The sequence below is a fragment of the Carassius carassius genome, chromosome 37 (assembly GCF_963082965.1).
Source record: "Carassius carassius chromosome 37, fCarCar2.1, whole genome shotgun sequence".
Taxonomy (NCBI): Eukaryota; Metazoa; Chordata; class Actinopteri; order Cypriniformes; family Cyprinidae; genus Carassius; species Carassius carassius.
The window spans coordinates 22,156,210-22,228,298 of NC_081791.1; the positions used below are offsets into that span (position 1 = coordinate 22,156,210).

General features: G+C 35.7%; 5 protein-coding genes across 9 annotated transcripts in view; 3 read left to right on the forward strand and 2 right to left on the reverse strand.

The window, feature by feature from the left end:
- The first annotated feature begins 1,089 nt into the window (after positions 1–1,089).
- On the forward strand, positions 1,090–5,430 carry LOC132118385 (DAZ-associated protein 2-like). Its single transcript, XM_059528202.1, has 4 exons — positions 1,090–1,280; positions 2,063–2,178; positions 2,586–2,837; positions 4,002–5,430. Exons 1-4 carry the CDS (start codon positions 1,268–1,270, stop codon positions 4,128–4,130), a joined length of 510 nt encoding a protein of 169 aa, XP_059384185.1. The 5' UTR covers positions 1,090–1,267; the 3' UTR covers positions 4,131–5,430.
- Positions 5,431–13,988: 8,558 nt separating this feature from the next.
- On the reverse strand, positions 13,989–21,196 carry bin2a (bridging integrator 2a). Of its 2 annotated transcripts, XM_059528205.1 has the most exons (14): positions 20,950–21,191; positions 18,875–19,029; positions 18,150–18,230; positions 18,015–18,069; positions 17,811–17,905; positions 17,020–17,115; positions 16,807–16,914; positions 16,559–16,644; positions 16,406–16,481; positions 16,216–16,298; positions 16,017–16,121; positions 15,266–15,737; positions 14,463–14,541; positions 13,989–14,342 (listed from the first exon to the last, which is right to left on the reverse strand). In XM_059528205.1, exons 2-13 carry the CDS (start codon positions 18,965–18,967, stop codon positions 14,473–14,475), a joined length of 1,419 nt encoding a protein of 472 aa, XP_059384188.1. In that variant the 5' UTR covers positions 18,968–19,029; positions 20,950–21,191; the 3' UTR covers positions 13,989–14,342; positions 14,463–14,472. The 2 variants fall into 2 exon arrangements, with proteins under 2 accessions (XP_059384188.1, XP_059384187.1); XM_059528204.1 differs by having other exon boundaries at positions 16,807–17,115; positions 20,950–21,196.
- si:ch211-210c8.6 (uncharacterized) lies at positions 19,835–24,231 on the forward strand. Its single transcript, XM_059528206.1, has 6 exons — positions 19,835–20,029; positions 21,252–21,357; positions 21,604–21,710; positions 22,095–22,267; positions 22,798–23,406; positions 23,471–24,231. The coding sequence occupies exons 1-5, from the start codon at positions 19,891–19,893 to the stop codon at positions 23,083–23,085; spliced, it is 813 nt and encodes a 270-aa protein (XP_059384189.1). The 5' UTR covers positions 19,835–19,890; the 3' UTR covers positions 23,086–23,406; positions 23,471–24,231.
- A 345-nt stretch (positions 24,232–24,576) lies between these two features.
- Positions 24,577–32,413, reverse strand: LOC132118386 (rac GTPase-activating protein 1-like). Its single transcript, XM_059528203.1, has 17 exons — positions 32,257–32,413; positions 31,629–31,719; positions 31,343–31,545; positions 31,114–31,256; positions 30,447–30,516; positions 30,204–30,257; positions 30,042–30,119; positions 29,651–29,768; positions 29,067–29,218; positions 28,441–28,605; positions 28,229–28,324; positions 27,929–28,127; positions 26,774–26,879; positions 25,889–26,021; positions 25,656–25,785; positions 25,452–25,563; positions 24,577–25,373 (listed from the first exon to the last, which is right to left on the reverse strand). The coding sequence occupies exons 2-17, from the start codon at positions 31,711–31,713 to the stop codon at positions 25,298–25,300; spliced, it is 1,920 nt and encodes a 639-aa protein (XP_059384186.1). The 5' UTR covers positions 31,714–31,719; positions 32,257–32,413; the 3' UTR covers positions 24,577–25,297.
- A 6,935-nt stretch (positions 32,414–39,348) lies between these two features.
- The window catches only part of LOC132118390 (inactive dipeptidyl peptidase 10), a 42,949-nt gene continuing 10,208 nt past the window's right edge, over positions 39,349–72,089 (forward strand). The window contains exons 1-11 of one of the 4 annotated variants that reach the window (XM_059528207.1): positions 39,349–39,521; positions 57,669–57,786; positions 58,927–59,022; positions 59,802–59,896; positions 61,061–61,132; positions 67,352–67,404; positions 67,981–68,062; positions 68,791–68,911; positions 69,184–69,338; positions 69,503–69,600; positions 71,229–71,352. In XM_059528207.1, the coding sequence (XP_059384190.1) occupies positions 39,483–39,521; positions 57,669–57,786; positions 58,927–59,022; positions 59,802–59,896; positions 61,061–61,132; positions 67,352–67,404; positions 67,981–68,062; positions 68,791–68,911; positions 69,184–69,338; positions 69,503–69,600; positions 71,229–71,352 (1,053 nt within the window). In that variant the 5' untranslated portion in view covers positions 39,349–39,482. Of the gene's footprint in view, positions 39,522–57,668; positions 57,787–58,926; positions 59,023–59,801; positions 59,897–61,060; positions 61,133–67,351; positions 67,405–67,512; positions 67,545–67,980; positions 68,063–68,790; positions 68,912–69,183; positions 69,339–69,502; positions 69,601–71,228; positions 71,353–72,089 lie in introns of those variants that run through there. The other 3 variants (XM_059528208.1, XM_059528211.1, XM_059528209.1) reach the window with 3 other exon arrangements.

Here is a 72,089-nt window from a genome sequence, read left to right on the forward strand (position 1 = left end):
ATATTGCCATGGAGCTCAAAGGAGTACTGGGATTGCTGAATACAGACAAATCTGTAATTAGGTTCACATCCAGTATAAAGGCCCCAACTAATACAGAGAAGTTCTATTTTAGATGTACTAAATGCATCCTTATACTGCCTAAGAAGTCTGTGGGGCTATCCATTAAAATGCTTAAATTACGTTTTATTTAGTCACACAAGTGCAAAACAAAATTTGGATCATCATTCAAGATCTGATACGTAATATATTGGGTTGAATATTGCAATTAAATTAAACAATCTTAATGAAACCTCTGCTCTGCTTGGCATACTTCCCAGGGCCTAATTATACAATATTACATTAGGTTCATCAAATGAGCATAATCGTTCCATACTATCTAACCCTTTGAGTAGAAGGAATTCATCTTACACGCTGATATCAATAATAATGTTACTGGGAAAGTAAAATATACAAATATTCACATCAGATATTTAAGTCAATAGACAATTATTCAGCATATAAACAACATACCAAACTGTCAACACTTTTAATTAATAGAAGGGCATGTTGTCACGCTACAGTTTTTTGGGTAAGATGTCTCAATGAAGCTGCCTGCAATTGATGGAATATTCAATTGTGATATATGAAAACGGCATATGAAACCTTGCACTGATCTGACATTTTTTAGAACTGCTCAGTCCAAAATGTTTGGTAAAATCTACCTTGTCTGCATGTTTGCTAGTGCAGTTTTATTACAGAAATATTAAGAGCTTTTGGCATTTGAAACCGACATAAAAACCATTTAATAAAAATACATAATTGTGTAACTGGACTTTTGACTCAAACTCCTATAATTACAGCGATAAAGTAGCCTATGGCCTTTGTGCCAGATTCCATCCGTGACACCTGCCCTATGTAGCTAAACACAAATATTTTACACATAAATAGGCCTACGTCCACATCAATATATATTCTATAATTTTATGATCTATCCAATAAAGTTTATTTTCACAGTATAAAGTGGTCTTACAGAGACTTTCGTTTTTTGCAATAATATGAGTCATGAGTTTCTCTTTAACAGGGAGTGGAGTCCAAAAACTGACGCGTGCGTGACGTAGCTCCGCCCAACACAAATATACTCAAAGCGTAGCCCGACGAAAACAAGGAAGTAACGAGTACAAAAAGACGAGGAACTTTGAGTAAACCTTATATTTATAGTCATATAAACGCAGAATTCGGTCTGTTTAAATTCTCGTCCCCTAGAATATATTATCTACAGTGAAGAACAATGAACAACAAAGGTAAATACACGATCATCTCCGCTCTTCTGCTATTTTGCTTAGCCGCTTCCTAGCAACTACCAAAGGAGTTAGCCAGCATAACTGACTTACATAACAAACGACTTCACGTACTGAACTCTTATTTATCATGTGCCAAAAACCTCTCTCATCGACGTTCTCCTGACGGACACTGTAATATTTAACGCGGTGCTGTCTTTTTAGCGGACTGGGTAATGTTTTGGATTGAAAACGGGTAAAGGGTAACTAGCTTGGCTGCTACAGTGCGGTGACGTGATCGGAAAGGTGACCTCATTAAGAAATCTCACGGCATCAATTTAATCAGTTAATTAATATAATTTAAACGTGTTTCATCAATATACTGTTTGTTATTTATTAAAGAACCGTTTGTCTTAATTTTTCTATTGTAATTTAGCTGTCAGTGCAGACTAGCCATTTTGTTTCTTGTTTGTGGCTTAATGTCATTTATTGTAACACGTTTCCACATCCAATACCAATCAATCAATACCAATTTCTGTTTTGATCAATATCACAACACCTTTTAAAAACATGTCTGGGTCACTTCAAAATTATTTTTATTCTTTTGGCAATGTTTTTTTTTTAATCCATATTTCAAGCCTGGCTACTCTTAAGGAAGGCCGCTGAATGGTTTAGTACAAAACCAAAATATTGCTGGCTACTTTACAGTAAATCAACTTAAGATTCTGTTGTGATTCATTTTAAGCCATTAACCAAACATGAATCGTTTTAACCATTTTCTTTATTTTTTTCTCCTTCTCCATCAGGTTCATATCCACAATCTGTTTACCCTCAGCAGAGCACAGCACCCGTTTATCCGCCTGCTATGCAAGTCCCTCCTCAGGTGTCTCCATATCCAGATGCCCCTCCTCCATACTCTGAGGTAACCAGTACTACTTACTTTCTCTCTGGTTATGTCAATGTAGAATATCTCATTAAAGCATTCAATTGTGTCTTTTTACAATGTCACATTTTAATCTAGTACAATATACAAAAAAACAAACAAAATACAATTTGTTTTGGAAGCACTTCAGAAGGATTTTTGAAAATGTATGTTTCATTACTCAAGAATGAATGATAAAGATTCCCGCTGAAGATTCTTTTGAGAACATTAATCATTTTTGGAAAATGCGCTTGGTGAATCATTTGTTGTAATTTAGCACCACTTAGACAGACAGATTAAATTAAATTAAAATGATAAATAATTTAAATAAATTCTTTATTTATTCCATACAAAAAAATGGTTGCAGTAATTTACGGTTTCAAATTTTGAAATGTTCCCTCTTGCAGGTTTATCAGGCCAGGTATATGGCTCCTCCCCCAGCCCCTGGACAGATGCCCCCAATGACCTCCGCTTACCATGGTACTCAGATGTACATGCCCATGCATGCTCAGACTGTGCCAATGGGGGCCATGGGCCATAGTGTCCCAATGGCATATTATCAGATGGGGCCCGTCTACCCCACTGGTTCCACCGTCATGGTGGAAGGCGGATTTGATGCTGGAGCTCGCTTTGGGCCTGGCACTAGTACTTCCATTCCTGTGAGTATTACCAATAAACATCCAGGAAGTACTATGCATTTAGCAGCCTACAGTTAAGGGAATAGTTCACCTAAAAATGGAAATTTATTGCCGAAAATTGGGTGCCGTCAGAATGAGGGTGATAAAAACACTACAATAATCCACATGAGTCCAGTCCATCAATTAACATCTTTTGAAGTGAAAAGCTGTGTTTGTAAGAAACAAATCCATCATTAAGATATTTTAACTTCTAATCTTTGCTTTCAGCTAAATACAAGTCCATAATTATTAATGCCTCCAGTGAAAAAGTTATCTTGTCTGAATCAGGAGAGAAATATGCACAGATCAAGCACAGTTTACAAGCAAAAATAGTTCTGTGGATTTTGCAGTAATAGGACAACAAGAGATGGACTTTTTCACTGGAGGAAATATTTTTATCATATTTTTGTCAGACACAATGGTTAAGCTAAAACATCTTAATGGATTTGTTTCTACAAACATGCAGCTTTTCACAAGATGTTAATTGACAGACTGTGGATCTTTTATCAATATTTTGAACTCTCATTCTGAGATGAGGTGAAATTCTAACATTCTCCAATTATTTTTCAATGAAGAAACTATCTATAAATCTTGGATGGCCTGATAGTTAAAACATTTACACCAAATTTTTATTTAAAGGAAATTATTTCCTTTAAGCAAATCCAGTGGATGTTGCAGGACGTATTCTGATTTTGATTTATTGAGATGTGGTACAAACATTTTATGTATATGTTTATTAGGTATTTTAGATGTATTTAACCATGTCATCATAATATATTAAGAAATGATTTAGGACTTTTAGATTATTTCATAATTCATAATTTAGAGAATTATGTGATATGGGGGGAAAAAAAGTGTTTTCAACAAAGTCTGCTTTCAACCTGTAAGAATTTTTTAAGAATTCTTTTAAGAAAATAGGAGGTTGCACTAAGCATGCTTACACATAAAAAAAAAGAACAACATGTCATGATGCTTCTGTGGCCTGTTTTGTCCCTTAACTCAACAGTCAGTTCACAAAACTCCTTTCAGGTTCAGTCTGTTCTGAAATATAAGTTATGAATTCACATTTTCTCTTGGCATAGATGTGCCTGAAAATGTAGCTGATGAAATATGTATTTGATTTGCATATTTGTCTTCACATTCAAGCCTCCACCTCCTGGACACCTCCCTAACGCGGCTCAGATGGCAGCCATGCAAGGTGCAAATGTGATGATGACACAACGAAAGGGCAACTTTTTTATGGGTGGCTCCAGTGGCGGTTACACCATCTGGTAACAGTGAGCACCCCCCTGGGCCTGGACCGAAGCCCTCCTTCCTTCTCCCTTGTTCCCTTTACCTGTTCTCCCACCCCTGCCTCCTTTGGGGCTGCTTGGCTAAGCCACAATACTGATTTAATCTAATGGAATGTAATATTTTAGAGCCCCTTACTCAAGGTACAATACGCCGCTGTTGAAATAATTGTGTAATATCGCAATTAAAAAATGTATAACACAATTATTGCGTATTCACAATTAAAAAGCGCATTATAATTGTAAGTTGGAACTTCTAGTGATCATATGTCATCTACCATAATTATCGGTTGGCTAATTTAGAGAGTAAACAACTTTGAAGGTGAAGACCAGGTCATTTTTACCTTTACTGACTCTTACAACTTCATTTTTACAGTACATTTTCTAGTTTTTGGTTGTCTTCTTGAGCCAGAGATCATGCCAAGAGAACTGCCAAGAGTCAGTTTGATCATCTGTGTAAAGTAGCTATGCACTTGAAACTTTCTTTTTGAATAGTATGCTTAACTATACGCCTTTCATTCATATTATTAAGGTCTTGCCAGATAGGTAAAATGCAGATTTAAGCACTCCTAATCAAAGAGAAAGATGTGTTTACAACGTCAAACAACGGCGGTGTATCGTACCTTTGGGCAATATAAATATTATCAGGTGCCAAAACTGCACCATTATTTAAAAGCAAAGGAATTTACATATGAATGAACCTAAATGCAGTAAAAGAGAAGAGAGAGAACAAGATTAACTTTCAGAAAAGTAGGACCCCCCCCTATATTTTCCCTCCAATGTCGGATACCCAGAGCTGTACATATAGCAGTTTCACTTAGTTTAGCGTGTTATGTGTGTTCCAGCTATATGTGCTTCTACACAAAACTCTTAGCGTTTTCCACAATGGTGAAGTTGTTTACAGAGGTCAGGGCTTAATCAAGAGACAACTTAATTTCAGTATTTTAAACGATTTGGCACATCAAGGATTTTCTTTTTTGTGTGTGTGTTTGTGGGGAGCTGCTTGTACCAAAGATCTGGACTAGAATGCACTAAAAGCTTTTTGCTTTTTTTGTAAGTCTTCTGTCATAGTACATCTGCACACAGATTCATACTGAAATTAATAAACATATCATACTTAGATGATGGTGATTGCTTTCCGGGCAGAGCACACCACTGCTGTGACTGCATTTTCTAGGGGCTGTGTTTTAAAAATATATAAATGTTTCCTAGTTGCATCTTGATGTTTCTGCATGTACTTTTCAGTAGTTTTGTTCTTAATAAAGACTTTTCATTGTTACATTTTTTAGGAGTACTACCGGATTAATTTATGTGCACGGTCAACCAATTCTGAAATGTTTTTGCAGATTTCTTTTGTACATATGCGTTTAAATACGAATAGCGTCAGTTATAATTGGTGCTGCATTGATGATTTTCAAAGCAGTGCGGTAGTACGTAGCAGCAAATACAATGGCTGAGAAATTGTGGTGTTTATTTGTAAATGTTTCTTAAGGGATTAAAGTTTTGCTCTCTCTCGTCTCTAAAGTGATTTAGAAAAATACCTATCTAAAAAGGAAAACCTCACAGAATGCACTGAGTTACACCAGCAGTTGTCTCCACTGCTTTCTTCTCTTCTAATTTATTTAATTGCTAAATCTTCATTTCTACTCCCAACAGTGATAGAATGGTCTTTAAAAGCAGCTGTTTCCTCTTCGACACTACATGCTTGGTTCTGCAGCAGTTATCAATTTTAGATGTGACTGTAAATCTAAAATGCTGCTTATTTTGCTAGATATCACAGAGGTGAAATGCTTATAAATGCTTACTTAGGTTTATTCTCCGTACATTCACTGCTACCAAATTATTTTTGGTCACTATACCATATATATTTTCTGATTGAATTTTTAAATATAGGAAATTTTATGCTAGCTTGGCAAATGGGGCTCATTTTTAGGCTTTACATGTATAAGGTGCATCACTGGGTATCCGACACTACAATACCGTTCTAAAGGTTTTGCCCATTTGAATAAAAAAAGACCATTCAGGTAGATTTTCTCTCTGCAAATAAAGGAAAGAAATGTTTCTGATGTAAAAACAAAAATAAAAACATGCCAAGTATGCTGGCATTGCCTTAGCACCATTTCTATAATTTTCTGTTACGTAGTCTTCTGACCTGGTAGTTTCCTAAATGGACTTTATGCCATTCCTTATTTAATCCCATTTCATTTATTCTTACTTTGCTATAAAAATAACAGAAGGCAAAAAAACATGAGGGCAAAGCCTTCAGAACTCAATATCCATTTCTACTTAGCACAGCATTTTATCATGGCATGTGGCACCTTGTGTTTGTGTATGCAATGTAGCAGATACACTGCTTATCTTGAGCCTCAAAACCATGACAGTCATGGATGGTATATGTCTATGTGGGCACTACAGTTCAGGGAACCCTTTTGATTTATATATATATATATATATATATATATAGATTGTGAAGGGTTAGAATGGATGCACACTGCAGCATCAAGGAACCGAGGTCCTTCTTAGTTTGCTACATGACAAAATGGTCTCCAATGAAAATGTGGTGCACTTAACTTTTTTTATACTAAACCTTAAGTATAAAACAAAATTTAGAATAAAAACTATTTTGAATTTTGACATCTGTGTTGTAATATGTCTTTCAATGTTTCATGTTTATATTTTTGTCTGCTGAGTTGTATATTTGGAGGTTTATCTCAAGGTTATTATAAATATTGGTCAAAAGTCACCCATTCACATTCAATGCAATGACTCTAGATCTTAGAGAGGATACGTTATATTTTTGGAAGTTAAATATCTTGCAATATACAATTTTTGCACTGACAAAACTATTAGCACAGAATTCATTTCATTTGGTTTTACTAGCGATTTTAAATTAGCTAGACACTTGTTTTTGACATTGTATTATAATCAATATCTGCAGTATCATATTGATAGCACAATTTTAAAAAATATTACACCGAATACGATATATAAATTACATTCATTTTCATAACAAGTAACATATGATTGTAACCCTGCACAAAAAATATCAAGTATCATTTATGCATCTGATATTATGATCAGCATGTGTTTGTTTTACAAATAATGACAGAGGTATTATATTTGGCACTGTTACATCATGCCTGTGTAACAAAAATACATTTTGAATTATAAAAAAATAAATAAAAAAAGTAAAATACATGCAAATGTTTTACAAGGCACTCGGTAACAGTTGACCCACCAACTATCCATAATCTAAGAGTTCCGCCAATAAAAAAAAAAATAGTAATAAAAAGCCATAAAAAAAGGTTTAGGGGAAAGGCAGATTGAAAAGCCTCGAATTAACACTATATTGACTTATGACCAAATAAAATCAAATTTATACAGTGCCTCCAATGTTTGCAGTTTGAGTAAGGTGCAGTACCACTTATGCTACCTGAACGCTAGTAATAGCTGATAAAAAATTCCATAATTACTGATAAATAATTTGTTGATAACTAAGTCTTGTAATTTCTGCCGGATGCAGTGAGTTTAGAGTTTGTTTTTTTGAGTGAACTATAAACTGTATACAAAGGTATAAGAATTTGACAACAAAAAAAATAATCGTCTCAGTAACTTTACCATACGGAAACTGATGGTGAGCTTATTAACCTCATGAATAAACAACTTTTTACTTCTACTCGACCTGTATCCCTTCAACTAAACATTCTTTCATACAGCACAGACTAGTGGTTTATGTCCCATATGTCTTGCACATATACCGCTCTACACAGACTATTCAGATGTCTTCAGAAGTCCATGCGTATTGATCATCATGGGTTAAATCCCTCTGATGCTAAGCAGTTCAGATGAAGTATTCCTTCTTGTTTTCAGTAACGGTGTCATTGTAGACCTGGTCAGGGTCCACTCCAGGAGCAGGCTCACCTGCGGTTCTGTAAACACCCTTACTGTGACACAGGTATCTGTACAGCAGGATCCCACAGACAACAAGAGTCAGCAGGATCAGGGCAATTACCACTAAAAGAGAAAAGAAAAATCAGCCAGAAATATGCAATAAATCAAATATATAATATAATATAAACTATGATTTACACAATCCAACCTGACCGATAATGCCAAAACAAGTCAGAATAAAAATCAGCAAAATAAACTGAATTATTGTTATATAATAGACGAAAACAAAGTTTTTACCTTTTTAGAGGAAATTAATGTTAATTCAACAAGCATGCAATAAATTGATCAAAAGTAACAGTAAAGTCATCAAATGTTATTTTTATTTCAAATAATGCTGTTTTTTCGGAACTTTCTTTTTATATATTAATAAAAAAAATTCAGCAAAATCAGCATATTAATTATTTCTGAAGGATTATGTGACACTGAAGACTGGAGTAATGGGTGTTGAATATTCAGCTTTGTAATGACAAAAATAAATTACTTTTTAAAAATATATATTAAAATAGAAAACAGTTATTTTAATAATAATGGTAACAATATTTCACAATATTACTGGTTTAACTGTATTTCTGATCAAATGAATGCAGCCTTGGTAAGCATAAGAAACATCTTTCAAAAGAAAATCTTACATTACTAATATATAAAATTGATCACAAACCCAAATCTGGATGCAATCAGGAAGTTGTACATGATGAATGACCCAAACTAGAGCCAAAGGCTTGAAGCTGGAGTCAGGTGGCAAACCTCTAATATGTAACATTATCATGACACCTGCTGGCAAACACTGTGTATACTGTATGTTCCTTTACAATCCTCAAAGAGCTTTCTAGGATTTTCCGACACAATATATAATTCCTAGTCATTAGTGTAATACACTAGACGTCAATTACCTCCAATGACAGTCGTGTCTGTTTCTGGAGGAGCTGCAGTTGTTGATGCAACATCTATACAGGAGGAAAAAAAACAACACTGAAGATGACACACAAAACCTGTATGTCAACATTACATGAACCAAATGTGGAATTACAACCATTTCCAACTAGAGGAACTGCTCAGCATTGTTGAAGAGTAATTAGATTAAGAGAAATGCAACATGGCAAGGTGTTAAAGGGATAGTTCACCCATGAAAATTATGTCATTAATAACTCATCCTCATGTTGTTCCAAATCAGTAAGACCTCCATTTATCTTTGGAACACAGTTTAAGATATTTTAGATTTAGTCCGAGAGCTCTCAGTGCCTCCATTGAAGCTGTGTGTACGGTATACTGTCCATGTCCAGAAAGGTAAGAAAAACATCATCAAAGTAGTCCATGTGACATCAGAGGATCAGTTAGAATTTTTTGAAACATCGAAAATACATTTTGGTCCAAAAATAGCAAAAACTACGACTTTATTCAGCATTGTCTTCTCTTCCGTGTCTGTTGTAAGACAGTTCAAAACAAAGCAGTTTATCATATCCGGTTCGCGAACGAATCAATCGATGTAACCGGATCTTTTTGAAACAGTTCACCAAATCGAACTGAATCATTTTAAACGGTTCGCGTCTCCAACGTCTTGAACTCAGAGGAAGTGTCAGCCACATTAAAAAAGTTAACAGCTTAAGTCATTTGCGGATGAATGCGTATTGGAGACGCAAACCGTTTAAAACGATTCAGTTCGATTTGGTGAACTGTTTCAAAAAGATCCGGTTACATCGAATGATTCGTTCGTGAACCGGATATGACAAACTGCTTTGTTTTGAACTGTCTTACAACAGACACGGAAGAGAAGACAATGCTGAATAAAGTCGTAGTTTTTGCTATTTTTGGACCAAAATGTATTTTCGATGCTTTAAAAAATTCTAACCGACCCTCTGATGTCACATGGACTACTTTGATGATGTTTTTCTTACCTTTCTGGACATGGACAGTATACCATACACAAAGCTTCAATGGAGGGACTGAGAGCTCTCGGACTAAATCTAAAATATCTTAAACTGTGTTCCAAAAATAAACGGAGGTCTTACGGGTTTGGAACAACATGAGTGTAAGTTATTAATGACATAATTTAGTAAATTGGGCGAACTAACCCTTTAAGCATCGCCTCCAATGAAACATTTCTAGACCCAAATGAGGTCAGATTAGACTAGTGTACAAGTATTAAGTAAAATAAATAGTGCTAGTGCCAAGTTTTTGTTAAACCAGCCTTTTACACTGTTCAGATTCATTGTTCGATATGAGTGACACACCCAAAGCCTGTGAGGGAAACCTTTAATGCTCTTCAAGCAGTTTGCTTTTTATATTAGAAGACAAAGTGCAGAACTTACCAGTAGGTGCTATGCTAGTCATGGTGAAATTCATATTTGTATTGAAACGGACACCTATATGAAGGAAAATAAACAGTGTTGACATGTTTCAACATGAAAATTATAGTTCCAACTGTTACTTTTTACAAATATGTGCTTTCTGTAACAGACGATGACTTAAGTAAACATCCGTTTAAGCATTAACTAAAAGTGGACAAACATCACTGGGATGTGAGACAGATGTACTGCATCACTCAACCTGTACACTTTATGTCCCATTGAGGCCTACTGGTGTTGTTTGAAGAGAGGGTCATTTATATGTGGGTGGAGGAATAGGAAATTGTGTATTAAATGTTCAGGGACTTAAATATTATGACTTTTTGAAAGAGAAGTACTTTTCAAAGACTCATGTAAACCTGCCTTTTAAAAAAAGTCTACAGCTATACATCATAAGGTCATGCTATAATAAGGGTGCTTCTTTTAGTTTGATGTGGTTATTTTTTTTAAACACTGATACATTGCATAATTATAAATTGTACAATATTAATTGCACATAATTGCTGTTTCAAGCTAAATTAAAGGTATGGTTCACTCTCCTGAGAGTTTGCTCACCCTCAGGCCATCCAAGTTTTTTTGACGTAAAAAACATCTTGATGAATTAGTTTCTTACAAACAAGCAGTCTTTTGATTTACAAGACTTTAATTGGAGTCTTGTGGATTACTTGTGGATTATGGTGACGTTTTTATCAGCTGTTTGGACTCTCATTCTGACGGCACCCATTAACTGCAACAACCCCATCAACAACTTGGATGGCCTGGGGCCTGTTTCAATAAGGAGGTTCAACAAACTCAGATTTAAAACTTGAACTTTGAGTTGACTTAGTCTGAGATGGGAAACTCAAAAGAGTTTTCGGGTTCAGAACAGCTGAATTGTGGAAGTTCAGTTGACTCTGAGTTTAGCTCACAAACCAAGACTAAGAAAAGCCATGATCAATGGAGCTCCGATATTACGAATCACCTTGGCAACAGCTCCCACCAAAAAGACGCCTGCATACTTCTCAATAACTTCTCAAAAAAAGTTTAATTCTTATCACTATTATAATATCACAGGTGAAAATTGGCAGAACAGTAGGTTATTGAACTAATAGTCTATTAATTTTCATGGTATCTCACAGGCACTTATATATATATTTATATTTATATTATATATATATATATATATAAGTGCATATTTCTTATTTTACAAATGATCTGCCAATAAGAAAAATACGGCAGCGGCTATTTACACTTAATGGAATTAACATACTTTCTTAGCGATAGATCCTATTTACAGTAGGCTAAGTGCAAAAAGCTCTATATGCTGTTTACATTTAGTGAAAATCGTGATATATTCTAATTACCATGTATAAGTAGCAGTTCTTTGCAATAGGCTAAGTGTTATAATCATTTGATGCTATTTATATACTTTATACTGGCAGATACATAGGACTTAGTTACACCTCAGTATTGTTGTACATTAACAGGATGCAATAATAACAGATTGTAAATGATTACATTTATAAATACTTTTATAATGTTAAACACTCGTTAGGCACTTTACTTCCACATTTAGAAAATTTTCTTCATTTTTATTGAAAAAAAACAACAACATTCTAATGTGATATGTGATGGGAAAAGTGAGAAGAACGAGCTAGTTCTCTGTGCCCAACGCGTTACTGCCTACATCCCTGATGCTTTATATTTACTTTAAAAATGTTCTTCAAATTCATTATACTACAAAATTCATAGTAAAAAAAGAATGTAATGCTGATTTGGGCTTATTATGCAAAATCAGAGTAATGTGTTTGACAAGCGTACAACAACAACAAAAAAAAAACACTTGGAAATCCACTTGAAAGGATGACAATGTCATTATGACAAACTATTGTATTTATTGAATTACTATTACAATTCATGGGGACACAACTTTAAATATTTTTAATAATACATCAATTTAAATCTTAAAATATATAAAGATATCATTATTATATAATTACGTCTATATATAATAGGATAAAATGCTAGTGTTAAAGAAGAAGTCAGTGTGAAGTTCACACAAGGGTGGAGACCAGTCAGATAAGGCATGATTAAAGGGAGAAAATTTTCTTTTCTTTTTTTATGCTGTGTTAAGGGGAATAATGTCAATATTAATATACATTAAATGTTTGCATTAGCTTTTCATTTTTTAACTATATTTACCCACTTGAATATAATGTACACAAACGCACCCGTTTTGTCTGTTGACCCTTAAAGTTAAAAATAAAATGCTGCGGGAGCAGTCACAAGTCTCACTTCCTAAATTGAATCCATTTTCCTTTTTACAAATCTCGTAGGGTTAAAACACAAAGCTCATTTTTAACCGGTTCTCATTGTGATGTACACAAAGACAGAGGTGCGAACCGGCGAGATGGTTTGTTTGTTTGTTTGTAGTAGAGACCATCTAAAACTGTAATCCTCACGATTCTGTTTATTTGATTTGATCGACAGTAGTCGGAAATCCCCTCTCACACGGTGAACGATCACTTTAAAGAGCTGTAAAACTCATCTTCAGCTGTTTAGCCATTTGAAACCGTCAGATCTAACGTTACTTCCAGCCCAACAGGAACAAAAAAAACTTACCTGCTTGAGTGTCAAAATCGCGGATAAACTACTTTAAGTTGAAGATTCAGATAACTTTTATCAAAGTTACACTTTAGCCCGAGAAATCATGGAAAGTAAGCAGCGTTCAAGGCAAGCCAACGCAGAACGGTATGAATCCACCACAAGCTCATCCACAAAACTGTGTGAGTGCGTGATGTCCGATTTGTAAAGGAATCGTTTACTTGATTTGAATCTTTTAAGTGAATCATTTGAACGAACTGGTTCACAATTTCAACCTGAACGATCCGTTCACGAATAGGACTGAATGTTTTCGAGTCAAAAACCCTAAAAGTAGGTTTACAGCTTGAATGTATGACAGTTTTATCAACGCACGTATTATAGCTTACATACAGAGTTCCTTAATGTAAAATAACTGTAATTGTTTTCATTTATTTGTACTATTTTATTAAAACGTACATTTTGTGACTAAATAAGTAGCCTACCTGTTTAGGCCTAATCTAGCCTAAATACAAAAAAAGTTTAATTATTAATTGATTTTATGTTTTTATGACCAATATCATAGCTGCAACAAACTAAACTGGTGCACATAAAATATAAATTCAATAAAACGTAATAGAAAGAAAAAAAAACTAATAAACTACATTTGCTTTTATCAGGACGTTTCATTGCGTCCAGGTGACGTATTTGCGTCATGACGCAAATAATCATTTAATCTTTCTTTGGAACAAAGAACAGTTCGAAAGAGTCGATTCTCTGAAACGAGTGACTTCCCTTTGCGGAGTGTAGGCGCGTTCACGAGCGTTTCTTCCTGCCCGCTCGCTCCCACGAAGAATCAAACAATGGTCGAAAAAAAGCAAAAATCAAAATCAAAAAGCATGCTAGACTAACCTCTAAAAAAAGAAATGTGATTTGGATCATTAGTTTAATTGCTTAAGTGCGTGACGGAACAAAAACAATAAGCAACTGAGTGACAATTTTTATTAATTTATTTAATGATGGATGATTGTCAAGTAGCTTACGTTATAAACATTTGTTCCTTTAATCAATTAGATACATGCATGTCACATAGGCTATTGAGTTATGTATCTAAAAACATTAAAATCCTTAAGGAAGACCACCACATAAAGTAGGATAAAAGACAGTCCATGAAAGTGATTATTTTCTAAAAGAAGCTGTTCTTGAATTATAACTCAAAATTTAAATATTTATCTGAAAAGACATATCTCAAAAGATCAAGGATGAAAAAAAATAGGAGTACAGCATTTTACATCCTCTTACATCCTAGGTCCGATTCCGTATTGCCAATATTCAGTGTGCCTTCTCTGTAAACAGATATGAAATTTAAATAAGAAACGCATTAAGCCATTTGCTCATAGTGGATGAAATGAAACACATCAGCACAACATGAGTGTGAGCTGGAAGTGCTCTCAAATTATGCTGACCTTTTGTCTGCTATTTAGGGGTCTCTGTTGTAGCTCCCTCCTTCACCTCTCCTGACGGATGGTCACTCTTGGTAAGAGCCTTGAAACAGGTCAAACAAAAATGACACCTTGTTCTGATTTATATTTAGGTTTCTTTAAGAATGAACATAATGGTTATTTTCAGAATGAAATACAACACTAAAGTATACTGTATACTATCTAATATGTTTTTCAAACCGTACATAAAAGTAGGAATTATGGAAGGAATTATTTGGAATTGTTAAATGCATGGCTATAAATACATGTGGACTGCACATGAAAAGTTATTAATAATAATCTCAAATAAATTATGTTTTTTTTTACTTTCTATTCATCAAAGAATGCTAAAACAATAAAATAATGAAATACTGTTTCTACACAAATATTAAGCAGTACAAACGATTTCAACATTGATTATAATAAGAAATTTTTCTTAAACACCAAATCAGCATATTATAATAATGTCCGAAGGATCATGTGACACTGAAGACTGGATAAATGATGCTGAAAATTCAGCTTTACATCACGTGAATAAATTAGATTTTAAAATATATGAAATGTATATGCTAGTGTTTTTACTGTTTTTTCATCAAATAAATGCAACCTTGTTGCGTATAGAACACTAAAAAACATTTAAAAAAAATCATAATTATTCCAAACTTTAAAGTGTAATAACAAACAGTAGTGAATGTTTTTAAAAAAAGTCTCTCTTTCTCTCTCTCTCTCTCTCTCTATAATATGCACTTATGTATTTTATAATGTGTTTACACCTTTACAGAACTCACATTGTTTGAAGCATCAGCTTGTTGCACATCTGATTTATTGTCATGAGCTATTCCATTCTCCACACCTGAAGGCCCATCACTCCTTGCCTTCTCAGGTGGTTTTTGATCTTCGATCTTGGAGCTTTCAGCGATATCTGAGTTTGGTTTCAGTTCTCTCTCACCACTGTCCTCCTCGGAAGACTCCTCCTCGTTTGACGTCTCTTGATCTGAGGCTTGCGAGGACTCCTCCTTTTTGGCTTTCTTTTCTTCCTCCACTGATTTATCTTCAGAGTAGCTGGTGTTATCCAGTCGTGCCTCATGGGGCGAGGTACCTTCCTCTGTAGGATAATCTAATCTTGCAGGGCTGCCTTTTGCATCCTTGGCACCAAATACGTTCTCATAAAGGGGTTGAGGGCTGGTGGGGCTTGTCTGCTTAGGGCTATATGACCCATATGTTGGTCTGTCAGACCTAAAACTGGATGAGTTGTCTTTCCTGTAACAGAAAGTGTGCAGAGAAATATGTTTGAAGAAATATCCTAACAAAGATACCACATTATTCTTATATGGGCCATAACTGACTGTATTTAATAAATAAAAATACAACCACTAGTAAACAAGCACTTTTGAATTTTAAAGTAAATCATTGCTTGAACCATAAATGACAACACTTTTTTATGTCTTTATATTATTAATCATGCACATTCACCAGCAGATGGCGTTAGTTCTTTTAAATCTACAAGGCATCCAGAGAAACTGAAATTATGCTTTTTACCTGAGAGATCCCCTGGGGTTGTAACTCATGTGGAAATCATAAAAGCTTTTAAGTGATCTTGGGGACAACGTGTCTCTAAATGACCTTCTCTTCAAGGAACCAGCACTTAAAAGGAAAACAAAAAGAGTAATGTGGTAAAATAAAGTATTATGCTACTGATATTTAAATATATAGACTTAGAGACTATAAAGCCTTATACCAGTTGACGTTCTTCATGACAAAGCTCTTGTCTGGATGCTGGGTGCTCAGCTCTTTCATTACAGTCTGTAGAACCTCATTGTTCTTGAGGCCAAAACAGAAAGAAAAAAAATCTCAGGTAGTTGCAGAACACAAGCAATCACTTTTGTTTCCGTCTGATCCGAGTATTTTATTTGAAATCATTTGTTTACATTGGTAAGTTCCTTGTAGAAGATGTCTCTGAGGTTGCAGATGGCTTGGAAGACTGTGACATAGCATCCAATGCGACTACAGAATGCAGAACAAACAGAAATTAGGGTAATGGACATTAAGATTTAAACCAGATCTACTATAAAAATAATAACCTGTCAAACAGAAGAGGCAGTTCCATCTTCAGCTCCCTGTTCATGTCCTCAAAAATGACCTTTGCTGCATTCATCTCATCCTCTGCCTATAAAAACAAAGTCCTATACATTTGGTCTTCATTAAATCTGAATCATGCCTATATGTTGCTAGTAATGTCATGTTTGGCAGAAAAGAACATGTGACTTATCAGTAAGCCTATGAACAAACTTACTGAGTGAGTGTTTCTCTATGTCAGGCAGAATAATACCTTTCCAATTTTGACATCATCCTTCTTTTTGGCATTCTGCAGCCCTGTCAGGTGATGGCGAGCAGAGTCATAGTCTACGAGTTTCCTGTTTCGCTTGGCCACCTTTTCCTGAATCACAAAGGAAAATGGTTTACAAACTGCATGTAAAAATGATTGAAAGCTTTGTTTTGAAAGCAAGGTGCATTTGCCAGTATGTGAGGCGGCCGTCGTTACCCTGACATCTGGAAACTGGATCATGTAAGACTCCATTGTGATTAATGCCTGATTACGCAGCTTGTCCTCATAATCGTTCCACAGATGCTCTTCTCCCTTTGGAACACAGAGAGCCACATTTGTATTAATATAGGTAATTATAGTGTGTGTGTGTGTGTGTTTGTTTATGCTACATTGTTGGGACCAAATGTCCCCACAAGGATAGTAAAACCTGAAATTTCTGACATTGTGGGGACTATTTTTGTAATTAATAGTAAATGTTTTCTGTAAGGGGTAGGTTTAGGGGTAGGGTTGGGTTTAGTGATAGACTCAAAATATCAGTATAAAAGTAATATAAGTCTATGGAAAGTCCCCACAATTTACAGAAACAAGTGATCAGGACCCCGACGCGAAGCAGATGTAACATTTATTATTATTTTTTACCAGTTGTTATCTCGGAATGTCGCGATTAACCAATCAGAATCAAGTATTCCACAGAGCCCTGTAATATATATAAAATATCTACTGACAAATGCACAATGAACATATACTTTGTGTGTGAAATTTTGCTGATGTCCACGCATTTGGATTTTAAAATATCTTTCATCAAAGTCTGTTCTAGACTCTAAAGTCTTTAAAATAGGCCCAAAGTACTTTTATCATTAAAAAAAGTCTGTTAAGATATTTACAAATGTTTTACACATATTGTGTTGTGTTTTAGGGTTAAATGAAATGTAAACGGATAATGTCCTGGCATAACATTACCTTTTCTGTTTTTTCTATGTATTCTTGCAGTGGGTTCTGAGACTAACCTCCACAACTGCCCGAATATCCTCTGCGCCGTCCCACTTATCATCGTAGGCATCAAACAAGGACTGAAACAGTCGACCTGAGGCATCCCTCATTACTGATAAACATTCAAGAAAAATAATAAGGCATGTCGTTAATCCTGTTCATAAGAAGCTGATCTCCTATATGAGTCTGATAAAAGAGTAAAAAGTAGTAAAAGAGTCAACCTGTGACAGCGTTGAGGTACGCTTTAACGTCCTTGTATATTTTATATCCATCACTCTGCAAAGGAGATCACAAAGACGTATTAGGCAATCTTTTGACCTTCAAAACAGTTACTTTGTTTACCACAGCAGATGTACCTGCTGGCGTTGGAGGTCCATCACACGCTGCTCAAAGTGCTCATCTTTGGTCTCCTCAGATTTGCCAAGCCTCTGCAACACCTGCAAAGGCATTACATATTAAATACCTGACAGCCACAACAAGGGGATTCTCAAACTATACTGACAGCACTGCAAATGAATGTTCCACCTGAACCTTAAAATATTGATAAGTGAACACTGGCAAAGAAAAAGCTTCCTTACTATTCAGCTGACTTCTCCAATAGACAGTTTGAGATTACAAGATATGAAGGGCTTAAACCAGGGGTGTCAAGCCCTGTTCCTGGAGATCTTCAGATCTACCTGCAGAGTCCAGCTCTAACCCTGCCCTAAACATACTTACAGTGCTCCTGGTTCAGTTGTGTTTGATCAGGGTTGGAGCTGAAGTTTCCAGGAACAGGACTGGACATCCCTGGTTTAAACCGTCTCAGTAGGTGAAGATAGAAAAGTAAATGGTGACTTAGTAAGCCTTGGTATTTAAATAAAATACAATAACGGAGTCTGTTAAGCAGAGGAGGAAGCTGCTTGTTTACATTGGCTCTTGTTAATGGAGTAGATAAAGCAACTTGTGCCAGCTACTCCCATGTCATGTGACTTGGATTGATCAGTGGATGAAAATAACACTAGTTTCTGTGCTCTCAAACAGGAAACCTTGGGAAATCTCATTGGTGCTCTTGACATTGTGTTTTATGATTCTAGCCATGTACCTTCTCCTGTGCTCTGTTCAATTGTTTCTGCACCCGTTTAGCTAGAACATTGGCCCCTCCTTTCGAGCTGATGCTGGCCTTGCTCTCTGCCATGTTCTCCACTTGTTTTCTTCTCAAATAATATTTTGTTAGACCCTCAAATTACTTGGCCAGCCCTGGAAAGTAAAAGGACATTTTTAGAGCAAACGACAGTGGACTTGGTGTCTTTACATATGTCTGTATTCTGTCCAAACACACCTTCTTCCATAAGTCATAAAGTTCTTATCTTTCCAGGTCATGACCTGAGCACTGTGGCCGCCCCTGAGACATATTTTAGGCTTGTGGAGAACGTTGAAATTATATTATTTTAGGTGTATATAAAAGTGCACTGTTCATCCATTTTTCAAACCATTTATCCTATAGTCAAAGTGTTGCTAGAGTCATATTATATTATATTATATTATATTATATTATATTATATTATATTATATTATATTATATTATATTATATTATATTATATTATATTATATTATGAAGCAACACTGAACTGAATTGAGCTTAATAATGACAATATTGCTGCTCTTCAGCTGAAGTTGAAAAATATTTATGAATTTTGCAACATTAACACTATTAATAACTATTTATTTCTGAGAAGCTGCTTTCAAACAATATATATTGAACGAAAGTGCTATATAAATAAATGTATTGTAAGAAATAGAAGCTGAACTTTGCACCTGTTCTCTATTCTTCTATTCTATCACATAGCTAATGAATATTCTGTTCCATTTCCCTTTGCTTTTCTATTCTATTATGAATCAAAAAAGTAGAAGTAAAATTTTGCATTTGTTCTATTATTTTATTTTCTATTATGAGTCACATATGCTTTTTCTTTTCTCTATAAGCAGACATAAAAAGCGTTACACAGATTTCCAAACTACATTTCCCATAAGCCAAAGATTGGCCACGCCTCTTCCTCACAAATGTGAATATTATGAACTTTGCTCTGCTTTTTTTTGACTGAACTCTGGTGTATAACATGCTGCTTCTTCAGGACCTGCTGGACATGATCATGGGAAGCACGTTGGCCAAGTGTGCAGTCACCGACCTGTCCATTCAGTGGCTCGGCTGGGCACTAGCGTCTGCTTTCAAAACGGAAAAGTTTTACGACTTGGCAGGTAAATGATTTATCCAAATGCGTTGTCACGCGATATTGATAAAGTAATATTTGTATGTATCTTTCGTCGTATTTGTAATGTTTATGCAGTATGCACACATAAAAATTATATTTCAACTCATGCAACTCTTTTTTTTTTACGTTAAAAATATGTTGTTATCAAATTGAATTACGAGTCGGTGGTTATCTAAACTACGATAACTTGTTGTGAAACCACCATAAAAATGTCTCCACCCACAAGGCGTTATCCTAAACGTTTATTGAAATATATTTCGAAAGCCCGCCCTCTCAACCAAACAGATCAATTTATCTACAGAGTAGCCTTAGTATAATTGGCCAAACTTTGGAGACGTCACTGTCAATCCTGCAGATAGAGGCGGGATTTGTCAGAAAAGTGGTGTTAAAAAAGAACAACTGTAAAACTCGGGTATGATCTTAGATCAGATTTGCAAAAGCCTCGAAGTCAGTGCAAGGTAATTTATTTGTAAAGAACCATTTAAAACAACAGTTAGTTGACCAATGTGCAGTATACCTTAAAAAAAAAACATGCATTATGCACCTATATTATACAACACAAAGGCATTTGACCACACAACATTAAATGACAAATTATCACTAAAAAAAAAAAAAAAAAACTAAATTATATTTGAACGGAAACATAACTTATAAACAGAAACTTCTGTACAGATATTTAAAATAAATTATATCACAATTTCAAAAGTTTATGTTATACATAAAGAGTTTAACATTGATTGCATATATTAATTTTGACAGCTATATTGATTAGCAGCTTATGCATGGCATACATATATATAAAAACAGCCTGCGGACTTGAAGATATGAGAATTAACCATGAGGATTTGAGGATTATCCATGTAATTTAAAGTCTAATTTCCTACATATAAAATAACTTCTACTCACCTGTCAGCATTCCATTAGCATTCCTTGGATAACAGTGGAGTACAAATATTATCCAATCATTTCAGTCTTTCAAACCCGGGTCCCTGAACGCTGTTCCCTCTCACTTTCTCTCCGAGAAGTGTGCTCTTGAGAATCTTTGAACCTTGCTACCAACTGTCTTTGGGTTCACTGGTGAAATATTCAGTGAACACGCCTCACTTTTAAAACGGACGGATTCAGGTGACTGTTTGCTCTGCCCCTATCTGGCAGGATATTGAACGTCTTATCAGTTTCAACTACAAATTAATTTTGTTGTTTTGTAGGATCTGGTACCTTCATACTGCTGGCTCATCTGAGTCGTCAATGGGGTGGAAATGGCCACTTTAGACAGAACGTACAAACTGGACTCGTCACTGTCTGGGGTCTGAGGTAAGATAGATAGATAGATAGATAGATAGATAGATAGATAGATAGATAGATAGATAGATAGATAGATAGATAGATAGATAGATAGTAAATTGATCAGTAAATTAAAATACATGCCTATTTTTTTAATTCTTGTTGCTTTAACAGCATTAATTAAAGTGAAGTCAGTCCAGCTTCATGTTGTATTAATGTATCCATTAAGGTCTGGTTAATAAGTCAATAAGTAACAGATTGGGCCTTGTCCTGCAGGCTCGGGACATTTCTCTTTCTTAGAATCCTAAAGGAAGGACAAGACCGGAGATTTAACAAAGTCAGAGACAGCCCTGGGACATTCTTTGTGTACTGGACCATGCAAGGTATTTCAACCACTGCTATTGATTATTTGCATAGTTATGGTTAATTGATGGCTGTGGTGCGCCATTTGTGTTCAGTCTTTATACATCATTCTAAAATAGCGTCACAGCAAACAAACCTGCTATTGTATTATATTTTATATCATATATTATGAATCATATAAGTAGAAGCATATATTATTTTCTGATTATTCTATACTGTTCTATTCTGTTACATAATGATCAAACGAATGAATGAATGATGGCATTTATTTCATATCTCAAATCTGTTATATTGGAATATTCCAGTATACTACACCAAGAACAACTAGGAAAGTAACTTTATTAAACCCTGAATAAAAGGATGCCATCAAGATTAAAATAAAACTTGTTTCTCTTTTTTTCTAGCTTTGTGGGTCTTTGTTACCCTGTTGCCCACCCTAATTCTAAACAGTGAGAGAAGGGATGCGCCCCTGGGCCCACGTGACTACATTGGCTGGGGAATATGGGGGCTGGGTTTTACTACACAGGCCATTGCTGACCAGCAGAAGTGGAATTTTAGGAGTGATCCAGATAATGCTGTGAGTAATAACTTGCACTGATAATAGTAACTTGATAAGACTACTGTTAAGTCATATAACTTATATCATAAAAGAGATATTTTAACATAATAGCATGCATTTTATAAGGCCTGTGCTCTAATAGATAATCCACTGGATCAAACTGGCTGTTTTTAACCCTCTGGTTGTTCGTGACCATTTTCTAAAAAATATTTTTTGATGTTATACCTTTTTAGGAACACTAGAGAAGTGCATATTTTTTCACATGGGCTCAAAAATCTAAATTATATGTGAACTATTTTTTGGGTTTGTTTAAACATCCTAACCAGCCTGAAACAGGCACTTTCGTTTAATCTGAAGTGTTTATTTGGGGCAGGGCTATCTGTTGAGCCAATGGCAGATGGGGGAAGTGATACAGAAATTACACACTTCACCTTTAATTAAACATTTTGAATTTAGCTTCAAGAAATCCTGACCTGAGTGCTTTTTAATTTGCATATGACATTTTATTTAATGTTAAGGCATAAATCATATAAGCCTTGTATTCACAGGGAAGGTTTATTCATCATGGACTGTGGGCATACAGCAGACACCCAAACTATCTGGGGGAGATCCTGCAATGGTCGGGCCTGTTCGTATCTGCTTCCTCCGTCATGCGTGGACCTCAGTATCTCAGTGCGCTTTCTCCTCTCTTCGTCTGGTTCTTACTGAGACACGTTAGTGGGATCCCCATCCTTGAGAAACAAGCTGTGAAGAAGTGGGGCTCAGATCCTGCTTTCCAGAACTACATCAAGAACACTCCACTCCTATGGCCTTTCCCAAAATTTAAAGGAGAATGAAGCATATTTATAGAACTTGCAGTAATTGCACATTCTGACAAATAAACATGTGAAAGTGGATAGATGGGCACACTAGTGTAATAGTTTAGGGAATAGTTCAGCCAAAAATGAATGTTTGCTGAATATTTACTCATCCTCATGCCATCCAATATGTAGTGTTTACTTTTCTTCTACAGAACAGATTTGGAGAAATGTAGCATTACATCACTTGCTCACCAACTGACCATGCATTGAATGGGGGCCGTCAGAATGAGAGCCCAAACAGCTGATAAAAACATCACAATAATCCACAGCACTACTCCAGTCAATGAATTAATGCATGTGAAGCAAAAAAAAAAAAAACGGTTTATTTGTAAGAAACAATCCATTATTAAGGTGTTTTAAGTTTAAACCATTAAACTTAATATATTCTGGCTATAATCTATAATATTGCTTCCTTCAGTGAAAAAGTTCATCACTTTCTCACATCAAAATTCACCTAAATATTTGTTTAGAAATATGAACTTAAAACTGTTTTCACTTGTAAACAGTGCTTGATCTTTGCATATTTCACTCCTGATTCAGGTAAGAGGACTTTTTTCCACCGGAAAAAAGCAATATTATGGAGAGAAATCTTTTATTTTAGCCAAAATAAATGGTTTGAAGTTAAAATTAATTTATTTGTTTTATTGCAAACTCACAGCTTTTCACTTTACAATGTTAATTGATGGACTGGAGTGGAATGTGGATTATTGTAGCATTCTTATCGGTTTATTCTCATCATCTACATCTTGGCTGACTTGAGGGTGCCGAAATTTGATCCAAATTTACATTTAAGTAAATAATTCCTTTAAAAAAAAAATCTACAGAGAAGTCCCTGTTTCTGGTTATAGTTTCTTCATTATAAGAATTTCAGTACACCTAGCTACTTTGCAATCTTAACCCGCAGGGACTTTCTTCAAGAAGTCTATTAATACTTCCCTTTTTCCATTAATTCAACTACCCAGTCTCATATCTTGGCACGCTTTGTGCCTCAGTGATTTTGTATTGTATTTTAAATGTGAACATTTAAGTCTAGCCACTTCAGTCCAACTCTAAACCCCAATGCAATGTGTTAAGAAAGACAGACACAAAGGACTTGCAATAAATGAGTGTATTTTACAAACAGCACAAGTCTTACAAAATATCACATCACTCAAATTGAAAAGCAACCGAGTTGATAAATCAACTTCCATGTTTAACACAGTAAAACAATTGCCCTTTTAAAAAGATAGAGGTTTGACAGTTCAGTGCTGCACAACTAGTGTATACAGTAAAGTGTCCAATCAGTATAATCTTATGAATTGAACGAGGTACACTAGATCCTTCAAAATCAGTCAATTCTCCCAGAGGGCAGCATTTTTTTGTTTTATACTTTAAATACGGTATACAATTTTATAAATTGAGCCAAAATTGCTTAAAGACATAAATCAATGCCATAGTGAAAATGAAAAAGAATTCTGGCCATGTTCATTTATGATCAAAAGCAATTATGAAGGTGAAAGACAAAATGCCCAATCAAAACAACCAATATTGTTTTTGCTTACAAACTGAATCTCAATTTTCTTGTCATATACTTCTCTATGCACAAATCTTAGCACAGCATCTCTCAAAACAACAAATGGATAATTTGAACAAATTTAACATCAGCAGCATCATCATCTTAAATTCTGTATTAAACCTACTGGCTGTAAAATCTAAGCTTGTCCATGTTTAAAATCACACAGTTTACACTCTACATAGAAAAACCTTATAGTCACTACAGCCTCGAACCCTCTTAAGAAATTGAGATTTTGCTTGTTGTTCCATGTAAAACACAATATACAGATTATACTACATACAAATCTTGCATACAGCATAACCTTTTTTGTTCTAGATGCTACAAACAAGTTCATGTTTCTTGATAAAGAACTCCCAACCTGATGCATATTCTGTTTCTAATAGAGGATTCAGTGACTGATGGAAGTGCTTATATCAGCCCATCGCTTTGGTTGTGAGAATCTTAGCAGTACATTAAAACATTTAAAAGAGACTAAAATACAAATGTTACTAGTGATCTCGACAGATAAAAAGAGTAGAGCTAATATGGTTCAAACTGATGGACAAACCAGACATAATATGAGAGTAGGATAATGTAGTATATTGCAGCTGTTTCCCAAAGAAAAGAAAAACTCAGCCTTGAGGAGCTTAAGGGCTACTTCAGGAGAGGAGAGGCGAAGAAGTGCCCCTGGCGAGGGACGCTGACTGCAGCTCTGCTCCTGCTAGAAAACCTGAAAACAGGATGATGGTTGGTTCACTTCTACTCGAACAACACTGGTAGAATGTAATAGGATTCTAACATAGCCTACTTTGGAGTGATTGCATTGAGAGTTGCATTCTTCATGCGCTGGGAGAGAGAGCTGGATGATGGGGTCTTGCTCATCTGCTGGTCAGGAGTCGTAAGGGGCCCAAACATACTTGCTACAGGACAAAAAAAACAAACAAAAAAACACTAAATTCAACATCAGGTGATGGTTTGATTTTTTTTTTATGCCTGGCTATGAAATGCATACATTTGTGATCAGGAGTTGCATGGACATTGGCGTTCTCGATGATCATGTGATCACTGTGACCCGGGTTGTTGTTGCTGATAATAAACTGACTCCAGAACTCCACAGGCAGACCCAAGAGACGCTCAATCACCTGTGAAAGAGAGAGAAAAAGCTTGGTAAAAAACTGGGCAAATATACGAAAACGTAAAAATGCACACTTTTGCACTGCCCAGACACAAATTAAGGTCGCTTACTTTCGGCTGCCGTTTTGTGTCCTGCAGGATGGTCATTGGATCTGGGTCAGGCACGGCATGACCCACAAGTGTGGGCCCAAATACCCGAGCCAGATTGGTTATGTCCATCTTTGTATCTTTGCTCTGGGCCACCCTGAACATGATGGAAACAATCTCATTATATGGAAATAATCCATCTCAAAGCCTAAAAACTACAGCCCTAGACAAGTGTCAGGTTTTAATATCCTAGATTTTTTCTCCAAATTAAGATAAATAGACAATGTTACTAAACTAACAGCACAAACCATCATAAAAACGATGTGTGATGTAATCATTTTTTTTCCATTTAATATCCAGACATAACATTTATTTTATTCAGTGTAAATGGACTGAATACATCAACCCATACAATAACTTATCGATGGGTAAATGTCTGCAACTTAGTTCCTTTATAACTTGGATTGCATGTAATTGCTGTAAAAAAGGATAAAAAATGTAACATTTGGAGGAAACGAAAAGTGTATCCAAGATTTATAGCATACAAATCTGGAAAGAACTGCGTATCAATATTATTATTGATGTTTTGTTTGTTGAGGAAATAATGCCATTGTTAAATACAGGTTAAATACATTTTAACTGTTGAATAGATGCTGATGTCTACAGCACCACAAATAAATTAAAAATACACAACTGTAACACCACATCGAGAGTATAACTATCATCCTTAAAGTAACGTTTCTGGTAATGCTTAAAAATAAACATTTAGACTCTTACACCCTCCAATACAACAACCCCTTAAGGCTATGGTGTTTTACACAAACTGTAAAACTGTTTCATAATTAGTTTTAGCAAGTGGCACCAGCAATAAAGCGGACAGTAGAATTAGAGACTATGTGTGCCGTTTACCTCTGCAAATGGATGATGAGGAAGGCCAGAGTGTCTCTGCTGGGCTGTGGAAGATCACTGATGTTCTGATACATCAAGGCGGTGCTGTTGTCATCATCGGACAGCTCTGGGAAAGAAAAAAAAAACAATTACATTCAGAATGTTACAAAAGACGTCTATTTCAAATTAATGCTGTTCTGTTCGACTTTCAATTTCAAAGAATCCCATGTCAATGTATCATGGTTTCCAAAAAAATATTAAACAGCATAATTGTTTAAAACATTACTAAAATGTAAATGTTTCTAGAACACCAAATTAGCACATTAGAATAATTCCTGAAGGATCAAGTGACACTGAAGAGTAGCGTAATGGTGCTGAAAATTCAGCTTTGTCATCACATTAATAAATTACATAAAAAAAACCCCATTAAAATAGAGTTAGTTAGTTTAAATAGTAATGTACAGAGCCCCGCACATGGGATGCAGGAAAAAATAGCAGGATAAATCGTGTGCACGACCTACCATTCGTTCCCTCAATGTACTAAAACATGCACAAGATTACTATTGCGTTCCCTCGATTTACTATTTCGTAGTGCACACAATTTAGCAAATCGAGTGAACGCAATAGTAAATCGAGGGAATGCAATAGTAATCGTGTGCATGTTTTAGTACATTGAGGAAACTAATTATTAAATAGTGCGCACAATTTTTTTTATTTTTTCTTGCATGCCATGTGCGGGGCTCCATAGAAATGCTTTTCCAAAATATTACTGTAGTTTTCATCAAAAACTGTAAATGCAGCATTGGTGAAAATAAGAGCGAGTTCTTTCAATGCATGATTTGGTCTATTACAATGCATTCAATTCATTAAATGCAGCCCAAATTCTTATTATTCTAATTTACAGATTAAATGTAAGAAATTGACTTTTAGAAAAATGGCTTTATAAAAGGTAAAAAACATTTAAGCATATTGGACAAGATTAATTTCTATCAGTGCGAACGGACCACCACACAGAATATGAATTTAGGAGTCAGCTGTCCACGGTAGTCCTAAAGATACCAGCATAATAACACAATATCGTTCTCTGTAAAATCCAAGAAAATGCTTTGATTATTTTTTTGTCAATATCGCACACCCCTGTTTTGAAGTGTGGTGTACATTCAGACAGACACTAACCAGCAGCATCCATGAAGGCACGGTTGAGGCGGAAGGTCAGCAGGGGTTCTTTGAGGTTCCTCAGGAAGTCCTTAAGGAGACCAGTGATGGCATGGATATCTTCCACCTTGCTGAGCAAGGGAATGGTCTTCCCACGCAGAAACTTCTCTTTCAGGTCCTTGACCACTCGATCAGAGCCAGACACTCGGTACAGACCAGTCTATCAAAGCAATATGCAGGTTTTAAGCAGCACCGGTCTCGTCTAGTATTCAGTTCTTTTATTTAACCAGGTTAAAGATTTCAGCATCTTTACTGACTTACCTCATGCAGGCCTCTCTGCTCAATCTCATTAACGCAGCGCACCACTAGTGAAGGAATCATGGGAGAGGAGGTGGACACATAATTTGCTAGGATGCCCTATTGGAGAAAAAAAATTTAAAATCACACCAGAAGCAATCATTGAATAAGGTATGCTTAAATGTTTAGGCTTAAAGGTATGCTTATCCTCAAGTTGGATGATAAGGATTTGTCACCTCCTCAAATTTGACTGGAGTCCCAGTCATGGTTGGAATGCAGGGCAGAAGGCAGCGCTCACGGCACTCGGGGTGGGACACCACACGGCAGTCCCTGCACTTCAGGGAGATCTTCCCAAATTTGATCCTCTTACCACATGGCACACAAGACTCTGGCTTGATCACCTAAGAAAAATGACAAGAGCCAGGCAAATATGAGCTGTGAGTGCTAAAAACACAGACCTATGTAGAACATTTCATTGACTATAATTGGAGTGATACAGTTTTATTGCTTTGAAAACTTTACTTGGTGTGTGCACCACAATACTGAAGAACGATCAGTCACTACTTCCTTTTTGTGACTTTAAAGAAGAGATTTTAGATTTAACAGTTCTCGGTTAATGGTCAGATGCAGGCAAATAAATTAAGTATTTGTGAATATTCATAATCAAATATTTTTAGTAAGTGTTTAATTCATTTTAAAACTTCACATGTAATTCGTATTTATTAGCTTTTCATTCAGGGATATATCCCTCATGAACCAAATTTTAAATTCCCTGACTTACACAATCAAATTATAAATAGAACCAACACTGCACTGATTTGAGAGATTTAAAAAAAAAATAATATGCAACAACGCATCATACCGTTTTAGTGACGAACTCATGCAGGCGGACACCTCCATTGCCCTGGGGAGTGCTGGGCTCTGTCTTGATCTCTCCATTGGGCTGACCGGGCTGCTTGAACACATCCATAGACTGAACAGAGTCGGTGTCAGCAGTGTCCCACTCCACAGCAGCTGAAGAACAAAGCCGAGAGAAGCACTGCTCACTACTGCAGAATACTTAAACAGAAATGCTAAGGCTCAGGGTGTGAGAAATGATCAAGAAAATCATCCCATTCAAAATAGCCCTTGCATAAGGAATAAATATTTACATACCAGGAGACCTTAACAAGAGGTCAAATTTAAGACTCATAGGGGTCACTTGAAACACCCCAGACTCCTACAAATCAAGTATTAAATTATTAGAATAAAATTAATCTTTGACCCCGTTTGATAATTTATGATCCTGCAACCATATATCATGACTCACTGTTGAGCTTGTTTGTAATACAGCTGCCTGTACATTATTATTCAGCCAATAAGAAAATTGCATAATCAATGACTCAAATATTCTCTTGCTCTGAGCACTCACGAATCACAGTAATACATTTAGTGAAGTGGGCTTACTAGTTTTTCGGCGGCTCCGGGTCCAGTAAGGAACAGTCTCCACTGTGGCGACAGCTTCAATGGGTCCGCCATCAGCGGGCACCGTCACGGTGGTCTTAGCCACCAGAGACTCATTACCCTGAGAAAACGTGACTTGAATTAATTGTCAAATAATTAAACTCATTATACATTCAGCTAAAATATGGCGGTATTAACTGGACATTAACAGCATCCAGACATCAAAATCAATCAGGGAATAGCTTGTTGGCTCTCACAATGTCAAGAGAAGACAAAACCTTCCAATATCCACACTCCTATATGGAAACATTTTACTCGTAATGACTAAAGCAAAGCCCTGCAGGGAGCCTTTAAACTGAAGAGTCATTCTTGTGCTTATGTAAGCCAATCTTACTCTCTCAGAGGTACGGCCGGTGGAGCGGGACCTCTTGGCAGCAGCTGGGGGGCCGTCTGTATGGTTTCGGGAGGAGCGCTGCATTGAGACAGATTAAATAATCAGATATTGATTGAAATTTGGAAGTAATTTAATTAAATACGGCTTTGTTGGTAAGCTTACTCTCTTTTGCCGTTTCTTGAGACGAACAGCCCTGATTGCAGAAGAGTCCCAGTCCTTTTTTCAAAGAAAGGTTCATTAAAAAAAATAAAAATGACTGCAACAACTAAACTAAATCAATAAAAGATGAGGCAGTCTAACACAATTAAAATGCTAGATTAAATGTTTCACTTTATCAGTCAGGTTTGAGACAGGAATAGCCTACATATAAGAATGATGTTTTAAATATTCAAGGAAAGGACATACCAAAGAATCATCAGTTTTATCATAACTGATGTCTGACAAGATAGAGGCAGATTCATCAATGGTGGTCAGTCTAGCACAGTGTGTGAAAAAACAAAACAAAATGAAGGTAAGACAAGTTACAGTCTACAGAAATAAGAAACAATTACATCGTGAAAACCAGCTCTTTTGTCTTTTATGACATTCATGTAATTATCTCCTTATGGAGAAGATATAGACCATTAAAAAGTCCAAAGAAAGAAAGAAAAATAACACCATGTTATATTTTACCAACATTTTATAAGGTTCGTAGGAATAGTTTAATGAAAGTGTTATCAAATAAAAAAAATAAGATTAGATTTTAAAAAAATACAAATCCAAAAGTAAATAAAACAATATACGAATATAGTAAGTAGAAAAAATATGCAAAAAAAAAAGCATTATTTTTAATTATAGCATTAATTTTTCACAGTATATAGGGGGTGTTCACAAAATAAACTGTAGAGATGCCTGTTCAATTTTACAATGGGGTCCCCTCACAAAAGGACATTCATATTGGAGTCGTCCATGGCATCTAAAATATTTTATGATCCTGAAAGATTTCTTACAGAATCAGCAGGTTTTCTTAGAAATCCGTCATATTACAGAAGTAAAATAGGTTGATAATGTGGTTTCATGTTCGTTTTCTCACCGTCGGCTAGTGTTGAGGTTTGCAGGATTCTGGACACGGACATTCAGAAAGGCCAGAGCTGAGCGCTGCTCCTCATTTAACTGGATGCTGTTACTGGAGCCTTCAGTCACCAACAGTTCCCGGATGAGCTGGATCTGACGGTCCTGCGGTGCAAGAAAACATCTGGTTTTGGCCTAAATTAAGAGAATAAGTCTACAACACAAGCAACATGCAAAAGATGCCTACAAACCAGTTTTGCACAGTCAGCCTCAGCTTTCTGTCTCCTACGGATCTCCACATCTACTTGGTTGCGGGCATGTTTGAGCTTGACCTCTAGAGCTCCTCGCTCTGTCTCAGCCTTGGTGAGCACCTCCTTACAAGCATTCAGCTCCTGCTCGAGTCTCAGCCATTTACGACGGCTGTCCTCAAAATTCAAAGCCATCTGAATGAACTCTGACAAAGAAAAATAATGGCAGTGAATATTTAGTGCATGCATGTATTTTATTTTACATTTTCAAACCACAACAAGTACTTACGGGGCTCAATGCTTTCATTGAGAACATCAACTTGTGCCCGCATGCTTTCAAAAATGCTGTGAAGATTGATCACAGCAGTCTCCATGTCCTCCTGTATTGCAGAATTGTGTATACTTTTTCACATAAGGTAGATTTATTTTGCTTCTAGTTAACGTATATCATTCAGAGACCCAGCAAATTATTTGAAGTTGGCAACTTGGCATATGATTATTGTTAATACCATACATGCCACTGTTCGGAAATAATGTTGGGGGCGTGGCCAAATAATGAATATTAATATGTATCCGAATAAAATACACAAAATAACAGTAGTAACGTTAGTACTAAAAATCTAAGAGTAAAAGTGCATAATAAAGTGACGATGTGGAATATTCATAACTATTTCTTTAAATCCTTTGAAAAACTGTATTAGATACCACAATAATGCTAATGAATATAGTAACAAGCTCGTTTTGCTTGCAAAATGAGGCTAAAATTGTAGATAACAATCACTTTTAAATCACGATATGATCAAAGATGAACGATGGAAATACAGTTAAACACTAGCATGGGTCAAACGACTCGTTATTAGGAACAAACGCTACAAACACTAATTCATTCAAGCAAGTCACTAGATATTTTAACTTACGGATTTGTGTAGACCCCCAGCCTTGTGTATGAAACGATGTGCTTCAAAATTAAAACTTGAAAATATATGTTATTTTCCCCCAGGGACAACAGCACCGCACCGGTTTGTTCAACCAGGTTAGTTTACCCGGATATGTTGTTAACGTTAGCGTCTAGAAGAGTTGCGTTTCAAATGTACCCGCCGGCCAATCAACGGCGGCCGAGCGTGTTGACGTATGTGCGTCAACGCAGTACCAGTACGTACGGGCTGTACAGTACAGTCTGCTGTACAGTTTCTACTGCTTGTTGTCTTTGGGCGTCTGCATAATAGTTATACAAGTACACTGAACATTTTCAAAATATGTACAGTATCTCACAAAAGTGACTACACCCCTCGCATTTCAGCCACCATTTTATTATATTTTATCAAGGAACAATACTATAGAAATTAAAATTGGCTATACAGTACTTTAGACTAGTCAATGTTCAGCTTGTATAGCAGTACAGATTTACTGTCCTCTAAAAATAACTTAACATACAGCCATTGTTGTCTAAATAACTGGCAACAAACATCCTAAGTCAATATGTCAAAACTGTGTCCAAAGTGTCAACATTTTGTGTGAGCCCAATTGTTATCTAGCACTGGCTTAAACCTACTTAGCATGGAATTTGACAAAGCAGCATGGGTTGTTCCTGGGATCCTCTTCCACTTCTTCATTGTGACATCACGGAGCAGCTGGATGTTAGACAAATGGCGCTTCTCCACCTTCTAGAGGATGCCCCACAGTTGCTCAACAGGGTTCAGGTCTGGAGACGTACTTGGCAACCCCATCACCTTCAGCTTTCTCAATTTGTGTTTGGGGTCATTATTATGTTGGAATACTTCCCTGCGGCCCAGTCTCTGAAGGGAGGGCATCATGTTCTGCTTCAGCATGTCACAGCACATGTTGGAATCCATGTTTGCCTCAATGACGTGCAGCTCCCCAGCACCAACCACACTCATGCAGCCCCAGATGATGTCACCACCACCATGCTGGACTCTAGAGCCCCTTTCACACTGCCATTCCGGCAAATACACGGGTAAAGTGTTCCGGTAATTGTTCCCGGGTCGCTAGATTTTGCACTTTCACACTGCCAGTGATTACCCGGGATATGTTCCTGCTTTCACACACAACCCGTAAAGATCCCGTAACGACACGTGACATAAGGGCTTGCGGTGGACATCCAACCCCACCCACATCCAAGTGTGACGTCAGACGCCACGCCTATGCCATACGTAAAAATACGTCATCGGGTGATGCCAGGTGACAACTCATGTGTTGTGCGCATGTGCAAAAATGGCGGAAGTATGTTTTTTTTTTTTTTTTTTTTTTTTTTTATTAACATTTTGTCAAAGTACAATTTTAAGACGTAAACAAAATTGAATCAATTTTATCGGAAGTATATTGTTTCGGGGATCAAATTAAATAATGTTATCTTTCGTTTTACTAATACAGGTTAAATAACTTGTATTAAATAAATTTAAATAGTACAAATTAAACCTAGGCCACATCTCTAATGTATGGAAGTAAATTCATCCAAACAGCCGGTAAAACGCCTGCATTGGTTGATTATACTTAGGTAAATTAATATAATATTTATACCTTCCGCTGTTCGATTATGTAAATGACAAATTCACATATTTTATGATCGATTGTAACATACCTTAGACAATATGAAAGTTAAGTAGACAATTTTGTTTAAGGCATTTTTATTTATCTAATTCTCTAAAAATATGTTTCACTTATAAGGTAGGAATGTTAGTGATCATATCACTATTTTAAGGATAAATATGGGTGTTATGCAATAACTGGAATCCTCCCCTCTTTGCTTTTTTTTAAATGTGTTTATTTTTCAAATTTCTTTCATTTTAAATAAAAAAAAAATGTTGCTGAAATTGGCAAATTTATATACTTCATTTGGTTTTAAGTATTTTTGTTTTCCTTTTAATTATATACAAGAACAATTATGATCTACACACTAATATTTTTTATAGCATGGAAAAAAAAAATGTATCACCTCGCAAAAAAGAGCAACTACATTTGCATGATAGGATTGACGGTTCTCTATATAGACTAAGCTACACATACATAGGCTTAAGTCATTGGTTGCTTTGATAGATTATGTAAGTAACATGGCATTGACTTTTGGGCCTTTTTCCATCAACACAAATATATATAAAAATGTGTCCAAGTCCTACGGATGCATAAAGATCAATAAAAAGACATCCCTTGGGTATTGTTATATTTATTTCACAAAACAATAATATTCAACAATGTAGAGTAAATAAATTATTATAAATTAAATAACTCCCAGAAACATTTTATTGACTTTCAGCCCCTGTTCATCAACACATTTTAATAAGAACGTTTCCATATCCTCGCGATTGTCAAAGACAAACACACAGGCATCCCTTGCTTTCTCAGTCTCTCTTTTCAGGTAGTCTTTGATTATATTAGACTGTTTTTCTTCGTCCATCTGGAGAAATTCAGGCTCTGTCACCTCTCCATGGAACAGCTCACAGTGGCTCTGAACCCAGCACCATGCTACACCAATGTCCCTTATGAACTTCCTCTTCAGTTCCTCTTCGATCTTCTGTTGAAAGTAAAAAATAAACTGTGTTTGTGGGGTAAATCTAAAATTACTATAATTATTTTCACAAAAAAAAAAATGTTTTTACCTCATCACTGTCATCTTGACCCATCACAGTTTCCGTACTAGCTGGCTGTTTGGTGATAGTGGACTCTGACAACCTAAAGACAGACTCAAAGGTTAGGTAAATGGACCATTTGTAGAGCATCTTTTTAGTATTTCCAACCACTCAAAGCATTCAACACATTTCTAAACATTCAACATTGTGGCCTCTCCAAAGTTTTGCTACTGCAGTGCCTAACATTCTAGGAGGAAACATTTAGTGTGTCTGGGTAGTTTGAATGCAGAAGAATCAATTTCATTTCATTAACCAGTTGTGTGTACCTTGGATGGGACATGTTTTGCAAGAGCAAACTACACCACCACCTTCGGAGCTGAGGGATGTCATCCTAACAGATAAAACCCAAAATAAAAAACTGAGAATGCATTTGAAAAAACTTCTGGAAAAAATAAATAAATAAAAAAGGAAAACCTTCCAAAAGAAAATTTGAGGTCATCACCTGGCTAAAGTCAAATGTCCAGTCCAGGGCCATATAGAGTGCATACTGAAACAGACAACAAATACCATTGAGAAAATTCAAATATTGAAATTAACTGACACCAATTTACTGTAACGTACATATAACACTAGACCGTATTCATCTAAATACTGCATGTAAACTAAACTAAACTTCTGCCATCCCCATAACTGCTCAGAATCTGTAATTCACTGCTTACCATCAGCATGAACAGACCACAATCCAGTCCCTCTCTCTGGGTTGGAATATTCTATCAAATATTTAAATGTATAATTATTATTTTTTTTTTATACATAAAACTACAGAACAAGGACTGAAAAAAAAAACTGATGATTGCATTCTCGTACCTTGGTTATAATGATCTTCCACGGGCCATTCATTTTAAGATGAAGTAACCTGTAGAAAAAAAAATTAACAAAAGTGTAGAGTGTACACAGCAAGTTACAAAACACACATAGATAAATAACAACAATATTCTCATCACTTTAGTGGTTCCCAAGAAACTACAGTTCATCTTGTTGTTCTTTGAGATTCACATACATATTTAGATTATACAACATACATATACATGCATATATGATTTAAAAACACAAAAACCAATCATTATCTAAAGACATGCTCTCACCATACCTCCATGGTCCACTGCATGACTTATGTGGTTCTCTAGAAGGTGAAGTGTAAAAGATAACTTCTCTTCAGTGGTGAAACTGCAGCAGGGACATTCAAACCCCCCCATCACGGCAGAACTGTTCTGGATCAGGTTTGGACTGCAGAGGTGTAGGATCCTGTAAAACATGATAAATATTATGTGTATATAGAAGGATACAAAGATTTGCCACGAACAGAGACATAGTAAGACATAGTGAATTGTGTGGTTGCTCAAACAAGTTATTGTGCAAGAGTTGTCAGTGTATATCATTAAATATATTCCATGTGTTTTGCATGGGGCCAGGGGAGTACATGTATGTGAGAGAGGTGAAGTGTGAGTGTGTGTGTGTGTGTGTGAGAGAGATCAGTATTATGTGTCAGGGATATAAAAAAAAAACATGAAGGATGAATCAATGCACATACATTTTATCAGGATACAGTTAGGAGCATTATAGACATTATGAAAGTAAACACAGCAGTGTTGGTAGCCTTATAACGTGCCTGTGTGCTATCGTTTCACTTCATGTCTAACAAAATATTCATTGATAATTTAATGTGTACATTTTACCATTTTAACTATTAACGTTAAGCAGAGACATACAGTGAGTGTGACAAACACTTTTGGGCTAAAAACCGAATTTTTCATTACTTACAGCCATGGCAGATAACTTCTTCCTCTTCTGGGCAACTGGCAAATACAGATAACAACAACTTCTTCTTCTTTCTGGCGATCGCAAAACAATATTTCCTTCTTTTACCGATTAAAAACATCACAAACTTCTTCAGTTCAGTCTTCTCGACGCTTCTTCCTGTTTGAAATTTAATGAGAACGTGACGTAGACGGATATAGGCGCGGTTTATGATGGCACCTCCGGGTGGGCAGGGTTGGATATGTGACGTCTTTGGATGTGGGCGGGGTATCTGACATCACGCTTGGATGTGGGCGGGGTTGGATGTCCACCGCAGGCTGCAGCGAGCCCTACTTGGTACCAGTCGAAAACGTTAGGCACGTTATACTTTCACTGAAGCAAGCGAACGATCTCAGAGTCAGTGCGGAAAGTGAGGAACAAACTGATCTCTGTTTCATTACAGTTTGCACATATTTTTTCGTCGAGAACGTTGATCTTCCTTCAAAACAGCCGGCAAAAGAGTCGCGCGATAACGCGCGTCATCACTTCGACACGGCATTAGATCTGGCTTTTGTTCACACAGCGCTCGTCCCGGATTGAACCCGGCAATGTTACTAGGTCCCCGACCCGGGTTCAATGCCGGAATCAATCCCGGGACGTGGGAGCTTTCACACAGAAGGCGACCTGGCAATGTTCCGGCAATATACCGGGTCGGACATGCAGTGTGAAAGGGGCTTAGGCAAGACACAATTTTCTTGGTAACTTACTCCTCACCAGGGCATCGCCACACATGCTGGACACCATCTGAGCCAAACAAGTTTATCTTAGGCTGCGTTTACACTTAGGGTGCTTTCACACTAGCACTTTTGGTGCGTACCCGGGTTCGATTGAAGTCAGAGTTCAGTTTGTTTGGATGATGTGAACGCTGTCTTCCGTACTCGGATGCGCACCCGCGAACGGTACCCGAGTCTGCTTAAAAACGGTGGTCTGGGGTACGCTTCATGTGAACTCTGGTACGGTTCGCTGCTTATGTGAACGCAATCGTATATCAAATCGCGGAAGTGAACCGCTTTTAATGACAAATTATTTGATGAAAATGTGTGTGTGTTTGTGTTTCACTCACATTCCTGATGGAATTTTTTTTTTGTGGGAGTGGGACAGCACAAGGACTCAACTTCTTTGATTGATCCTTGTGAGGCATGTTCCAGGTGGAACTCATCCTAGACAACCTCTGTATGACCCTGGCCACTGTACGGCAACTCAGTTTAAGGGTGCTACAGATCTTCTTATAGGTCTTACAGATATCTTTGTGGAGAGAAACTATTCTAATTCTCAAATCCTCAGAGCGTTCTTTGCCATGAGGTCAGTATGAGAAAATTGTACTCAAAGCACCATATCTTAACTGCTCTAATACAAGATACACAAATCTGTATGGTCCTGTCAAGCAGACAAAAACATTAACATGATGAATAGGACATGTGGCTTTGCATGGTTAAATGACATACAGCTGTTAGAGTACACTTAGAGTGTACTCACTCCTGTTGCCAGCTATATTGACAATAATGGCTGTATGTTGAGTTATTTTCAGAGGATAGTAAATCTGCACTGCTATACAAGCAGCACACTGACTACTCTAAAATATATCCAAGTTTCCATTCTATAGTATCTTACCTTGAGAAGATATACTAAAATGGTTGCTGAAAAGTGAGGGGTGTACACACTTTTGTGAGATATTGTATATAATTGCATACTAAATAGTGTATTAAAATGTGAAACTGGGCATAATGTTTCTTAAAAAAAAAAAAGAAAAAGTAAAATTAATCTCCACTTAGTCGTTATTTAAACCTAGTGTAAATATTTAAGACATGGGAGAGGTCCGTGGTAAAACAATCAGAGAACAACATTGTAATAATATAAATAATTATAGCTAATGAATATATAATAAAAATAAGATTTAAAACTAAATAAAGGTATTTGACCAAAATAAAAAAAAACATTAAAATAAGTAGTTTAAATATTTTTAATTAATAAATAAACAATGCATAGTACAAAGTGTTTTAGAAAAAAAGAAATGTAATAATGTAATTTCAATGATAATAAATATTTTCCAAATAAAATTGTACTCATATAGTAATTTTCACAGATTAAAGTGGGTTTTATATACATCTGTGATGCATCTAAGATTAAGAAACCTGGTCATACAGCTGCTTTTAATGCTGGTAATTTAAGTGGGCCAAACATAAATTAATTAGGCCTAAAAAAATAATAATAATAATATAATAATATTTCCTTTCTGCAGATGCATAAGTGATTATTTATGCTTATGTTATATCTATCTATCTATCTATCTATCTATCTATCTATCTATCTATCTATCTATCTATCTATCTATCTATCTATCTATCTATCTATCTATCCTCACTGACTGATTCCTCAGACAAATTAGAAAAAGAGGCAGAAGCCAGAAGCAGCGTGTTGTCTTGATTAATATCCTAGTTGGTCAATAGGCACTGACACTGTAACAGTGGGGGGGGGAGAGAGAGAGAGAGAGAGAGAGAGAGAGAGAGAGAGAGAGAGAGAGAGAGAGAGAGAGAGAGAGAGAGAGAGAGAGAGAGAGATGGCCAACTTTACATCATCCTATTAAAGGGATCCGCCAGTGTGGTGTGTAGAGCAACTTGCAGCACGAACTCAAACAATGCTTTGAAGTGCTGAAAGAGCAGTGAACTGCATTAGGAGCTGGATCTTTGCTGAATCCTGCAAACATGATTGCCACCACACAGCAGAACATGACAACGGAGCTGGTAAACAAAGCTTAACAGCATGTTTTATGTTTTGCATGAGCAAAGACTGAATGCTGACTGACGATAAAACCGTTTTGATGCTGTATTTTACAAATCGGTGTGAACAAGAGCCGCAGCAAAGGAGCGCGTGCATGTGCGAGAGAATACAAATCCGTGCACGCGACCACTGTTCTCTTTCATACCCTGTTTCTGAACTGTATCTAAGCTTGTTTTAACTAATGTCCCCGTGAGAGTGGATTTAAACACGTGCTTTTTCAGCACAGGTGTTGCTCGCATTGATTCGCCTCGGTTTTCATTCATACTTTCGGAGGAGCTGTCCGTATCCGTCCATCTGCTTTGCTCCGTTCCACCGGTTACTACTGCAGTGCTTTCCAGTGACTCGCTGATTAATTGAAGTAGAGATTTTCCGAGGAGCTTCATGTCACGCTGTCGTTTTCCACTTCCTTAAAGGTTTTGATATTTGAGTTCGATATTTGTGTCGTTCAGTCGCGAAACTGAAGCTGACAGCTGCCTTGAAGTGATGTGAAGATGGCACGAGCTCTGGGCGTTTGTCTCAAGACGCGAGAATCTGAGACTCTTTATCCATTTTACACAAAAATCTGCATAAGAGTAAATGTTTGACTGTCCGGATCTTTATGCTATTTAAAATAGTTTATACTAAATGACTCGAAAACCAATGTTTAAAAATCATTTTAACATTATTTGTTGGTTTTAAAATAATAAAAAAGTCTAGATGTTGTAACTGTTCAGAGGCTTATAATTATTATTATTTTTTTATGTTTTATATTTTCTTTAAAAAAATATTTGGCATATTTAAAAGCTTAGTCTGCCAAATCAAAATGTTAGCAAACCAACATAAAAGAAGCTATTTTGTTGTCATGTGACTAAGACGTTACAGAGTGTTTGTGAGTTGTGGCATTGCCAAATTAAGGCCAAAATATTATATTACTCTAATACAAATTGAATTATTAAATCAAAGTTAGTGTGACAAATATTTCCATGATATCCATATATTTTAACATAGCAATAATCGTTTTATTGTGAATGTGTGAGATTTCAGATTCATTAGCCTCTATGGGTAAATAACAGGCAGAATAACAAAGTGCAGTGAAAGTAGCTACTATTACAACAGCATCATAATTGTTCTTAAATGCACAATAAAGTTGACATAAGCATATTTTAAATAATATAGCATTTTTGAACCGTCATGTTAATGACAATGGTGCTTAATTGTTGCGTAAATAATGCCAACAATGCAAAAAAGGTCCTAAAACCATTTTCTTCATTTTGCATTGAATTTGGAGTGAAATACACTGTAAATGCTCCTGTGTTCTTGATAGGTTTCTCTTCCATATAAATATGATTTCCATGTCCCTTTCAAATACAGATTATACTCTGGTCTGTACTCCTTGCCAGGAAACACAATCTGTAGAATAGCATTGCTCCTGGTCAGCGTTTGCACAGGAATTCATGCTGCACTGATAAGCATGATCACCAAGTGAATGGCACTTATTTCTGAAATGTTTATGTAAGGGCTTATTCTAGAAGGTTGTTAGAGTGTAAGTGACTGTGAAGGAGCAGCGTTCCTCCTCTATGGTTGCAGCTGACTCATACGATGAAACATAATCAAGTCACTCCCTCTTTTTGTAGTATCCAGCTCATTTGCATTTATTCTGCCTGGTGCCACGACCATAAAAGCCACCTGCGTGCATAGAGCGATGGCGATAAACGGCCAGAGAAGTGCTGACATGTCAGATATGTCACTGTGACAAAATGTTATTGTTGATTCTGCATTTGTGCTTGCGAATAAGAAGCAGTGGAAGAAGCAACACAGCGGTATGATTGTCAATACTGATGCCAAACGTAAGATGTAAGATGTTATAGAAAATTTCAGTGTGCAAATTCTATTTAGTCATCATTGTCTCATATAGCGAGTGTGTGGGACTGTGAATGCAGCTCTGTTTCAAACAGATAAGACACACCCAGAGTAATTAGTTGTTGTTGTTTTTTTTGCATTATTTCCCCCTTCACATCTGAAAACTAATGTTCTGCACCATTCCTGTAATTTGTTTTTTTACATAACTGCTGCACTGATGAAATTCAATGTGCAATTAGTGTGCAGATATTATTGAACATAACACTATTTTGTGAAAGCATAAAAATATTTAGCTTTTTCTTTCCTTTGTGTTTTCACTTGATGTTCTTAGCCACAAATAATTTATTTCACAGGTTAAAGTTTAAATGCTTTTTACTGTGATAAAGTGAGTAGCATTTGGTGTCACATGATTTGAATTTTATAGGTCGGTGATATGCTTTCAAACATACTTACAAAACCTTCATATTGTAAAACATTTCTAATGAGGAAAAAATTACCTTGAGGACGCTTTTAAAATGATGGTTCATCATCTAAATGTTCAGTGACAGGAAATTATTTTATCCACGATGGGAAGGTTTGAATTTACTCTCCTCATGTCAGAGCAACTTATGCTTACCTCAGCAAGAAAAGCTCTAGAGATCTGTCTCAATCAGTGCATTGGATTGAACCTTCTGGTTGAAGGTTGACTACATTTTGCATGAGAAGGAATATTAAATAACAATATTTTTAATATTTACAAATCAATTACAATAATGTAATATAGTAATAGTGTTTTGGCAGAGGAAAAAAATATTGATAATTTGTGTGCAGTTTTGTTAATTGTTTTTCAGATTTGTAAATTGCATTGGATATAATATAATAAAATATAGTAAAATAATATAATATACAGAGGTGGAAAGTAACGAATTACATTTACTCGCGTTACTGTAATTGAGTAGCTTTTTTGTGTACTAATACTTTTTAAAGTAATTTTTTAAATCTGTAATTTTACTTTTACTTAAGTATATTTTGTTTGAAGTATTGTACTTCGCTACATTTTGAAACACATTAATTACTGAGTAAAAAAAAAAAAAAAAAAAAATCGCTCCCTGGAAACTACGTCAGTAAATAATGGGCAGGAGGGCAAACTGGCGCTAAAATCACAAGAAAGATGCAGACAGACAAAACAGGCGTTAGTGGTGCAGACACCGCTGAAAACGAAACCCCGTCATATTCTGAAGTTGAACTCGAAGGAAATGAAGTGAACCCCTGGCCATATGTATGCTCTATTATGCAGTGTAAGCTGTACTTGCCTAGGAAGACCAAACTAGCAGCTTATAAAATCTCGACAAAACATCAACCCTGCGCAAGAATGTAGAGGTAAGCTAAATAATTGCATCGTTGCATTGGTGGTTAAAATGAAGCTTTGACATTTTAGCAAGAGGTTTAGCACAAATTAGCTAAAAAGACCGTGGCGAGGAGTGTGCTATTTTTGTTTTAATGATGTGTGCGCGCATTTATAGTGCGTTCTTTCACTGTGTGATTCAGTCTCCTAAAATGCATTTAGAATGATCACAAAATTGAAGATATAGGGGCAGAAAATTCACATATTTATATAATTTCATATATTAAATCAAAATCACACAAAGAATGCCATCGTTTCCTCCAAAAATCATCATGAATATATACATACATATATATAACAGTTCAGTAAACAAGTTAATTAAGAGACTTGCGTTTTAGACACCATATTGCCTTTTTAGCTCTATTTCTACAACAGAAAATAATTCCAAACACAGCCACCAAAGCACAGTTTTGCGTCTCTGAGCAACGTGAGAGTGTTTCGTTCCTGAATGAATCAACCGTTTAAATGATTGGGTTCAATCGCAATGACTCACTTATTAACAGTGACTTGCTGACACATACTGGCCATTTTAATTTCACATTTAAAGTATCTTTTGATTTTTTTAAATAATTAATTTCTTATCATTTCAAATGAGTATTCAACATTTTATGTCTTGTATATCAAAACATTATTCATGCATTTGTAACTGCAGGTTAAATGCATTCTTGTCTGCACTAAACAGTGTAATACATCTAAATGCCACTTCCAATTAATCTTCTGCATTTCCTCTGCATTAAAAGATGAGTTTGTTGATACTGATTTGCCTGGTAACAGCCCAAATGTTTTATTATTCTAAATAACTGATTCCTTTAATTAAAAACAACTAGTTTGAGATTAATAGACCTATCCCAGGGGTGTCAAACTCAGTTCCTGGAGGGCCATAGCCCTGCAGAGTTTAGTTCTAACCCTGCTCCAGCACACATATCATGTAGTTTTCAAATAAACCTAAATGATTAGATTAGCTAGATCAGGTGTGTTTAATTAGGGTTAAATCTAAACTGTGCAGGACTGTGGCCCTCTAGGAACTGAGTTTGACACTCTTGGCCTGTCCCATTTTGACTCCCTCCCACTGTTAAAATGTAACTAAGTAATTTTTACTCTGAGTAAAGTTTAAATGAGCTACTTTTTACTTTTACTTGAGTAGATTTTTAGACTGGTACTTTTACCTGTACTTAAGTAAAATTTCATTAATGTAATGGTACTTTTACTTGAGTAGAATATTTTTGTACTCTTTCCACCTCTGATAATATATGAAATGATATTAAAACAATATAATATAAGACAATGAATGGTAAACAATATAAAATAAAATAATACATAAAATAAATAAAAATAATATAGAATTAAAAGTAAATGTTAATAAAAACGAAAACTTTTAATAATATAAACCACAATATAATGTAAAATAAAATATAGTTATAAGATAATAATTACAATATAATATATAAAATAATATAAAACGAAATGTAATATAACATAAAATAATACAATATGATTGTAAACAATATCAAATAAAATAATACATAAAGTAAATAAATATATAAATAACAAATAAATATGAATAGTAAAGTGAAATATACAATAATATAAAATATAGTGTAAAATAATATAATATGATGTGTAAAGTGATATAAAATAAAATAAATGTAAATACAATAAAATTCAAAATAAATATTACAAAATTATATAATATAATATAATAATATATAGTGTAAATTAATATAAAATAAAACAATACAAAATTTATATAAATAAATAGAATATAAATGTAGATAAAAATAAAAAAATATAATATAAACTACAATATAAAATAAAGTATAACATAAAATATAATATAAAAACTATGTATAAAATATATATATATATCAAGTAAAATATATTCATATATCACATCACATCATATCACACATATATGTATATCATTTAATATGATATGAAGTTAATATGTTAAAAAGCACTCAGAACACTTTGGCAACCACATAATGACATCCTGGAAACTACCCTTTTGCATGTGGTCCAAAAAAATATAAAAATCTAATTAATCAAATAATATTAAAATGTTATTTGGAGCAAATTCCATTGATCCATTTGGAAAGTGTTATTAGTCAGAGAAACATATGAGAAAATGATATTTAGAACTCTATCTTTTCTTCTCAGATTATTGACAGGTAGAAGGTGTCCTGAGACAGTGACCACTTTGTCACCTGCTTCAAATGTTAACGTGAACAAAGCTGCACAGAAAACTCATTAATTATGTAACTACTTTGTGCCATCGATCTGAGCTGCATAACACCCTTTCCAGTCTTTCCTTTGTTATGGCTCTATTCATGAGGAGCCGTTTTAACAGCACGCATTCACTGTTCAGTGAGTTTTGGATCAAATGGCTGGAGAATGGTCAGCGATAATTCTTTAAGTGCACTTTTTTTTTTTGGCAGTTTTCCGAAAGGTGTGATTTACTGTGATAAGTTTGCTCAGACGGAGAGTATATCTGTGAAAGAATGTGACTGCAAACACCTCCAGTTAGATGTTATTTATTCAAAATGCAGATTCGTTTCTGATGGTAATATTTCATATCCTAAACCTCAGTAAAAACCAATGCATCTCATTACCGTGAGAGGAAACAGAACCATGATTCCAGCTGACTTTGTGCTATACGCTTTAGGCAGATACTCTGAGCAAGTCCTGACAGTTACTCCGAGACTGATCATGATTGAGTGGGCTTTCTGTTTGCCTGAAAGATCCTTAATAAAGCATTCTGCGTCTAATATCTTTGTGAGTAAGGCTTAGTGCCTTCTCATTCAATCCAGCTAGGTGCCAATTAAATTCATATTTCTTAGACAGTATTGCCTGACAGCTGTAAATGATTCAGCCCCAAACATTCTATGTTATGCTGATGGCAGCACTTTATATTCATCAAAGCATATTCATTCAGTGCAGATACATGTAGCCCATTAGTGTCCATTACACACGAGATAGTCCGATATTGTTTAATTTAATTTTTTTTATGTTATAGATTGTTATAGATTATGATATAGATTATTTAACTAATATGCAGAACTGGTCTGTATATCATTAAATATAAAATAAAATCGCCCTACATTGCTGCAGTGAACATGCACAAACGTCCTTTACAAAAAAACAGTAAAAACAGTGATGTAGGATGATTTTGAAGTTGGAGGAGAAAAAACTAAACAAAAAAAAACAGAGTTCACGCAGAGCTAGACAAGACGAGCGTTTATGGTTAAAACGTATATAAATTGTAATTTGTATTTAGAAAATAACCGATCGGTTCGTTAGATTAAACCTTTCTTCCTCGGCTGGGATCGAATAGAGCCCTTTGAAGATGCACTGAAACTGCATTTTCAAAGTTCAAACTCGGGGGCACCATAGAAGTCCATTATATGGAGAGAAATCATGAAAAAAGGGGTTATCTGTAATTTTTTGTTCTGGAAGTGAACTACTTTAACAATTGTCTGTTTCACTTGTATGGAGAGATACTTTGACTGCGCGATGTGGTTTCACAGCAACAGCTTCTAAATGCAAATGGCACACATAAAATCAGCTCCAGACCTTTTACCTGATTAAATGATGTAGAAATAACACAAGAATAGCTCAAAGCTGCATTAAACAGCTTTTGAGTCAATTGTCCAATTACTTATGGTCCCTCTAAAAAGGGTGAAGGTACATATTAAAGAGCTGTTATTCCTTAACCTTTCCTCCAGTTGTGATGAGAATACCCTCAAATTAAAAGCTCAGAGTGTGCACATTAAGCCCATATTCATTATGTAACTGTAATTTAAATATGTTTTTGTCAGCAGCTAAAGTAATACAAATTGTTCCTATGTCCAAATATATGGAACTATGTGTGTGTGTGTGTGTGTGTGTATATATATATATATATATATATATATTGACACTCCTTAGAGCACATTGTATTGCAATAGTAGTCCACTCTTGAAGTCCATCAACAAATGTGACTTTATAAAAAAAAAAAAAAAAACCTTCTCAAGCCCATTTATATTTGTATTCAGTGGTTGGTGCTTAAATTGCAGTGATTAGTCAGACAATTTGCGTGCAGTGACATCTTTCAAAATGAATTGTGGGAATTAGCTTCCTCTCATTACCACAGTAAAGGCAAAATGTAGAGCCCTGTCACACAGTACAACGCTTGCTTGTATTCGGGGATGACTTCTCTAAATCATTTAATTGTCGAATGAGGATTGGGTCATACTTTACATTATAGTGTTGAAATGTACTTATATAAGCAATCACTGGCTAAAATGAATTACATTTACTTAAAGGTGAAGTGTGTCATTTTATTAAATGTTAAAATTCAAACTCTCATTTTTTTCAGTTTAATATGTAGAGACTTTAAGTATGGAAAATGTTTAGCTATTATTTTAGCAAATCTGCATTTGCTCTGGCTCTGAACTGATAAGTAACAACCACTTTTTGACATTCAATCAATTCCTCATGTATAAAATCAAGCCCTGATATAATATTTCACTCTTAAATAAATAAAAGTAGAATTCAAATATATATAAAGTGTATATAAAATGTATATATGTATGTATGTATGTATGTATGTATGTATATAAAAATCGCAAGATACACTAAAAGTTTGGGATAAAAAAGAAACCTAAATTAATATTAAAGGTATTTTAATCAACACATTAAATTGATCAAAAGTCACAGTAAGAATGTTTTCAACACTATAATAAGAGCTAGCAATAATAATTAAGGATCAATAATAAGCAGAATTGATTTTTTAAAAGATCATGTGACACTGAAGACTGGAGTAATATGCTGAAAATTTATTGTTGCTATCACATGAATAAATGACATTCCAAAATATTTTACAATAGAAAACTGTTATTTTAAATTACAATAGTATTTGAAAATATAATATAAAATATTATTTGTACTGTATTTTTAATCAAATAAATGCAACATTGGTCAACATAAGACACTTCTTTTGAAATATGTAAAAATAACGTTTTTCATTTCATTTCATTAAAAAAACCAACTGTTTCAGAGACTTCAAATCACATTAGCTCATAAATGTGTCAACCTTGTTTACTCATAGTCATATTTGACATTTATGATTCAGTCGGTGGCATGCTGAACACCAACTCTGAGATGTTTTCCTGACTGTAGCTAGAATGAAGGAGACAGGTTTGCGGGGGCCGTTGTGCTCCATCCACAGGGTCCTTTGTGAAGCTGAGGACCTGTGGGCTGTTTGAAAAGTGAAGGAGGGCGGTAAGACTTTCTGACGAGAGCTACGAAAGCACACAGAGGATGGAATGCAGACACTGTCATGACTCTGGATCAGAGCTGCTCTGTGGATGGATAATGAAAGGTCCGTAGGTGCCTTTTCTCCACCTCCTCGTGTTATGACATCCTTCCCATGCAGCCAGTGACAGCTTCTGCGGGAGCAATATAAAAGAGCACCATAGCAACATAGTGCAACTCTGTATCAACAACAGGGATTAAAAATATGAAGAAATGATAGAATTCAATATTCACAAAATGTAATTTTAGAGGAGAAATTGTGTTACGCCACATTTGCTGGTGTCACGAAGTTGCACACAGGGGGTTAGAGTTTGTAGGCTGTCCTGGAATAGTGTTTTCGGGTTGGATAATGTCACAGAAGCTGAGCATATGGAGTTCACCATATGTTTGGCATCAATGTGTTGAACTCGCATCAAGAGCAGGTCATTATGACTATACAGCTGGTTTGTTTTGTTGGTTACACTGTTAGAGACAGAATGTTTCAGTTTGATCTTGTTTTTAATGCTTTTAAAGGTGAAGCGTGTCATTTTTGAAAAAAACAAAGTTCTCCTCTTCAAGACTAAGACAACAATGGTTGACTCCCCACAACACTGTCTGTCTGCAGGGTTAAGTTTTGAATTTTGAAGTTACATATGCATGTATGTTTGTTTGCTTGTTTATTTATTTATATATTCTCAGTATTTCTTGAATGTAATTTAATTTTCACTGTATGACTGTTATTTTTAGTTTAGTTTTGATCTGTCTAGGGCTATTATGTTTTTAATTTTGTCCTTTTAACTTTGTTTAGATTGCATTGTATGACTAGTATTATAACTATCATTATTAACCTTTAATTAGGACTGTTTATCATCATTTTTTTGTATTTATTTGTTAATTTATTCCCATTATGCTTTAATTTATCATTTTGTAGTGGACAGCACATTCCAGGGCTCAGTTTATGGCAGGACTCCTCTCTGAGCACAAAAGTGGACAAAGGTTTGCTACATTTTGATTGGATCTTGGTGGACTAACATAAGCAAACAGTCCAGCACCATCAGATAAAGATGCTTGGACAACAGACAGACAAAACTTAGAGGGCAGGAAATAGACCTTTGGTACAAAGCCCGGGTAGGACAGGACTTCTCATTGGTCAAAATTTAATTTCTGCCCTTCACCCACCAACAGACTGATTCCTCATGTTTTGGCTTGTGACCACCATAAAAATTCCTTAGGAGCTCTGGATGCAGCAGCAGTGGGTGAAACAAAGAGAGATCTCAGAGTTCCATCCAAATCCATTCATAACTGTGTTCTCAAACCTTAAACTGATGCAAACTACAACACACATGTCTTATACTTATTCAGAGAAATATGTATTCTCAGTGGCAGTGATGTGTAGTGCAACATCTTACACAAACTCAGTTGTTAATGGACAAATTAATGAATGCATGCCAGTTCAATCTTTTTTCATATTGTTTAGACTTAATGTGTTCGTAACATTGCCAAATGTATTCCGGTTGTGGTTTGGAAAGTGAGAAATGCACTGGTCAAACATTAGGGACACTTTTCTAACTTTGTGTTTGGACTATGCAAATAAGTTCCACAGAAGGAAAGAAGCGCGGGCCAAACTGTGTCCCCCAGTCTGATGGAAACAGCCAATCACAACCTGAAAATGGAGAAAATTGCAATCTCCTCCTCTTCGGAAAGGAATAAAGGTACCTTCCCAAAAGACACTCCTTGTACTGAGTCTGAGTCCCGTGAGGGAATAGGCAATAACAGCTACACTGTTCTGAGATCTGAGTCTCCGTCCTGTAACGGCGAGACACTAACAGAGCAAGTTCTGAGTCCGAGTACTGCAATGGAAAAGTCGTTAACAGCTTCCAGTGAGTCGATAGTAGATCAACCTCCGTTTTGAGTCTCTAGCCTGGAGAGACCGAAGACTCACAGACATCTGCAACAAGGTTAAGCCCCGGCGAGCAAACCTTTACTCCAAGGTACCTTTGCTTGCGTGTTCCAGGCTAAGGACCTTCTTCACCTACTCCAGGGCCACATCTGTGTGTTCCAGATTATAGGACCCTTTGGTTATCAGCATCTTCCAGCGATTCGTGTTCAAGGCTGTCGAAACAGATTCCTGCTCCTTTCCCCACTGCATTGTTACCAGCTAAACCAGTGGAAGAAATCACAGCTATCGTAACATAAAAATCACTTATCCATCACTTACAGAAACCTTGGCATTTTTGTATATTATCAGTATATGATTTTCTCTTTTAAATTAGATATTATATAGCTGATTTCAATTGATAACAAATAATATTTTCCCTATTTCTTTCCTGCATAATAAGGTTCTTCACCTTATTTCTTTCAGAGTAGTATCAGTTTATCTTTTCAGATAACGTAGCTCTGGAATAGCAATACCCAACATAATCTTATACATTTTATGCATCTTATGCTCTTTATTCCTATTTAATTTATGGTATTCATTTAGTAGGCTAGTTGTTGATACTCTTGTCTATCTTTTGTTAATAAAATCTAATTTATTACACTAATTTGTACATTTTCTCCACGCAGATGAATGTATCAGGAGGATATTGCAAGATTTTGTCTTTAAACTTCCATTTTTGCGGTAGCTCTATCTCTGAAAGAGTAAATAGCTGATGAAGTGGATTTACCTATTGTAGAGTTAACAAAGGTTAAGGCACATTGTATTGTTCAAAGCGGATGTCATAACAAATACGTACGACAAATCTTCATGCTTTGGAAATGCAAACGGAAACCAGAAGACAACCAACGAGTGCTTAAAATGGGTGGAGCAACATAAGGTCCATAGAAGCTCAATAATTTTCAAATCTGTGTTGCTGTTTTCTTTTCTGTAACTTCTGGTAAAGGTATTTTTTGAATTGTGTGTGTGAGTGTGATATGCATAACTCATAACAACAGCAATTATTTCCTGGCAGCAATCAGTGTGGTGCTGGAGTTGATTAAATTATGTCTGTCTTAATGTGGGTTGTTTGAAAAAATCTTCCAAAGAAGAAGAAAGTGTTGCTGTCAGTAAAGTGAATTGACTTTTTATCCTTTGCCCCTGGAGATGTTTTCTAATTGAAACAACTTTGTACAGCAAAACAAACCATCTGTGTTCAATGCTTGCTATCATTCAGTATGGTGTCTGTCCAACTATTTTAAGGACATTCAACAATCTAATGCCCCTCGTTTATCAATAGCTAACACACTGACAGAATTACACATTTAGGGGCATATTTTATGGATATCGGCTATGGCCCCATCCATTCAGTCAGCATCAGTCATTACAAATAGACATGCCTTGGCTTCAATGTAATAAATTTGTCAATATTTGTTTAACATGCATCATTTACCAGTCGTAGCTGATATTTATTGGATTGCAGGTCATTTGTTTGCCCTCTGGGTTTTGAAAGACTGCCTTCCAGTTTGCTTAATAGGACTCAGCCATATGTTCCAGAATTATGCAAAGCTCAGATGGATCTTTTTAGTTCTATGATTTGGCTCAAAGTGATTTTTCATCATGGACAAACACTGTAGTTCAGAGGTTCCCATGGGTCTCATTTATGAATTACTCCGTCCCAATGGAAGCGGTCAGAATCCCTAGAGAGCATAGTGAAAAATTGCACTGTTGCTATATTTGTATGTTTTTCAGCTGGAATGGCAAACATCCGTGAAGTGAGACAGACAGTCAGACATCAGTGAAATGTATGTGTTTACTTGTAATTCTCTGACAGGAGTAGCGTTTATATATCAGATTGTTGCTAAGTTTGTACTTCTGACCGATTTACATGAGGATCAAAAACAGTTACATTCAAAAGCAGTTTTGATTAAAGTATTATTATTAGTATTTTTTTTTTACAGTTCATTCGGAACATTCCACAATCTCATTCATGTGGTTCGTTGGTTTAGGGCAGTGGTTTTCAACCGGTATTTCAAATGGTATTGCAGGTGGGCCGCCAATTACTATTAAAAGAAATAATAATATTGTTCATATATGTAAAAATGTCTAAGTCATAACATAATAACACCATTTCATATATATATATATATATATATATATATATATATATAAAAAAATTTAATAACAAAAAAAAATATTAAACTGTAACTATTCTTCCACTATTCGAGCTCGCTGATTGGTTTAAGAATAAACAACCAATTTATCTTAGATATTTTTACAGCATATGCTACAGAACAACAGCAGTTGTGCCGAGCGGTGCCAGCCCGAGTTATTTTCTGTTCATTGCCAGTTCATTCAGTAAAGACAGTTAACAATCTAGCTTCTGAGTACTAAGTTATTAACCCAACAATAGCAGGGTCAGTTAATTTTGTTGCAGTTGGCTGCGCACACATATGTGTTTGGTTATTTGGGCCGCGAGTTGAAAAAGGTTGGGAACCACTGGTCTAGGGGTATGATTCTTGCTTAGGGTGCAAGAGGTCCCGGGTTCAAAAATCCCGGACGAGCCCTCTTCTGGGGCAGCTATGGCTTAATGGTTAGAGAGCTGGACTAGTTACCAGAAGGTCACCGGTTCGAGTTTTGGTGCTGGCAGGAGTTGTAGGTGAGAGGGAGTGAATGAACAGTGCTCTCTTCCACCCTCAACACACATGGCTGAAGTGCCCTTGAGCAAGGCACTGAACCCCCAGTTGCTCCCCGGGTGCTGGATCTATAGCTGCCCACTGCTCCGGTTGTGTGTTCACAGTGTGTTCACTTCTCACTGCTGTGTGTGTGCACTTGAATGGGTTTAATGCAGAGCCTCAATTCCGAGTATGGGTTAACATACTTGGCAAATGTCACGACTTCCACTTTTTTTTCACTTTCACTGGCATTCCACAATCTCATGGCAATGTGTAACTATTTTAGATTTTACGAATTGGCTAATACCTTTTACTATTAGTTTGAATCACATTAGGACTTCAATCAGCGCCTTGTAAAATAGTTTTCTCATGGATTCCAGATCACATGAAATGTCAGCCTGTTAAAACAAAAAATGAATAGTTAATAACGTTTTTGTGACATTAATCTTTTTTTTCACATGCAAATTATTTAGAAACAGATGAAGCTGTAACTTCATATTTTATTTGTGTATTTATGTAATTTTGAGAGAACTGAAGGAATAAGAGGAATGAGAGTAATGAGTTAATTATCTGTGAATTTTTGTTCTGGAAGTGAACTACTCTAACAGAAAATATAAGCCCTCTTGTAATCCCAAAGAATCAAAGGTCACCCTTTCTTCAACCCAGGTTTTTGGTTTTCTACTAGGAAAATCTTCACACATGACAACACTGAATGGTGAGAACGCTCACATTAGCTCCCCGCTCTCATGTTAATTATTTCCCGCTGGAGTTCCTCTCACTTGGTATTGATCTCCTCTGCTAGTTCTGAGGTGTTTGGTACATTAAGATTTTTCTAACATGATGTACATTATCGAACCTTTAGACATGTTTCTTTCCCTCTCCTATAGCACGGGAGCATCTCTGATGAGACTGTCGCCCACGCGAAAGCCTTGCTTTCTGCATTGCAGGAGTGGCACAATATATGTGACTGACAGCTTTGTAGAGGTGCTGGTCTGTGAACTGAGCGCTTGAGTGGAATACAATGAGAAATCTGTCTGCTTGGGACTCTGCCCGGCCGAAAATGTGTCACATTGACACCAGTGCCAGCCTCTGTCACTTTTCTTCATGGCTCTATTTGTCACCTCTCTTTTCACTTTGGCTCTCAGAATTATAAAACTTGATCTGGAATATGGGGTTTTAAAGACCATTGTCTATAATAGAGAGAATGAATAACGCAATCTTATTTAAAGGGTTAATTCACCCAAAAGAATTTAATTCTGCCATTAATTACTAACCCTCATTATGTTCCAAACTTGTAAGACCTACGTACATCTTTGGAACACAAATTAAAGGGGTCATATGAAGTTGCTAAAAAAGAACATTATTTTGTGTATTTGGTGTAATGCAATGTGTTTATGCAGTTTAAGGGAAAAAAACAACAACATTATTTTCCACATAATGTAGATTATTGTTTCTCCTTTATGCCCCACCTTTCTGTTGAGTCCGAATCAAGACTGAGTTCAGAGAGGGTTGAGTCCGAGTCCAGATTGGGTCTGAGACAAGACCTAAAGAAATCTTCAAGAGTATGTAAAATGTTTGGTGGAAACAATATAATTGGTACCATACTCAAACAGTATATAAAATATAATATGGCATCACTGTATCTTATTTACTTGATTAAAGTGATGTGACATACAGTCTGGAGTGACCATACATAAAGTATGGGGACTCATACTCAGAGTTTGTGCTCTGCATCCAAAGTGCACACACACAGCAGAGAACACACACAGCAGTGGGAAGCCATTTATGCTGCAGCACCCAGGGGTTCAGTGTCTTGCTCAAGGGCACCTCAGTCATAGTATTGCCGGCCCGAGACTCAAACCCACAACCCTAGGGTTAGGAGTCAAGCTCTCTAACCACTAGGCCACAACTTCCTCTGATCCACAACTGTGCTCTGATTGGCCAGCTATCCCAGTACGTTGTGATTGGCCAAGTGTCTCAAGTGTGTGATGTAAATGCTTCTCCCTTACCATACTGTGATGTAATGTCTCGGCGCAACAGGACAAAACCAATAAAACCCATTATAAACGAGGCATTTGTTGCATCAGTGGGGACATTATTACTGATTATAATGACTTGTACTGTCTTTTTACACATTGCATTGCGTATCGCGCCACATTGACATAAAACCATATCTGCATTTGTGATCGGATAAACAACAAACAACAAGAGCTAATCTAACTTGCTCTACTTAAAACTTGCATTTGAATAATCAGTGGCTAATTCTTTAAATACGAAAACATTACTTACAGGCTGTGAGTCAGAACAACCTGGATTGTAGGCTACTCTCCAAAGTTCAGGAACCAGTTCTCCGTAAAATGCTCTGCACACATCTGAATATTTGGGTTGAACTGTTCTGGAACAATTTTGTAAATACAACTTATCCACTGATTTCTAGTTATGTCCTCTTTTGGAAGGCCAAACAAAGGAGTTTCATTTTCACATAACAACAACAGTACTACAGCGAGAATAAAAGTTACGCCTTCTTTCTTTGTGTGAACATTTGGGCAGTGTTATGCAAATCTTCCCACTCAGTGATGTAGACATGTGGGGGCGTGTTTAAACGAGTCTTTTTAGTAGGGCGTGGTCAAGTCTTAACTTTTAAATAGAATATCTCTTTGGGTTTGAGAACGCACGTCGTAGACTGACACGGATGAGAAGAAACTGCTGAAAGTCATTATTTTAGTTTTCTTTGCACACAAAAGTATTCTGGTAGCTTCATAAAATTACGGTTGAACCACTGATGTCACATGGACTATCTTTCAGAGCCTTAAACATATCAGCTGTGATGCTGTCTTTTTCCCCCACATTTGTGGTACAATATTTCATTCACTTGATTATCCAAAAAAGGCAGTGGCATGAAATTAAATTAAAAATAGTAGTAGTTTTGACAGAATTTGTATATCTTTATTGTGATTATCTGGAGGTTAAAACAGCACGGCATCCCTCAGATGGGGAATTTACTCTCCCAATATAACATGCATTAACATACAAGTCTTATGATACTCTCTCATCTGTAATGCAGGGTTCTCCCGTTTCCCAAAACAGACGTTAATTGGGAGTGCAGTATCATTTCAGAGCTCAGGGGACCTGTGGGAACTGAGCTGATGAAGCTTTAACATAGAAAGTACTGGGCTCTCAGCCCATAATGAGAGAGACGCCTTTGAAATGAAATCAGTGTCAGTCTTGTACTCAACAAGTGTGAACAAATTACATTAATTGTGTTATTTTGGCTGCCACCATAACTATATAGGGGAGTTTGAGTGGGTCACAAGCTTATAAAGCAAATTTTTTCAGTATTTTCTCTTGTTTTTCAGTTTATTTTTCCTACCCAACTGTGCAAAGTATGTTTGACCTCACTAAATTATGTCACATTTATGCTTGATACAATGCTTAAAATAATTTTCCAGTTAAGAAAAATAGGCTTAAACCAAGATACATTTTTTAATGCGGTTTTGCTATCACTCTTTACCAAATGCATCTTTGTTGAAATAAAAAAATTAAAAAAGCTCAATGGCTCCAAACTTTCAAATGGTGCATTTTTATTGTAAAACAAGATTTTTTTTTTCTGATCTAAGACCATTATTGGTTCATATAATTAGTAAGTTCAGCCTTGAGCTGATCGTGGATCTCCTTGATGTAAGCGAATGACTTTCTGAAGCGCAAGTTTTATAGATTTGTGGAATCTGAAAAGAGGCCAATTTTGTTCCAAACGAGTGCAGATAGATTTATCAGACACTATCAGCTGCTGTTTTAATTGTGTGGAGCAGCCAGTAAGATCTATTAATAATGAACCTCTGGCAAGAATCCATGCTGGCAACCTCTGAAGCTTTTGAAGTTATCTTTTTGTTTCACAACAATGAGCAGAATCCAAAAACTCAGAGGCTCTAATTAGACTTTTTGAAGCTGTGAATTTAGGCCATGGAAACAGACCTGCTAATATCATTTGGTCTATGTTTGAAAATATTAATGATCGTCAACACTTTAATATTGAAGTTTGTGAAAGCTATATTTGTGCCTCTAATAATTGTTACCAAACAGGTTTTCCAAACATGCTACAATACTAGTGTGCTTCTTATACAACTCTATGTACTGCCTACTAAAATAATAAGTTTGTAAAATGGTATGAATTTGGATGAGCATACTAGCATGATCTTTTTCTTTTAGTCATGGCTTGATATAAAAGGCAAAATAAACATTCCCATCCTATCCTTTATAGACCTACCGCTATTGTATTCAGAGCTATCAGCCAGCCAGGTGTTTAGGTGAGATATGGCAGATAGTCAGCTCTCGTGGTGCTCTTTTTGTTCTCAAACATCTAAAGTTAAGGAGTCTGCAGAATGCTGGCTGGTAAAGTTATGAGTTTTATCCCCCAGCCCCCCTAACACAGATCTCTCATTCACCTTTACTTCTCAGGGAAGGTAAGAAGCGGTGGCTTCCTTTCTTCCTTTGAGACTACAAACATAAGACCCTGAGATAATGAAGATTAAGTTTTATAGACAGTCAATGAGTAAACACTTACTCCACGGCTCCCGCTCTCTGCCACCAGTAGTGATTTTCCACTAGCCTTGAAGTGGCTGTTTATTGTTCCTGATTATGACTGATGGTCTCGTAACTGTCCCAACCTGCCCGTTAGATACACCACTATAGCTTTTTTCTTCAGCCTTGGCTGTCACAGAGGCATTCCGGGAGCAGAAAACACATCTAGTATACTGTTTCGTAAGAGAAATCTCGCTCGTCTCATCCATTTGGCTTTGTTGCACTGGATTCAGCTTCAAAAAACAGTCGAGAATGCATGCTTCCAAGCCCTGAAACACCAACCTCGCCCCCCTGCATAGCATAAAATAAAACTGATGCACAAGTCTCACATGAAATCCCTGCTCTGAGGCAGTGCAAATGAGGCAGCACTAATACATTCTCCCTCAGCGGTGCAGGGACTGTGTGTATGGGAGGGGAAAAGTTAATGCAGTTACTTTTGATTTTTGAGCAGGACCTTGGCAGCACGGTAGGACCTCCTCGGAACTGGAAGGGAATTGGGATCGCCATGGTGGTCATCTTGGGGGTCATGTCTCTGGTCTCCCTCTCAATTTTTCTGCTCACACCTGGTAAGACGGAGATAGAAGGAGTAAATTCATATAAATTGAATCAAATGGAAACCAAGGATAAATAAAGCAAAATGTGAGATCAGCTACCATAAGTGAAGAAAGAGAAATGGGAAAACAACAGAAGATATATAAGAAAAAGACAATCAGAAACAAAGCAAGAAACACTCATTTTTTTTATTTCTTTTGCTGCTTGCTCAGTTTAGCTTTAAAAATGAGTTTGTGCAATACATATTTGTTGTCTTTCTATAACAGACTACCAATTTGTGTTTGTTTTTGTTCACTGAGCCTTTATATTTCCCTGTACGCTTTGGGGGAGACTGGATAGGGAGAGTGATATAGTGAAATTAAGTCATTATTTTATTCATTTTTGAGCAAGATGAGAAAAGGGAAACTTGTTTTTGCTGTCATGTTGAGATATATAAGAGTTTTTGTTATATTTTGAGTTGGGTAAAAGTGGCCAAAGCCAAGTTTCACCCACTTTTGGCACTTGGTGAGTGTCCAACATAACAGAAGCTATTCTAGATCCCAACATAACAGAACATTAAACAATAATATTTTTTTTCCTCTCTTTTCATATTCAGTAAATAAAACCACTTGGCTGCTAACTTTATTTATAAATGCAATATATAGTTTACATTTAAATTGAATAAATATAATAATTTTGTTAAGGAAGACATAACTGAATGCATCTTTCCACAATTTAATTAAGTTTATTTTTATTACTATTTTTGGTATCACTTTTATGCATAATGCATTATAAAGGTAGTTTTATTACATTAATTGCAGTATGCCTTATAAAGCACCTTATAATGCATTGTACAATCTCATGAATAATTGTAACACTTATCAATTCATTGCATTTTAAATTCTGTTATATAATTGTTTACGACAAGATATAATGTACTGCAATGCACATTATAAATAATTATAATGCATTGTACCATTTAATAACCCTTTGTAATGCATTATACATAAAGGCTTTAAGTAAAGTGTTACTCTTTTTCTGCAGCCTACAGCATTTGCATCATTAGCATCAAGATTTAGATTTTGTTAAATAATCCTGTACATTCTTGTTACAGACACAATTGTTCCTCAGTAATTGTGGTTGTCCTTAACTGACTGCTTGATCTTGTATTTCAGACGAGTCTCACCTCCTGCTGCTGTCTCGTCTCACTCTGGAGAACCTAGAGAGCGAGGATTTCAGAGTTCATGACCCATGTGCGACGTGGCTAAATGGTGAAAACTATTGTGTGAATAGTGTTTAATGGAATGGTTTAAGTTCATTGATTTGATGCTTTTGGACATTTAGGGTTCCTGCAGGGCAACATATCATTGTCTTGAAATGCAACAGGAGACCAATGTGTTTTTCTGATTTACTTGAAAGTAATACCATTTAGAAGTTTGGGTTCAGTAATATATATATGGGAGTGTATGTGTGTGTGTGTGTGTGCGTGTGTTTGTGTGTGTGTGTGTATATATATATATATATATAGACTTATGTTTTTGAAGTCTCTTATGCTCACCAAGGATGCATTTATTTGATAAAAAAAATACAGTAAAATTGTTATATTCTAAATTATTATTATAATTTAAAATAACATATCTAATTATTATTTTTTTGCAGAATTTTTTTTAGTGACTACTACAGTCTTAAGTGTCACATGATCCATCAGGAATCATTTTAATATTCTGATTTGGCCCTTAAGAAACAACACTTTTTATTTAATTATTTAAGATTTTTTGACGACTGTAACATATTGTTTTACTTTGAAGAATAGAACGTTAAAACGAACAGTGTTTATTCGAAATTGATTTTGTGTTTACTTTCACTTTCGATCAGTTTAATGTATCCTCGCTGGATAAAAATATGAATTTTACGGTAGTGTACTTTTCCATCACCAGGGAAGTACATACTGTACTCTTAGTGCATATTCATCATATGCTAATTAGTATGCAGTTTTGCTGCAGGTCAGCCCGGAGCTCAGCTACTGAATGTTGATCTTTGTGTTTTACAGAGAACAAGGTGTCACTTTGCACACGGGAGGGTCACGTTTTAATCCACAGTCTCAGCACCAATCTAACCACCACGCTATTGGACAACAGCACTCTGGTGAGAAGATACTTACACATGCATGCACTCACATAAAAGACAACAACATAGTAAATAAAGGCTAAGCCAACACACACATACAGTCGTCTCCTCATCCCAAACCACCAGTGTAAAGCAGCTCTCTGGAGAATTAAAATCCCTTTGAGGCACGTGACGTACAACTCCATTAGCTCCATTCTCATGGAACCTGACAACTGGATCACTCCGTAGAAAGAGAGAGTTGTATGGACTAGTAGCTGGACATCTTTGAAGAAAGAATCAGAAAGCTTAAAAATGAGCCAAGAGAAAGAGCAAATAGCTTTTTGGCTTTAAAGGCTCGACAGTTAATGCTCTGTCCTTTATTCCCATTTTCTGCGCTTCTCCCCAGTTGATCCCGTAGCATGCGTCTTCAAAGAGACTGTTTCAGCAGGGCCACCCTTTGAACACTGCGGCTGGGTGACACTGAGAAACATATATGGGTCATTGCCTCAGATGCTCAATGAAATGTTGTTGAGATGGCAGATTCTTCTCCTCCCCACACTGTCAACACTGTAACACTTGTCACGTTGCCTTTATGCCCCAATCTACCCACAATGCACTTACTACCTTCATGGTTTGTAGCTGATGGGTTTTTAGAGGGAAGAATACAAGTTGAGCTCAGTGCCATGCTGAAATGCTTCTAAAATAAATATAAATTATGTTTGTGTTAATACATTTACAAAGGAAATCTATGGAGTGAGGCATTTAACCTAGATAAATGTTAAAAACCAAAACTATAGAAGCCTCAAATATAATATAATATAATATAATATAATATAATATAATATAATATAATATAATATAATATAATATAATATAATATAATATAATATAATATAATATAATATAATAAAGACTAGGGAGTCAGACATTGCACCAAGATAAATGTGAATAGACAAAAAATATACGAGTCCCAAAAAGTGTAATTATTTAATAACTAATTTAAATTGAATGACTAAAGTCTATGAAAATATTTAAGAATTTTGGATTGTTTTTTCACAAACTGAGGGACAAGGAAAATTATTGTCTGTGGTAACTGATTGCATGCTATAAATGTGTATGATAGAGCTCAATTTGTTAAATGATTATTATAAAAAATGGTTCAATTATTATTTTTAAGGTGTTCTTTTTTGGGTTCCGTTTTAGGATCTGAAGTCCATGAGGTTCCAGGTTTCAGCTGATAAGAAGTTCATCCTGATGGCTTATAATATCCAACATGTGAGTAATATGAACATTAAAAAAAATCCAGTCTAATTTTCCATGTTACCTGCAGTTATAGAAAAAAATGATTTCTTTATTATTTGCCCTTTTGTTTTCATCACCATGCAGAACCATATCCCAGTTGGGATTTTGACAACATCACTTAATGATGTATAAAGTGTTACGTAAATATGATATATCATGCCCTTTAAACGTCACATAACTTATTATATTTAAGAACCTATGCTCTTTTAGTTATTATGCAGGAACTGCTACAAAAGGATCATCAGAAATGCTATTTTTAATATCTTATTATCTAGAGGAAGATATCACAATAATGTTATGCAATTTGAAGAGTGTCAAAGTTGTAAATCGAAAAGATTTAGTTTTTTCTACTAAAATTTCACAGTGTATTACTTGACATTTCTTTGTAATTGTTTGTGAAATTTGATGTGCACATATTGATTGTACGTGCGTTTTTGTACGCCATTGTTAGGAGAGTGAACTACATCTTTTATCTAGTGGAATGGACAAAATCTATTCAGACAGGCAGAAGAGACCACTTACATCGTCCATAATTCTGCAGCATGTTCAACACTGAACGCTGCTACGATCAACAGCAAACGTGGAAGGAATAGAATATTCTAACACAGAGGAGCTGGGGTGTACAGAAAGAAAGAAGGAGGGATACAGACAGGCAGTGGGAGAGGTGGAAACAGAGGAGAGGAGCTGCTTGGCTCTGAATTGTAATGAGCATCACACTGGTGCAAGCCTTTGCGATTACAGCAGGTTTTACTAACAGACTGAAAATAAACAACTTGTAGGCTATTTGTCTGAGCAACCACAGCAATCTGTAGTTCTTATCCCCCTGCCGAACCTCCTTTTCAGAAAATAATCATCTCTGCAGTGGTGTTCTCGATGAAACTGGGCATAGATATGAGTAATAGAAAAAAAAAACAGGGTAACGAAGAAAAAACAGGCAATGAGTGAAAACAATGACAGTAAAATTCATATTCTCACTCCTGAGTTGCATTCGCACTCTCTCTCTCTATCAACTTCTCTTGTGAATATTGTATTTTGTTGCTGATTACATTAGGCTCTGTATTGTGTGTTTGTATCGAAATGTAATGTGGCGCAGTCTAGTGAATGACATTTCATCCCAAAATCATAAAGAAAAAATATATAGTTTTCCTTTGCACAAGTAAAATATCAAGTAATGCATAGTTTAAATCTATTATTGATTGCTTGCAAAGTGACATAAATTTTGAGACAAGCACTACCTTATTTTCAAAATTTTTACAATGGTGAATTATATTTTTATTTTTTTATAATTTACATTACTCAGTGTCCTTGATTAAGCAACCCAATTAAGAGGCAGTAAAAAGAAAATGTTGTACTATATATATACATGTTTTATTATTTATTAAACTGATTTAGCATGTTTTTTTTTTAAAATAGCAAATTAAGAAATGCATAAAAATAATTTTAGCAATTCATAATTCATATACATGATATTTATAAATGAAATCAGTTTATTTCGGATAGTCAGAGGAAAAAAGTGGCTACTGAAGTAGCATTTCATATAATGGAAGCAAATTGTGATGTGGTTTAGACACTGTATATGTTAACTTGAAGCTTAATTTGGACTAAAACAATAATTAACTTTTTAAAACACTTAGTGACACACACGTGAGTTTAATTCTGTAGACTTTAGCTTGACCCAACTGTAGCTTGATTAGAACTGCTCATGTGCTGTTATTGTCTTATAACAGTGAAAAGGTATAATCCAATGCAACAAATGCTACAAGGACATTTCATACAAAGCAATAATTGACCATTTAAATAATAAATATGATATTTTACATATTTCAGTTTCTTTGGCTTTGCTTTGCTTGAGAATTAGGAAAAAAATATGCTGAATTGTCATGAAAAAATGGTCATAATACAAAAAATTGTAGGTCCTAAAACAGTAATTTATCATTTCTTTCTTTTGATATTGGTTTCTGTTTTACAGGATGAATGATGCCAATCTGTGTGGTCACATCTGCAGGGAAACACAGGATTTCTCTGTTAGTTCTCCAGCTCTTCTAGTCACTGTCGCTGTCTCTCTTCCTCTATCTCTAGAGATTATGTGCTGACTGAGGCAGTTTGTGGCTCAAGTAACTGAACTGAGAGCACACGGGGTGGGGAGGGGGGATTACGGGGACTGACGAAGATGAGAATAAAAATTATATGATCTGCAGTCACCCTTAGATCACGCTGTCCAATCGAAATCAATCATAGAGACAGGATGAATGGGATGTGTGAATGGAAAAGCGGAGAGATTGCAAAGCAAACTGGGAGATAGGGAAAGAGGGAGATAGGAAAATATAGAAGGGGACACCAGAATAGTATAGTGAAATTGCAAGGGAAGAAAGAAAATGGAAAAGGGAAAGAAGGGAAGTAAGGCGAGTGTTGTAAAGGAAACGAAGGTGAAATATGTATTGAAAGAGTGAATTAGAAATTGCCAGAGACAGCATGAGGGATCATCTGAGCCAAATCAAAAGATACTGAGACACTGAAATATAGGAAATGTGAAATGTAAAAAAATAATTCAGCTAAAGACAAGATAGCGTCATCTTTTACTCGCCCACATGTCATTCCAAACCTGTATGGCTTTCTTTCTTCTGTAGAACACAAAAGAAGGCTTTTGAACTTCTAAAAGCATCACAGAAATATTTCATATGACTCATACTCTTTATTTCATGTCATCTGAAATCATATGATAGCTTTTGTGTAAGAAACAGACCAAAAGTCGTTATTTACTAAACACATTAATACCTTGACACCTGCATTCATTTTTTTTTTCATTTAGCTGACGCTTTTATCCAAAGCAACTTACAATTGCTATATATGTCAGAGGTCACACACCTCTGGAGCAACTAGGGGTTAAGTGTCTTGCTCAGGGACACATTGGTGTCCCACAGTGGATTCAAACCCGGGTCTCTCACACCAAAGGCATGTGTCTTATCCACTGCGCCAACACCACGCCTAATATTGGCACATTCGAGTTCATTAGAGAAATAGTAATATCTGATATGAGAATGGCTTTTGAGTCAGATGTATTGGTTGATCTGGTTCACTAAAATGGTCTTGGCTGGGTTTCCCAAAAGTAGATCATCAAAACCACCAATGCTTGGCACCAATGGTCACTATGATCTTCTTAGGTTAAAAATGCTTTTTGGGGAATGCTTTAAAATGCTTTTTGATTTTTGTGTATCTTTATTCAGATCTTGAAAGCTTGGGTTATTGTGATTGCATAGAAGAAGCAGCTGGAAAAAACTGGGAAAAGCAAGTCATTCGCATTTTGCAGTGACATGAGGCTGAGTGAATGATGACAGATATTTCATTTTTTTGGTTACAGCCAAGGAGGAAGGAAGTCAAAGTTAAAGGAATAAAGCAAAAGCATCCACAGAGATTCAGAAATGAAGAGGTACGCATTTTGTGAACCAGGGCAACCTGAGACTGAAAGTGCAGAGGAGGACGTGTTGTGATGAGCATGAATCAAAAGATTTTACAGTCAGCGAGAACAGAGAACCGAACGAATGGGAAAAAGGCAGGCGCGAAGGCAAACTAGGGCAGATCTTCCACTTTTGTCACTGAGAATTGTGTGGGCATCAGTACCACGCTCAGTGTTGTTGAGCAAATTAGTGCGATTACTATGCCAGTGTCACAATGATGCAGATTCCAACGTTGGCAATATTTCTTCCACTGTTTACCGTATGGATATTAATTTTGTGAATCCTTGCAAAAAGAGGATTTATGACTCACGGCAGGAAACCACAATCTTTTTTTTCCTATAATCAACACACATACAGTCTTTTATGCTCAGAGAAAAATGTGCTAAAACTGAGATGCAATACTGTACAAAAGCTTGGGGTCGGTAAGATTTTAAATGTTTTAGAAAGAAGTTTCTTATGCTTACCATGGCTGATTTAAAAAAAAAAAATACAGAAAAATTATTTTCTACTAATTAATATATAATTACAATTTAAGCAGTCTTCAGTGTCTCACAATCTTCATAAATCATTCTAATATGTAGATTTGGAGCTCAGTAAACGTTTGTTTTTAACTGTGATCTATTTAATGCATCCTTTTGATCAATTTAATGCATCCTTTTCTTACTGACCTCATACATTCATCCTAATGAAATAAAAGTTTACCATCACTGCTGAACAGTATAAGACAGTGCGACAGTCAGCTGTTCTGTTTTTAGTATGCAGTGCAGGGCATGACTTTCAATCCTATTAGGTTTTTGGGAAACGAGTGCAGTTTGAAGCTTGTCGTCACTCTGCGTTCTGTTCTGATGCTGCAGCAATCAATACATCTAATTTTCCACTAATCATTCATAAAGCCAATACATTGTAAAATCATATCCTACCTTATTGCCAAAATGCACAATTGTCCTCAGAGGCCCAAAGGACTAATCGATTGGAGTTTTTTTTGTTTTTTTGAAGGATATTGACCCCAATGATCATACTGGTTGAGACGGGGCATATGCCGCTATCATTCTGTCGTATGACCCCATACGTGTGATGTACTGTTCTGATTAAGAGTCAAGCCTCCCGTTTCCCTTCCAGCTACTGATTGTGAAATAAATTCTAATGTTTTCTACAGAATTGCTTCTTTTGTTCACAGTGCTCCTCAGATGAATCAGCTGAATGAAGCTTGAAATTGAAATTGAAATGAACCATTAACCAGAATCCACAGTTGTGTTGTCATGCAGTGAGAGAATCAAAGAGATTATGAGTGCTGCAAACTGAATGTGAATGCGTGCTTTGTTCAGAATGGAATACAAGCATACTGCATACTACACAGTATACGTACCTAGACTATTGTTTAAAATATTATGATAGAATTATACAGGCTCCTTTTTTACAAATAAAAAAATAAATAAATAGCATTGGACTACATTATTCTCACACGGCCTCACTATATTGCATGTTTAAAAATTTATTTTCAATAATTAAAGAAAATAAAGGAATTTAATTTAGCAATGATGCATTAAGTTGTTGTTATTTTTAAATTGATCAATTCTATTAATCAAAAAATCCTGAAAAATAAAAATGCATTTCAGTTTTGACAAAAATATCAAGCACCCCAGCTGTTTTAACCTTGATAATAAGAATTGTTTCTTGAGCAGCAAATTAGAATTATTTCTAAAGGATCATGTGACAGTGAAGAATGGAGTAATGGCTGCTGAAAATTCAGCTTTGCATTACATTAATAAATTAGATTTTAAATATATGTCATAAGTAGCATGTTTGTAGCAATGGCCAACAATACATTGCATGGGTCAAAATTATAATTTTTTCTTTTATGTCAAAAATCATTAGGATATTAAGTAAAGATCATGTTCCATGAAGATATTTTGCAAATTACCTACTGTAGATTTATAAAAACTGAATTTTTGATTAGTAATATCCATTGCTAAGTACTTCATTTAGACAAATTTAAAGGTGATTTTCTCAATATTGTGTTTTTTTTTGCACCCTTAGATTCCAGATTTTCAAATAGTTGTATCTCGGCCAAATATTGTCCGATCCTAACAAACCATACATCAACTGAATACATATTTAGATGTATAAATCTCAATTAGAAAAAAAACTGACCCTTATGACTGGTTTTGTGGCCTAGGGTAACATATTTACACAGAAAACTGTAATAATATTTTACAGTATTACTGTACAGTATTTACTGTTGTTTTGATCAAATAAATGCTTCTTTCAAAAATGCAACAAAATCTAATCGACGCCAAGCAAACTTCACCCTTGAAATAGAAGAGCAAGTTGAGCGCATTGCAATGCATTGTCATACTGCACAATTTGGCAAGTTAAGTACGAAATCCTGAAATTTCAAATGCATACTGTAAATTTAAATGTGACTACAATAGACATACACTCTTAAAAATAAAGTTTCTTTATTGGTATACACGGAACCTTTCAAAGGCAGAAAAAGGTTCTTTATAGTCGATAAAGGTTCTTTTGATTTTTAAAATGTTCTTCAAAATGGTTCTTTTAGGAAATGTTCACTGAAAGGTTCTTTTGGGAACCAAAAATGGTTCTTCTATGACATTACTGCAAAAACAGCCTTTATTTTTAAGAGTGTACTACAGAAAGAGTATTGTGGTAGTATGCAGTTCCGTACATAAACATGTATACAATTTAGGGATCTACCATGTCCTCTGCCCCTTTCCAGGTATTCTCACAGTCCTTCACAGCATCCTTTGCAATCTTCACAGTGGCCAGCGGGTAGGTAGAGACAGAGGTCCCTCTCTGCATGGCCTGCACTGGGCATGTGCACAACCAAAAACCAGTCCAGAGGTCCTTCAGCGTTTGTGCTTTTATCCAGTGTTATCCATCAGGCATTGAATATTTAAAAGTATGGAAAGGTACTTTTTGTTCTGGAGTTGACAGGTTCTGCTGGATAAAATGTTTTTACACTAACTTGCAATTTATTGAATGCCCTGACGAGGATTTGCTATGTTCTGTTTGTTGATAAAAGCTTGAGATTTTTTGCTTGTGGTTGTGAAACAGCAGTGAAACAAATGTCTTGAAGCCCATTTGCTTGTTTTGGCAGAATTCTCAGATCATTTAGCCTTAACTGTGGTTTCATTGCATGACCAGACCCCTGGCTCTCTGTATACTTCACTTTCATTTTGTATTAACTCTGCATCTGCATCGTGCTGTTTTTACGAGCCCTTTCAAGCACTCTAAAAATGACCCAGAACCTGGCGAATTTGTTCCGTGTAGTGCTTCAAATGCGTGTGAAGTTGTAATTCAATCTTGTTCAATCTTGGTGCGTGTGTTTATGTGTACTTATCTTAGGGAGATTACAGACCTCACCCCATCAGAGGAGGATACATCTGTACTTCAGTATGCAGCATGGGGACCTCAAGGGAACCAGCTGGTGAGGATGAACCCACCGTCCATCTTTTTTTCTATTTTTCTATAGTGAGCTTCCTTTAAATGAACTTTGAGGTTGTGTTCAGAATGGAATACTAGCTTAAACTTACTGAATACTGCTTATTTTAGTATCATTGATATACTATTGTATATAGTATTGTATAGGTATTTTAGTAGTATGGCTTAAACTTAACAAAAATGGCAAATGTTGGTAAACTGTTTCACTTATTTGTCACATGACCTCATAACATTTGCTTCTTTAATTAAGTTCAATCACATTAAATAAAAATATCTTTTCTTTTATTTAAATTCATTCATTAATTTATCAGACTTGAAAATCATAGGTCATTGGCTGATATTAGTTTTTTTTTAAATTATCAGTATATTTAATTATTAAAAAATAATTAAATTGTGCATAACAAATCTCAAAATGAATATCCATTTTCATATTGTATATAATGATTTGAAGGCTAAATTCACTAGTAGCATTTAAAAGTTTTGATTTTCCAGATTTGAGTGTTTTTTTATTTGTATTTATTTCTTCAGACAATATATTATACGAATTTAATATTGACCATAGCATTAAAATAATGATCAAACTGTGATTTGAATTGTTTATATGCACTCAGCCCTCTTAATTTCTCAATATCTTTATAAACATTATATTATAAACATTATATATAATATCACTGGGCTTCATCTCTCTATATAATGTCTCTTTGTTGACTCCAGGTCTATGTCTTTGAAAATGACATCTACTACAAGCCAGATGTTTCTAGCAAAGCCATGCGTCTGACAGCCACGGGCAGAAACGGAATGGTGGTTAATGGACTGTCTGATTGGACCTATGAGGGTCAGTGATCTCGGCTGTGTTGTCCCCTTCAAAACACTCTCACTGCAGTCCGTCACTTTAATGAGTAGCTTTAATTTCATGTGTTTCTTTGAGACAATTTTGACAAACCCTTGAAGACATTGCAGTATTCACAAAGAGACTATTATCTCTCTTGGTCTCATAAATTCACAATGAGCTAGGTAAAAGAGATTTATGATAATCAGCGTAGGTCTACGTATGGGTTAATTAGCCTCATCAAAATTTCATTTCTGTCTTACCTTATTAAAATTTAGAGGAGATACTTCTGAAGTACCCTGCGTTCTGGTGGGCCAAAGACGGCGCACGCCTGGCGTATCTGTCTATTAACAACTCAGCAACTCCTTTTATGGAGATTCATCACTTCCTGGGCGGGATCTACCCTTCTAATGTCCTCTACCCGTATCCGAAGGTAAGAACAGTGGACATGTAGTCAACTATTTTGTTTTACAAGACGAAATAACCTCAAAATGAATTCAATATCACAGAAAAAGTTGAATCATGAATGCAAATAAATGCACTCTTTATAGACCGCAAGAGCATTTAGACTAAGTTAAAATAATTTGCTGTGTACAGGCGGGTTCCAGAATCCCATCAGTCAGTCTGTTTGTGGTGAATTTATATGGTCCAGCACACACATTAGAGATGATTCCTCCAGACTCCCACAAGAGCAGGTGAAGTTTATCTTTTATCATTGTGTGTTCACAATTGCGCAGATGAAGATATAGAGGTGTTAATTTGTAATATCCTTCTAAAAACATGGTCGAAATGCCTCTTAACTGTCTATTGCATGTATTATTAAACACAAACTTTTTATATTGTTGAAAACATTGCAAACAATTTGTATTCATTTCACTGTCGCAGTGTCGGTTTTAGGCAACAAACACGTTTACGCAATTCATGATATGCAAATAATTTATGACTGAATGCTTTAAAATTAAGTTTAGTCTCTAACAAATGTGAGTTATGTTTTTAATGGATGAGCAATATGAACAGATGCTTTTATGAGAGAGAACTGTCTCAGCATTGTGCATAATGCCAGAATAAGTCTTGAAAAAAATGGATGTAGTGCGACAAAAATAAGGATTTAAGTAGTTTATTCAAAGTAATTCCTTCATTATTAAACCTTTTATTGAGATTTGAAATACATCACGCATTTACAAACTGAAGAAAATGGGAATGCTGCTTTGAGGCAACATTAACCAATAGATTATTGAGAGGGGTTTGATGTTACTCACTGAAGTTTTTATTACATTTGCAATGATAAAGTGTTGCAGTTAATAGTTAATTTTTTTAATAATGATTTTTTAATGTTTTCCCCAGCCCCCTTTAATACTTTGCACATAGTCCCATAGCAAAAAGTACAGCCTGCATCATCCTGGGTTTCTCAGCGTGAGCTTTCCGCGTTTAGATTGCAGAATTATTGGCCATTCTTCAGCACAAATATGCTTCTGCTCTGCCAGATTAGATGGAGAATGCCGGTGGACAGCAATTTCAGGTCGTACTGCTGATTTTCAATTGGATTCAAGTCTGGGCTCAGGCTGTGCGGCTCCAGAATACCAACCTTCTCTATTTAAGCCATTTTTCATTGTTTTTGCTGTGTCCTTTGAGTCTTTGTCTTGCTGGAAAATGAATCTTCTCTCCGAGCCTAGCTTTCAGGCTGATTTTTGGCCTTGATTGTAATCGGCTTTTCAGTTCCTCCTGGTGAAAAATCGTCCCCAGAGCGTGATTTAATTAAACCTTTATTTTACAAGGTTAGCCCCTTGAGCTTAAAGTCTCATTTTGTTACAGAGACCTAGCCAAAATAGCAGCATTAAACATCACAATGTGTTAACAAACATAAAGCATGGCTGTAATATTTGTTGTAATGTTCCTCATTGCAAGCTGATTTGGATAAAACTGTTTGCTAGGTGACTAAATGCTAATATAAAAAAGGAATTTAACCAACTAAAAATTGGAATTTACACGGGAGACATTAAAGTGATTACACAGGCCAAGATATCAGTTCAGAAAGTCTAGTAATTGTTTTCTAAACTTATTTATAATATATCAATACGTCTTCACTTTGCATATTTTTAAGTTAACTTCACAATACTCTAGTGACCTTAAAGGCATATAATATAAATTCTGTCATTTATATTCACCCGTATGTCCTCTTCATTTTGAAGAACAATGGTAACCAAATAGTTTTGGGTCCCATTGACTTCCATATTGTGGAAGGCAAATCAAAGTTGTGATTATGAATGCACAGTATTCTCTCATTCTGTTTCTGTCTTGTCTTTTTTTACTCCTCTTTCTCTAGAGAGAGCTACATCTCTATGGTGAGCTGGATAAGCAGCACGCGTCTGGCTGTGCGCTGGTTAAACCGGGTCCAGAACCAGTCTGTGCTGTGTGTGTGTGAGGCTACAACAGGAGCCTGCTCAGAGGTGAGGGGTTACCAGCTCATCCACTGCAGCACACTGGTTATCTTTACCTGAAAAGTGTTCATCGATTGGGATCTCATTTCTTTCTTGTCTTCTGCTGGCTCAGCCTTACTCGGCTTTACTTAAGCCTCAGTTTTAATGTGCAGCCTGTTTTAATGCCTAAAGATGACTCCCTCTGTATGTATGTGCTTGTGAATGACAGGAGCGTCTTCTGTCCTTGTGTGATTTCTACACTCTGTGTGTCAACAAATCTGTCAACAGTGCTTTATTATAATTGAAGGCACTGGGAGCTGTGCTGAAATACACAACAGAGCGCAACTGTCAGGTTCTGAAAGTAAAAATCCCATTCATTTTCTCCATAGAGAAATTGATTTTTAACAGTAATGTATAAACCTCTCAAGACTATGCGCTTTATGTTTGTTAAGGGATGATAGATGATTCTGTCAATGCCACAAGTCATTTATTAAGTGATTTTTAGCTTAATCAAAAAAAAAAAAAATTATCCATACAAACTACTTTGAAATCTATACAAATTTGAATCAATAGCATTTTTATATGTAATATTATATGCAAAATATTATACTCTACTGTTGAAAATTTTGGGGTTGGGGTTTTTGAAAAAGTCTCTCATGCTCACCAAGGCTGCATTTATTTCATCAAAAGTACAGTAAGCAGTAATATTGTAAAATTTTATGTATTTCAAAATGTAATTTATTTCAGTGATGCAAAGCTCAATTTTC

Bases quoted from the DNA above. Each gene is read 5' to 3' on its own strand.
- si:ch211-210c8.6 (XM_059528206.1), top strand. From the start codon at position 19,891: ATGCTGCTTCTTCAGGACCTGCTGGACATGATCATGGGAAGCACGTTG. The intron at 20,030-21,251 runs GTAAATGATTTA...GTTGTTTTGTAG, and splicing joins AAAGTTTTACGACTTGGCAG to GATCTGGTACCTTCATACTG. The intron at 22,268-22,797 runs GTGAGTAATAAC...TTGTATTCACAG, and splicing joins GGAGTGATCCAGATAATGCT to GGAAGGTTTATTCATCATGG.
- LOC132118386 (XM_059528203.1), bottom strand. From the start codon at position 31,713: ATGGAGACTGCTGTGATCAATCTTCACAGCATTTTTGAAAGCATGCGG. The intron at 30,120-30,203 runs GTAAGCTTACCA...GTCTCAATGCAG, and splicing joins TCAAGAAACGGCAAAAGAGA to CGCTCCTCCCGAAACCATAC. The intron at 29,769-30,041 runs GTAAGATTGGCT...ACGTTTTCTCAG, and splicing joins CCGGCCGTACCTCTGAGAGA to GGTAATGAGTCTCTGGTGGC.
- bin2a (XM_059528204.1), bottom strand. From the start codon at position 18,967: ATGGCAGAGAGCAAGGCCAGCATCAGCTCGAAAGGAGGGGCCAATGTT. The intron at 16,645-16,806 runs GTATTATTCTGC...TTGTTTTTATAG, and splicing joins ATGATGTCAAAATTGGAAAG to GCAGAGGATGAGATGAATGC. The intron at 15,738-16,016 runs GTAAAAAGCATA...TTTCTGTTACAG, and splicing joins AACCCCAGGGGATCTCTCAG to GAAAGACAACTCATCCAGTT.
- LOC132118385 (XM_059528202.1), top strand. The intron at 2,179-2,585 runs GTAACCAGTACT...TCCCTCTTGCAG, and splicing joins CCCCTCCTCCATACTCTGAG to GTTTATCAGGCCAGGTATAT. The intron at 2,838-4,001 runs GTGAGTATTACC...TTCACATTCAAG, and splicing joins GCACTAGTACTTCCATTCCT to CCTCCACCTCCTGGACACCT.